Below are 72,089 nucleotides of genomic sequence, written 5' to 3' on the forward strand. Positions count from 1 at the left end.
CCCCCTTCCTCATGTTACCTGGTCTAAGAAGGAAAGTTGTTTGGTTTTGTTTTTGTTATGATTGTCTAACTTTTCCTAATCAAGTTGTACTTGGGTTTTTTATACCAATGATTAACTTTGGTTTTGTATTTTAAAAAGCAAGGGATTTTCTTAATAAAATTCCATCCAGAATTTGGTTTTGCCCCTGCTGATGCTTTCATCAGGTAAAGTTGCAAAACTAACATGACTTTATTGAAATTAAGCATTCTGAAAGAGCATCATCTTCCTTGCAAAGGAAATGAGAAAACGCATTATCTAATATCTTCATATTGCTACCTTAATAGTATCACCAGTTACTACTCAGAGTTTTAAAATGAGTTTATTAAAGAAGGTTCTTAGGAAGGCAACAACTTTTGTCATTAAAAAAAAGTCTTTTTTTCCATGCTGTATAATAAAGGTGATGTAAGAGGCTACAGAGTTATAAGTTTCTACTGGAATTCTCTGGTATAGCACAGTGTAGTCATTTCTGCAATTCTAGAATAAATAAAAAGTCTCTTCTATGCTTCTCTTCAAAAGCAATGAGTAACAGAAGATGGCATAAAAAAGCCATATTTTTTCTATTCATTCTGTAGTATTGGAGCCAGTATCTAGGAAACAAAAGAGAAAGTAAATTCAATTTAATTTTAAAATTAACTATTTTAAGACTAATAGTGGTGGTGGCTTGAGGGGTGGGGAAGAACAGAGGGCAGGGTTAAAGAGGGAAGCTGACAATGGAAATATCTTGAGAACTTCTTTTAAGCAGATATAAAGTTGCTTAGCTCCTCATATTCATACTAGAGTAAAACCAAGTTGAACTACATTTGGTTCATGTAATTGTTATATAACACTTTTTTTCTTTTACACAGAGTCACACTGTGTTGCCCAGGCTGGAGTGCAGTGGTGTGATCTCAGCTCACTGCAGTCTCCACCTCTCAGGTTCAAGCAATTGTCCTGCCTCAGCCTCCCGAGCAGCTGGGATTACAGGCGGACGCCACCACTCCTGGCTAATTTTTGTATTTTTAGTAGAGATGGAGTTTCGCCATGTTGGCCAGGCTGGTCTCGAACTCCTGGCCTCAAGTGATCTGCCCGACTTGGCCTCCCAAAGTGCTGGGATTACAGGTGTGAGCCACCGCGCCTGGCCTACTGTCCCAAACCTCTAACACTGCATTCTTTTCTGCAGATATAAAGTAAATAGAATACAATTTTTTTTTTTTTTTTTTTTATAAAGTAAATAGAATACAATTTTTTTTTTTTTTTTTTTTGAGACGGAGTCTTGCTCCGTCGCCCAGGCTGGAGTGCAGGAGCCGGATCTCAGCCCACTGCAAGCTCCGCCTCCCGGGTTCACGCCATTCTCCTGCCTCAGCCTCCCGAGTTGCTGGGACTACAGGCGCCCGCCACCTCGCCCGGCTAATTTTTTGTATTTTTAGTAGAGACGGGGTTTCACCGTGTTAGCCAGGATGGTCTCGATCTCCTGACCTCGTGATCCACCCGTCTCGGCCTCCCAAAGTGCTGGGATTACAGGCTTGAGCCACCGCGCCCGGCAATGGAATACAATTTAAGCTTTCTTTGAGTCAACAATCTTCTCACTGAAGATCAATTACTACACTGTGAAGCGAGAGAAAATCCTTAAAAACTACTGCAATAAACAAGGCCGATCTGCTACTCCTCATCCACTGAACTTTGGAAAACAATCTTGTACAGTAAAGAGCAACACACACTAAGGACTACCAGATGGGAGCTCCTATCAGTAAAATACATACCTTTACATGGATTCTTTTGATATTATACATCAATATTTATTTTGTTCAGAAGCTTTATTTACTGACTTTTTGGTTCTCCGGTATGGTTCAAATGACTGAAACTGACACTACTAATAATCTACATTGGTTCTGTCCAATACAGTAACCACTGGCTAGCCATATGTGGCTAATTTCAAATATAGAAATGTTATGATTCAGGATACAGCACCACCTTCACAGGACTTTTAAAAAGACCCAAATATAACACTGTTCCTTGCTGTAATGACAAAGATGTATCTGATGACTATAATAAAAAGTTACTATGCCCAAAGTTCTTAGAATGATTATTCCTAGGTAACCTTCTGAACTATAACAAGTCACGAACAGTAGCGTTGCTAGGTTCCGAGACTTTGTGGTATCTGGAAGAGACTATTTCTTTAAAAAGGGCTGAAGGTGTAATTTTTATGTAGCCACTAAAAATCAGGCTTAAGTGCAGGGGCTCAGGTGTGTAATCCCAGCACTTTGGGAGGCTGAGGTGGGAAGGTCGCCTGAGCCCAGGAGTTTCAGACCAGCCTGGGCAATACAGCGAGACTCTGTCTTTAAAAAAAGAAAAAAGAAAAAAAAAATGGCTTAAGGGTAGTAAACTCAGTGAAAAATATATTTACAAATGTCTACATATACATACATTTTTGCAAAAGAACAATAGGCTATATAATATTCAATAGGGTAGTTATAACACCATCAGGTAGTGTTGTAGAGAATTTCTTCTATGTGCTTTTTTGTATTCTCTACATTTCTTCAGTGATTAGCCATTTCTTTGGAAGTGCAAAATACATAAAACAAATCCAACTCAAACAGGGAAATGGAGGGTATTACTTTCTACATATCTTTTGCTTTTCAAAACTCCCTCTCAAAGAGCAGCAGTCTTTTCTATTCACTTTCTAGACTAGCTGCTCTTAAACACAAATGGTTCAGATTATGAAGTATATTTAAAATATACTTAGCAAAAAGGAAATAACTAATCATGAAACAGAAATTAGAGGTTTAAACACAAATGGTTCAGATTATAAAGTATATTTAAAATATACTTAGCAAAAAGGAAATAACTAATCATGAAACAGAAATTAGAGGTGTATAGCTTTTGAAACATTTAAGGACCTGAAGAAGTTCCTAGGTCTGGTGTGAAAAGTTCACTTGCACATGTCATATTTAACAGATTAGATGAATATTTACCATCATGACTCCAAAGTTATTACGATTAATTAAAATCCTGTTTAAAATAACTCTTTAAATCTACGGGTATCGAGCAACATAGAAACCACAGGATTGTCAAAATTCTTAAAGGTGTCTGAAAAGCCTGATAAACACTTAAAATTTGTAACGGAAATAGGGAAGAAATACTTATTAATTTGCTTATTTTTTTTCCCCACACAAATCCAATCTGTGTAAGTAGTCTATGTGTCATTTGAAATGTATCCACCTAAAGTCAGTAAGAGCCCTGTTTGAGATACATAATTCAGAATTTAGCTGAGATAGAAGCCTGGGCTGTATCTGAGAATTGATCACTAGGTCATTTTCCCCCTTAGGCTTTCCATATGGATGCAGATCTTCTAAAGGCTCATAAAAACAAGGTTTCAAGTAGATTTGCTTTTACAGAAATGAGGCAAGCACTTACTTTTACCATCACAGGCTACAATTTTCACTTTATCCACTTTAATAAGTTCTGTCACCTCTCTGAATTCAACATCATTCAATACAAAAGTCCACACATTATCGCAGAATCTGTACGTATTTAGAGAGCCCTTTAAAACAAAACATTTAGAAATACCATGAAACGTTTTTTCCCCTCACATTTTTCTCCAAAGCAATTTAAGAGATCTTGGCTACCAAGAACATAATTGTTAATAAGTTTAATGCTTAAGATTTTCCTTAACTTTAATCCCAGCTACTTAAACAAACAAAAAGCCAGACAAATTTGCTAAGGGAAGAGTTCAAAAATATTTTAGTTGGCACTCTATTTTCAGTCTCCATTGCAAATTACTTACCTGAAATAAAAAGAAAAAATAAAAACTTGCATTTGGATTTCTACTGCCCTCATGTGGCTAAATTATGAAAGTTCATTCAAATTATTATGGAAATATTTGTTAAAAGTTACATATTTTATTATGTATGTTAATTCTCCAAATGTACAAAAGCAGGGACTTCCTAGAAACACTAAATTTTAATCCTGTGACTTGCCTCAGATGCATTACTGTATTAGTCACTACAACACTCATTGTCCTGAGAAACTTATAATTTATTCATACATATTAAAAATTTTTTTGAGACGGAATCTCGCTCTGTTGCCACGCTGGAGTACAGTGGCGTGATCTTGGCTTACTGCAACCTCCGCCGCCCGGGTTCAAGACATTCTCCTGCTTCAGCCTCCTGAGTAGCTGGCACTACAGGCACCCGAAACCACACCTAGCTAATTTTTGTATGGAGACGGGTTTTCACCATGTTGGCCAGGATGGTCTCAAACTCTGACCTCAGGTGATACATCCACCTCAGCCTCCCAAAGTGCTGGGATTACAGGCGTGAGCCACCACGTCTGGCCTATGTAATTTTTTTTTTTTTTTTTTTTGAAACCAAGTCTTACTCTGTTGCCCAGGTTGCAGTGCAGTGGTGCGATCTTGGATCACTGCAACCTCCACCTCCCAAGTTCAAGCTATTCTTCTGCCTCAGCCTCCTGAGTAGCTGGGATTGCAGATGTACGCCACCACACCTAGCTAACTTTTGTATTTTTAGTAGAGACAGGGTTTCACCACACTGGCCAGGCTGGTCTCAAACTCCTGACCTCAGATGATCTGCCCGCCTTGGCCTCCCAAAGTGCCGAGATTATAGGTGTGAGTCACTGCACCAGCCTATTTTAATATTTTTTAAAAATAGAGACAGGGTCTTGCTATGTTGGCCGGGCTAGTCAAACTTCTGGCCTCAAGCAATCCTCCCACCTTGGCCTCCCAAAGTGCTGGGATTACAGGTGTGAGCCACCATGCCCACGACACATTCTTCTAATTATGTTTTGTTTTTTTAAAATAGGAATATATACTTGAGCATCAAAAGGAAATTTTTACTTTTTTTTTTTTTGGAGATGGAGTTTCATTCTGTGGCCCAGGCTGGAGTGCAGGGGTGCAATCTCAGCTCACTGCAACCTCTGCTTCCTGGGATTCTCCTGTCTCAGCCTCCAGAGTAGCTGGGACTACAGGCGTAGGCCACCACACCTGGCTACTTCTTGTATTTTTAGTAGATGGGGCTTCACCATGTTGTCCAGGCTGATCTCAAACTCTTGACCTTAGGTAATCTGCCCACCTTGGCCTCCCAAAGTGTTGGAATTACAGGCGTGAGCCACAATGCCCAGCCTATTTTTATTTTTTGGGATGGAGTCTCAGTCTGTTGCCCAGGTTGGAGTGCAGTGGCGTGATTCTGGCTCACTGCAACCTCTGTCTCCCGGGTTCAAGCGATTCTCCTGCCTCAGCCTCCCAAGTAGCTGGGATTACAGGCATCTGCCACCACATCAGACTAATTTTTGTATTTTTAGTAGAGACAGGGTTTTGCCATGTTGCCCAGGCTGGTCTTAAACTTCTGATCTCAGGTGATCTGCCCACCTTGGCCTCCCAAAGTGCTGGGATTAAATGTGTGAGCCACCACGCCCAGCTGGAAATTTTTAAAAAGAATGTGATGAAAGTCATGCATGGACACTAGCAGAATACAATTAAAACCTGAGATATACACATGCACACATATAGTCACACAGGAAATTTAGTATGCAACACTTAAAATGCCTAAAATCTTCAACTCAGAAACAAACCACCAAGCACAAAAATGCTCCCTGCAATATTATTATAATAGCAAAAACTGGATTCAATCTAAATAGTCTATCAAGTGAGAATGATTAAGGAAACTGATGGCTATGAATGAATGAATGTAATAAATGAATAATTACTGTGTGCTAGACTATGCTGGCCTCTGAGGATACAATGGTAAGCACAGGTCACTGCCACTGGTGAGCTGAGTTTAGCAGGGAGATCATTAAAACAAGTAAATACATAGTATAACAGTGCTATGAAAGAGTAAGTGAGTGGGTACTGTGAGTAGAGCAAAGGCACTCAAGGGTATGGAGGACACAAGGCAGACAGCTGCTCTCAAAAAGTGAAGTTTAAGTTGAGTACTAAAGAATAAGAGTCAATGGAGAGGAGGGATAATGGAAAGGAAGACAAACACTTAGAATGGGGTGGTCAATTCCAGAAAACAGAACACATCAGGAGGTCCTAAGATAAAGGAGAACCTTGGAAAACCTTTGCCCCATCCTAATGGTACTGGGAGGTCAGTGAAAGATTTTAAGCAGAAGAGTCTGATCAGATTTGCAGTTTTGGTAATGACATAAAGAATGGATTAGACAGGAGTATGACTAAAGGAAGTAAGACCAGTTATGAAGCTGATGTCTGTTAGCTGCGTGAATCAGAGAGGTGAAAGTGGCTTTACTACAGTAATAAAGGGATCAATAGAAATGGAGAGACTTTAAAAGGTAGGACCGATAGGAATGGACAACTATAAATATGGTGGGGTTGGGGAACAGAGAAATCCACAGTAACTCCCAAGTCTCTGGCTTGAATGTCAATGCATTCACAGAAAAAGCTGGTTTGGGAGTAAAGTTAAATTTGGAACTTGTTGAATTTCAGGTATATCTAAGTCATGATGTCCAATAAGTAGTTGGAGTATAGCAGAAAGCATGAGAACATGATATTCACTTTAACCAAAGCCAGAGGGTTGGATGAGACCAAGGATAGTGGGGGCACTCTATAACCCTAAGAAATACCAACAATTAAATGATAAGCAGAGACAGAACTACAAAGGAGTCTGAGAGTAAAAGGCCAGGGAATAGGAGAAAAGCTCACACAGTATGGTTTCAAGGGAAATAGGGGTTTTTAAAAAAGAATAATCAATAGCATTACAAATGATGCATTAGATTTAGCAAAAATAACTTGGGAACAGCAATTTCAGTGGAGTGATAAATACATGGAAAATCACCCATGATTAAGGGAAAAAGACACAAAATTGTAAACCTATAAAATATATCTGAAAATTAGATCTGCTAGTTTGCTACAGTCTGAGCCTGTGGAAAGCTAAACAGCTAGATGCCAAACTCAATGTTCATTTCCAGCATTCTGAATGTGTGTGTAATCCATGATCTTAAGAGTGTGTATATTACTGGCCAGGTGTGGTGGCTCACACCTGTAATCCCAGCACTTTTGGAGGCTGAGGTAGGAGAGTCACTGAGGTGAGGAGTTCAAGACCAGCCTGGTCAACATGGTGAAACCCCTACATAAATATAAAAATAAGGCAAGTATGATGGTGGGTGCCTGTAATCCCAGCTACTTGGGAGGTTGAGGTTGGAGAATCGCTTGAACCTGGGAGGCGGGTGTCACAGTGAGGTGAGATCACGCCATTGCACTCCACCTTGAGTGACAGAGTAAGACTCCATCTTAAAAAAGAAAAAAAAAAAGAAGTGTGTATATTACTTTCTTTTTTTGAGACCGAGTCTTGCTGTGTTGCCCAGGCTGGAGTGCAGTGGTGCGATCTCGGCTTACTGCAACCTCCACCGCCTGGGTTCAAGTGATTCTCCTGCCTTGGCCTCCGAATAGCTGGGACTACAGGCATGTACCACCACCACACCCAGCTAATTTTTGTATTTTTAGTAGACACGGGGTTTCACCATGTTGGTCAGGCTGGTCTTGAACTCCTGACCTCAGGTGGTCTGCCTGCCTTGGCCTTCCAAAGTGCTGGGATTACAGGCATGAACCACTGTGCCTTGCCTTACTTTCTCTTTTACAAAATGTGTAGTCTTTTATCCCTCGCCACCCTCCTACCCTTTCCCCAAAGTTCGTTCGCAAAGTCATATCATTCTTATGCCTTTGTGTCCTCATAGCTTAGCTTGCAGTAAATTACTTTCATTTGATAATGTTATGTAAATAATTTAAAGCAAGTCATTGGGATTTATGAGCCAGTATGTATTCACTTTCAAATATAAATAAAGCATTTTAGATGTAGACTGGAGTGAAAAATCTTACATATCATATGCTGAAATTCCATTAGTTGCAGTGTAAGTTTATATACTTCATTTATTTTACTGCAAAAATAAAATGCTACAAATCTTGACTGAAAGATATTAAATAAAAGTTATTAAATGCCTTCCAATTGTAGATGAAAATTAAGTTGACAATATCAAAGAGCACATTAGCTAGGTAACTTTTGAGCCAACAAATGTTTTTAAAAAGTTAAATGTAAGAGATTAATCTTTTTAGAATAATTTGAACTAGAATCTCTAACATGAAATAAGATTTAAATCTTTTTAGAATAATTTGAACTAGAATCTGTAACATGAAATAAGCTTTTCTGTATACAATTTTTAGTTATTTAAATATCTTGCTTTTTTACTCTCTTCATTTGAAAGTCAGAATCCATTCAGTATCTCTAGTATAAAAACTACATTTATATATGTATATAGTATATATACACATATAGTCTATAATTATATAATTACAAACATTATATAATATATACATGTCTTTCAGTTTATATGTGCATATATTATATAATTATAAATATTATATAATTTATATGTGTTTATACATATATACATATATAGTTTTTTTTTTTTTTTGAGGCAGGGTCTAGCTGTGTCACCCAGGCTGAAAGGAAATGGCATGATCATGGCTCACTGCAGCCACAACCTCCTGGGCTCAAGCCACCCTATCACCTCAGCCTCCCAAGTAGCTAGGACTACGGGCACACACCATCACACCCAGCTACTTTATTTATTTATTTGTTTGTTCGTAGGGACAGGGTTTCACTGTATTTCGCAGACTGGTCTTGAACTGCCCTCAAGTGATCCTCCCGCTTTGGCCTCCCAACCCGCTGGGATTACAGGCTTGAGCTGCCTGATAATTATAATTTTCAAAGTGAAATTTTTAATTCTTTAAATTCAAAAAGTTCCTTCTATAAGTAGATATTTGGCTTTGGTCAAATATTACTTTTAACACTTAATCATTTGGCCAAATTGTATCTTCAATGCACTTTTAATAAATACATTTTTGGTTTACATGTATCCACAACCGGGCAACAAGTTTTTGGGTTTTTTTTTTTTTTTTTTTTTTTTTGAGATGCAGTCTCATTCTGTCGCCCAGGCTAGAGTGCAGTGGTGTGGTATTGGCTCACTGCAACCTCCGCCTCCTGGATTCAAGCGATTCTCCTGCCTCAGCCTTCCAAGTAGCTGGGACTACACGCGTGCACCACCACGTCCGGCTCATTTTAATAGAGACGAGGCTTCACTGTGTTGGCCAGGCTGGTCTCAAATTCCTGACCTCAAGTGATCTGCTCGCCTCAGCCTCCCAAAGTGCTGGGGTTACAGGGCATGAGCCACTGTGCCCAGCCTAAAAGAACACCTTAAAAGTTATGTAATAAATGTTTGTTATAGAAACATCAAAAAACAGTAAAAAGCAAACCTTCTGTTTTGTTAGAAGGGCTATTTTTCTTGATCACTAAATCTTATTTTTTGGGGGTATGGCATTCAATCTTTCAATGCTTGTTTAATTACTGTCAACACTATAAAGTTTAAATCTTTTAAACTTTAAATTTTAAACTTCTAAATTTTAAACACTATAAAAATCTTTTAATGCTTGTTTAATTACTGTCAACACTATAAAGTTTAAGTAACCATTACTTTTATCTATGGGAATATGTTCTCCCAAAAACATACAATGGCTCCTTAAAAGCCTACTTATGGCCGTGTGGGGTGGCTCACACCTGTAATTCCAGCACCTTGAGAGGCCGAGGCGGGCGGATCATGAGGTCAGGAGTTCGAGACCAGCCTGGCCAACATGGTGAAACCCCATCTCTACTAAAAATACAAAAACTAGCCGGGTGTTGTGGCACGCGCCTATAATCCCAGCTATTCAGGTGGCTGAGGCAGAAGAATCGCTTGAACCCAGGAGGCAGAGGTTGCAGTGAGCCGAGATTGCACCACTGCATTCCAGCCTGGGTAACAGAACAAGACTTCGTCTCAAAAAAAAATAAAACAAAATAAAAGCCTAGTTATACATACCACTTCAATCTGAATTTTCTCCCTAAAAATTAATTCAGTTCAAGCTCCATGGTACATATATATAGATTTTTTAACTAATAAATTAAAACATATAAATGATTAAAACCTTAGCTCTCATACTTAAGAGGATTTTCTCCTATAATACTCTACTAAATAATTTCACTTATATGGAACCCATAAAAGGATTTAAAACAAAAACAATTTAACATGCTATATAGAACTATTCTATTTTTGTAAAGGATGCTTCTCACTGCTAGGTCAGCAAATTATAAACAAAAAATATATACTTAAATTTGATCTAGCAAAATGGCTCTGAAAATTAGATATTTCTAACTATTATCTCTTTTGTCTCAGCCATATGCTACACTAAGCTAAACAGAATGTCATTTGCAAACATTCTGGACTTAAAATTGATCAAGTTGGCTATAACCCAGGAGTAGGGTGATAAAAGCCTGAGCTAGAATAGCAGCAGCAGGAAAATAAAACGAAAGAATGGAAAAGTTCTGATCAAGGCTGAGAGCAATTATATATATAGCTTTTGGAAAACAGACAAAACTTACAAAACACTGTGCAAGATAAATGTAAATGTCAAATTACTTTAACTGTAGCTAAAGAAATCCAAACTAGAAACCTACAATAATACACCTAGAAGATGACTAGTTAGGCGTTGTGAACTACATTGCCTCTGATAAGTAGTCCACCAAATTTCTTACTAGAGCAAAATTTATGTATTAACATAGATCATCTGGGCAGACTTCTGCATATGGGTGTATTAAAAAAACACAAACTAATTTTGGCAGAATCATTACTGTTAAAAATTCATGGATCCACTGGTCAAATTATATAGTCTTGAAGGCATATTTTACTCCAGATAATTTTTTGGCACATGAAACTGATACATGAGACTTATTTAAGTCAAATGGGATTTTGTCTATCTTGTTCATCTCTGAGTATCTAGAACATGCCTGGTATGTTATCTTTTCATCTCTGTGTATCTAGAGCATGCCTGGTATGTTAATAGACACTCAAACTGTTTATTGAATGTTTAAGTACGAAATAAAGTAGGCAAATGTTAATTAATGATCAAATTTTGGTTGTTAACCATATTTTAACCTTCTTTTGACCATATTTATATAGGTTATGCCTTATAATACAATATAAGCATAGTTAGATAAGTAATAACCAAACATCATCATATACTATATGAGTCCATCAATACCATAATGTGGTAAAATTCTTTCTGTTGCACCATGACTCTTTCAATGGGCCCTTAATCTGAAGTTATCAGGAAATTGAGAGAGATAATTTTATCCAGCTTTGGATTACTACTATTCAAAGTATAAGTGACTCAAGTGAGACCAAGCTACCAGAATGGACTGTTATCTATCACTAGAGATCAGGTTTTTTATCAGCCAAGTTACCTAAGAGTAGGAGGGAGGCAACATGAAGTTTCTAGAAATAACTCTACTTCCCTGGAATGGGGAAAGGCCAGAGTTTGAAAACCATAACAGCACCTTGGGGATTACTCTGCCACTTACCTTTAATCCTGCAGATAATATTTCAGGTGTTTGGAATCTCAGTAACTCTTCAGGGAAGGTAGCCAAACATACAAAGGCTGATTTATGAAACAATGAAATAAAAATCTAAAAACATCTCTGTATCTCACATTAAGTGGACCAACTTAGTGTAATATATAGTTGATTGAAAAGTATAATTTAGTTATTATAAAACAAGTTCCAAAAACTGATTAAAGCCACCTCTTCCTATGATTAACAAATACGTAGGGGTCCTAAAAAAAAACCCCACTGTTTTACCAACCATTGGTATAGGCTTCTAGATTTAGGAAAATATCCTTACCCTGAAATTGACTCTGTTCCTGACCCTCTGAGCCAATGCTGAATTTATAGCCTTATCAAACTGAAGTAGAACTTGAAGGGCAAGTTGGGGGGTGATCTGTTGAGACTGAGAAAAGGTAAAGGTCATAAATCCGCTTAGGGAAGAACATTAAAGACAAAGTAAATAAAAATATACAAATTATCATCTAAAATTTAACTGAGGTTAACCAAAGCCTCTAAACTAGAATTCCTTTATCTCCTTTGCCATAACTGATGAAGCAGCAAAGCTTGAAGATATCTTTTGTACTATCTCGACACAAACAATCTTGAAAAGAAAACACGCAGTGATGTTATAAAGCCAGAACAAAACTTTGTCTTTTTTTTTTTTTTTTTCCTTTTTTGTGAGACGGAGTTTTGCTCTTGATGCCCAGGCTAGAGTGCAGTGGCGTGATCTCGGCTCACCACAACCTCTGCCTCCCGGGTTCAAGCGATTCTCCTGCCTCAGTCTCCCAAGTAGCTGGGATTACAGGTGTGCGCCACCACACCTGGCTAATTTTGTATTTTTAGTAGAGACAGGGTTTCTCCACATTGGTCAGTCTGGTCTCTAACTCTCGACCTCAGGTAATCCACCTGACTTGGGATCCCAAAGTGCTAGGATTACAGGCGTGAGCCACTGTGCCCAGTCGGAAATACTTAATATGTTTTTATTTGGGAAAATTATATAGAAGGGTTAATTTTCTCAAAATTGAAATATAAATTCAGACTTGTAAATCTCAGAAGACTTTATTAAACTGGATAAAATTACCTTAAAGCTAAAAAGAATTATGACTTTCTTCCCTAAATTTGAGAAGGGGGAAACCAACAATCTCAATTTTGTAGAACAAAAATTTCTGAAGATTTAACTTTACTTATTTAGAGGCAGGGTCTTGCTCTGTCACCAAGGCTGGAGTGCAGTGGTACCATCATAGCGCACTTAAGCCTCAAACTCTTGGGTTCAAGAGTTTACTCAGCCTCCTGAGTAACTGGGACTATAGGCATGCGCAACCACACCAAACTAATTTTTTTATTTTTTGTGGAGATGGGTGGTGGCTATGTTGCCTAAGCTGCTCTCAAACTTCTGGCCTCAAGCGATCCTTCCACCTTGTCCTCCTAAAGTGCTGGGATTAGAGGTGTGAAACACTGCACATACCCAGATTTAGTTATATTTAATGATACCATTCAATCATATTTTGTGTCCTGTTGTCAGGACAGTGTAATAAACAAGAATTTGAGGTTATTTGATCAGTGTTACTGACTTGCTGGGTCAAACAGTCCAAGATATTTTACCTCATATCTCTTTGCTTAAGTGATATGACAAGAATTACTGTAAACCCATCTAGATAAAAGTGTTTGATTTTTAATTCAGTCTCCCACCTGTATGAGCTCATCTAGGCTCTCCTGAAGACTGTTTCCCAAAGTGGTATTTCTGTATAACTGATATGCCATGGCTTAGGAGGAAGAATTTGCTTTTCTTATTCAAGCTTGCATTGATGTCCTAAAAATTTAATATAAAATTGTTAAAAAAGATCATACTGTAACATCATAAATTATGTATATAATATCATCTACTTCAAATATTCTAATATAGAACTAGGAGAATGCTTAGAGGTTGCAAATTACTATATAATCATTTTAGAATTACAAGGAATAGCTACAAATGATTTTCCAGTTTATTTCCCTGTGATTTTGACATAGGCATTCATACTCCTTTATGCAGTATAGATGTTATATTTATTAAAAAGTCTTTTCCATTTCCTTCAAATATCTGCCTTCTGACTTAGTCTAGAATTTTCCATGTACTATCCTTTCTACCTGCTGTCAAGTCACTGGTAAAATCTGCAGCTCATATTTGCATGTCTGCCCCTTTATTTTCCTGTTCTCTCTAAATTCAGTATTCACAGAGTGCCTACCAAGAGGATGGCACTGTGACAGGTTCCAGGGAGAAGATGATGATTAAAGACACGCTCCCAAATCCTAAAAATTTATACGCTAAAGAATGTAACATACATACAAAAAGATTCAATTCAGTATAAGAACTGTGATAAAGATACAAAGCATACAATAGAGGCTGCCTGTAGACTGAGCTGGCTCAGAAAAGCTTCCAGGTTCCTTAAGCTAGACTTTAGCCAAGCAGAGGAGGGAAGTCATTCCAGAGGCTGACAGAATAGAATAAGTAAAGCCATGGAAGGATGAAATGTTTGTAGGGAAAAACATAAACTGTTCTACATTATCAGGGCATAAGTATGAACAGGGAGTGGCAGGAGATGAAGCTGAAAGAGACAGCATAGATGGAACTGTTTGGCAGGATAGGAGCAAAGAGTGGGGAGCCACTGAAGCATTTTAGTCAGGAAAGGTCAGACAGCTGGGCTTGAGTGTGAGATTTAGAAACAGATGAGGGATGGGGGCTTGAAAAGGGTGGCAGCAGTACAGAGTAAATAAACATTTACTGAGCTTCCACTACACGTCAGGTGTAAGATCTTGACCTCGTGGCATTTTCAGTCTGGAGATGGATGGGGGAAAATACATTTGAGAAGCAATCATCAGGTAAAACTCAGCAAAAAAAATGGGCAGCCATCAGTCCTTACATTTCATACCTTGCTAGCATTGGGTACAACAGATAATTTCTGCCTTCTTGAAACATATCTTTGGCTTTGAGACACTACTCTCAGTTCTCTCATGTCACTGGATACCACTGTATTTCTTATTTTCTTTTGCTGGTTCCTCCTCAGCTCCCTGACTTCTAACTGTTGAACTGCCCTAAGTTTTCTTGGGTCCTCTATACTCCACATACTTTACTCCTTTAGTTACCTCATCCACACTTACGGCTTTAAATACTATGTACTATCTGGGGATGACTCCCAAATTTGTATCTCCAGCCCTCAATTCTTCCTTTGTACCCATATATAAAACTGCCTGCTTGACACTGGATAAAAGTATCAAGTAGGTAGCTCAAATTCAATTTGTCAAAAACCATGTTCCTGATGCTACTCTTGCAAATATGCTGTCCTTAGTCTTACCTCAATAAACAGTAAATCTAGTCTTTCTGTAACAGCTCAAAAACCTTAGAGTCAAGAGTAACTTCTTTCTTTCTTACTTGGCATCCATCAGCCAACCTTTCAGCTCTTCCTTCTAACTATAGCCAGAATCTGACAGCTTCTACCATCTTCAATGCTATTACCCTAAGTCACCATCATCTGTCACCAAAGTTAATGTGATAACTCATGGTCTCCTTATTTCCACTCTTGCCTATCCCAACCCCACCCTCATAGCAGCCACACTAAGACTTTAAAACATAAGGCAAATCACATCACTGGTCTATTCAAAACCACCAATGGCAGCATCCCATCTCACTGAAAACCAGAGTCCCTGGTTTGGAAGGCCTATGTGATTTGGGCCCCCCAATACCTACTTCCCTATCTTCACCCACTCACCCTCCCACTCTGCTGTGGTCATAATGGTCCCCTGCTGTTCTTTGACATGAGAAGCATGATCCTGCTTGAAGGCCTTTGTGGTGGTGGTTCTTTCTCCTGACACTATTCTTCCCAGATACCTGCATAGTTCACTCCCTCATTTGATTCAGATCTCTGGGTCAAACATTACCTCATCAGAAAGGCCTTCTATAATCAACCTATAAGAAATAATTACCTCCCTTCTTCCTCACACTGCTTTATTTTTATTCATACCCATAACTGAAGCTGACACATATATGCTTATTCTGTCTCCATCTACTAAAATAGATGACCCAGTGAAGACAGGGACTTTTGTTCAGTTACATATTTACCAACTAGAACGACATATGTAGTATGCATTATTTGTTGAGTGAATTATTTGGTAGTATGTCAGAGTGCTAATATATTAGAAATATCTGAGTACGACACAAAATATTCCACTTTACTGAGGAAACTGAAGCAGTAACTTCCAGACTCACAGACACATCCAGCTACCTACCAATAGCTATACAGGTTGAGCATTCCTTATCTGAAATGCTGGGGACCTGAAGTGTTTTGGATTTTAGAATATCTGCAGCGTATATACTTACGGGTTGAGTACCCCAAATTCAAGCTCTGGAATGCTCCAAGAGCATTTCCTTTCAGTGTCATGTCGGTGCTCAAAATTTTGGATTTTGGAGCATTTTGGATTTGGGAAGCCCAACCTGTACCCATATACTCTGCCTTCCTGTCACTATAGTTGAACTTTATACCTATATTTCTCTAAATCCAATCCTTCTACCTTTGTATTAGGCATTGTCTTCTAGTTCACTCAAGGATATTGTTCTGACAATTCAGTTGTTACTTCTCTCCCTCACCTTCAAATTTTCCCTGTCTGTGGATCATTTCCATTAGCAAACAAACAGGTGGCTACTTCTTCCACCTTAAAAAGTAAAACAAAACAAAAAGCCCTGAACCCACATCCCCTGCCAGCTACACCCTATTTCTCAGTTCCCCTTTGCAGCAAAATCCCTTAGTTTTGTCTGTATTCACTGTCTCCCAATTCCTTTTTTCCCATCTTCTCTTAAGCTCATTTTTGCCTCTAGCACTCTAAGGAAACAGGTTGGGAAAGGTCATCAATGGCACTGCTAAAGCTAGTTCTCTAGCCTCCATCAGAATATTGGACACAACTGAGTACTCCCTCCTCTTTCGTAAAGGATCTTAGCTTGGTTTATGGAACACTGCCCTTTTTGGATTGTCCTAACTCACAAGTTCATCCTTCTTAATATTGTTTGCTGGTTGATCCCATTTTCCCTAAACTCTTAATATCACAGGACACAGTACTTGGTCCTCTGCTGCTTTCTGTCTACACCCATTCCTTACTGATAACATTTATTCTCATGGTTTAAATACCACCGTTGATCATCCCCAAATTCATACAGCATAGAACTTCTTACTCCTGGATCTAGCTGCCTACTCAACATCTCTACTTGTTACCTTTTGCATCGTGGCTTAAATAACTCCATACTTCTACAAGCTTGGACAAACCTTTGAAGTCATCCTCCACTTCCTCTATCTCACTCACCATATCTAATTCCTAGCAAATCCTGTAAGGCCTACCTTCAAAATGCAATCAGAATCCAGCCATTTCTCACCATCTCCACGGTTTATCACCCTGGCCTGGTCCACTCTCGTCGTCATCTGGATTACTGCAAAAATCTCCTAAATGATTTCCCTGCTTCTACACTCACCCCTACACTCTAATCACAACTCACAGCCGCCAGGGTGATCTTCTAAAACTTCAGTTAGAACACACCTCTCCTCTATTCAAAATCTCCCATGGCTTCTATCAGCCTTTACAATGATCCGGCTACCCATGATCTCTGACTTTATCTTCTTGTCCCTCCACCCCCAAAACTCTTGCTCATCCCTCTCCAGATACACTGGCTTCCTTGCTATTCCTCAAACATGACAGGCCTAAAAGCCTTTGTATTGGTTTTCCTATCTGCCTGAATGCTCTTCCTGGTATTTACTTAGCTAATCTTCTTAATTCCTTCAAGTCTTTGCTCAAATAACACCTACTAAATGAGGCTTAAACTAACCACCATCGTCTTTAAACTACCAGTTCCCACCTCCACTCTGGAACTTTCCCGTACTCCTTTATCTTTCTTTTTTTTTGATGGCACCATCACCTTCTAACACCATTATATATTTATTTTACATTTATTTTCTGCATCCACTAATAAAATGTAAGCTCCATGAGGGCAAAGCTTTTTCTTTTGTTCATTTAAGTAAACTAGGCGTCTAGAACAGTACCTGGCACACAATGGGAGCCAAAAAACAAAAACAAAAAAATCTGTTCAATAAACGAAGGCACAGAGCAGTAAGTATAATGTGTGTGTGGGAGGGGAGAGGGGGTTAAAAAGGGCAAGAAGTCCCAACAGAGAGATAAAAACTTTGCAAAGTAGGAATACAGAATCGTGCATCGCGTCCCATTTGACAAATTTAAGAGTTTATCTAGAAAACAGCTATGCGTTATTTAAACGTTTGTTAAAACTACTGATTTCAGTGTCCTTACATTCTTTAAAAATTCCTTGCGAAGTGTTCTAATCTTTTAGACGTGGTATCAGCCACAGAAATTTATTGTTCCCTTCTTGTTTTGCAGTTCAGAAAATTTTAAGTCTCCAAATTGGGAAGTAATTCGTCCTAGCATTTTTTGATTAAACCACCCAGTTTAAAATTCGTTTCTTTTGTCGGAGTTCGCACGAAGAAAGTTGGAAGGCAGACTTCAAACAACAAGCTATAAAGCACAGGAAGGAGACGTTTAAAAAATGCTCTCCGAAATTCGGCAAAACCCACAGGGCGCTACTGGATGCTTTAAGACATTCACCTGGCTGAAAACACGGTGGTGGGCTGAGGACCTCTCCCAGGTGGGTTCTGTGGGCGCCCCGTGGACGACGAGCTTCCCGCGCGGGACGCGACCTTCCCCGCCGCCTCGCCGCCCTTCTCCGGTGCCGGCCGCGGGGCCTTGCCGGCAACGGTCGGTAACGGGCCGATCCCAGGAGCGAACGGCCCTCAGAGACTACCCGACCAACGAACCCAGACTCCGAAGGGGCGGCAGGAAGCGCGGCCCTGCTTCCCTCCCTAACCCTGCCCTCCCTAACCCACTACCTGTGGGGAAGGCGCTTCCCGCCGCGGAGCGGAAAGAAGCCGCCACGAGCCTGGCAGGAAGTTCCTACTTCCCCGACCACCTCTCCAGCCGCCGCAGAAACCGCAGAACTGGGTGGCCGACCCGGAAGTGCTAGCGGAACCTGGAAGTGACACCCGCCAGGGGGCCGGGAGCCCCGCCCAGCCCTGCTCTCGCCCGCCACTCAAGCCTTGTCAGGGAAGGGCGTGGAGATGGAAGGAGGGGCGTTGGGCTGGAGCTTCAAGCCTTAAAGTGGTGGACAGGCGCACTGCTCGAGTAATTCACCAGGTTTACTAAATCGTTCCTAAGGGACTTATAATTTTTAGAGACTAATCTTCTCCACTGTTAGATGCACAATTTAAGAAATGTAGGGCATTCATATTTCATGCCGGAAGTGTGTTCAGGGTAACACTGTTGAAGACCTCGCAGACGAATTCTGGAAAGATTATAGCAGGGGCCGGGCGCGGTGGCGCACGCCTGTAATCCCAGCACTTTGGGAGGCTGAGGCGGGTGGATTACCCGGAGGTCAGGAGAGTTCGCGACCAGCCTAAAATGGTGAAACCCCCCCCCTCTACTAAATACAAAAAAATTATCCGGGCGTGGTGGCGCATGCCTGTAATCCGAGCTACTTGGGAGGCTGAGACAGGAGAATCGCTTGTACCTGGGAAGTGGAGGTTGCAATCAGCTGAGATCGCGCCACTGCACTCCAGGGAAACGAGAGCGAAACTCCGTCTCAAAAAAAGAAAAAAAAAAAAAAAATTATAGCAGGGCATCTTCTTTACCCCTCGAAACAGGGCTGCAATCCATTTAGTCAGGCAAAGCTTTTAGTCTGTGACTGGTTCATAAATAATTTGGGAGAAGTTATATTTAACATTTGCATCTAATATGCAAGAGAAATACTTCAATATGAATTTCGAGTTTGCAAAATCACAAATTAGGTGTCAGGGTGCATGGTACACTGGCTTAAATGCAGCAGTAATGTGTAGAGCAGTTTATCCTACAAAATAGCTGAATGGTGATTAGAGTACATGCAAAAAAGAAAAACCCCAGAAAACATTTACCAGTGTTATCAGCTGGAACCTCTCAGCAGGTCTATGAACTAAACAAGTTCTTATTTAAGCCATGTTTTCATTTTAAGCCACTCATGGTTTCATCCTTGGCTTCCCCATTAATTTAAAAAAATTCTCAACTATGAAACACAAAGTTTCACTATTGTTTTTATATTAAAATAAAACAGGCTGGGCCAGGCGCGGTGGCTCACGCCTGTAATTTCTGCACTTTTGGGGGGCCGAGGCGGACAGATCATGAGGTCAGGAGATGGAGACCATCCTGGCTAACACGTGAAACCCGTTTCTACTAAAAAAAATACAGCAAGTTAGCTGGGCGTGGTCGCGGGCGCCTGTAGTCCTAGCTAAGCGGGAGGCTGAGGCAGGAGAATGGGGTGAACTTGGGAGGCGGAGCTTGCAGTGAGCCAAGATGGCGCCACTGCACTCCAGCCTGGGTGACAGAGCGAGACTCCGTCTCAAAAATAAATAAATAAATAAATAAATAAATAAATAAATAAATAAAGCAGGCTGAACTCTCTAATCCCCAAAGAATAGAAGCACTCAGACTACAGAAAGGGAACCAAGTGTAGAGGTCTGACATTGTTTAAGAGGTTTATAGGATAATTCAAAGCAAAAATTTAGTAGCATAATGAAAGAAAAATGTGATAAAAAGACAAAGACCAACGTTCCAATTAATTTATTTAAATTCATTAATGTTGCAAAAAATATGATGTGCAACAAATCAAGACACAAGTTATATTCCTAACAGGTCAAAGAAAATATTACATCTCCTTAGAAAATCATGACCAACTATAGTATTTCTTACAGGGACCACATTAATATCTTGCACACACAGACATCAGAACTGAATTTCTCACAATGTAAAATGACAGTACTAGGCTGGGCAACATCATCCTAAGAGTAGGAAAACATCACAGTACATTAATTTTGTCTAAATGACAGCAATGAACTTGTGGTAACAAAAGTATTTTTGAAATAGATATCAAAGTGCGTTAAGGTCTTAACAAACTCTGAGTTGTGTTCTGTGCGAATAGTGCTCCAAGGGCTGTGCAAGTCAGTGGCCCTGAACACCATCAGTATTTACTAGTTAGGTTTACACAAATAAACAAGCAACTGTTAAAGGGACATTAAACTTTACAAAGTCCACATACAAAAAGTGCTGTGTAGAAGCTGATGAATTTTCCAAGTTCCTCCTTCGCCAAACTGCATAAAAATTTCCAAGTTCCTCCTTAGCCAAACTGCGTACAAATTTCAAAATGCAAATGTTTTCACTTCTTGTAGGATGTCTTAGAATCATATTTTATTCTAAGACATCCTACAAGCCTAATATCATTAATTTGAAAGCACAAAATCATTTTCATTTGGTGCTTAAGTGCTTTATGTGAACTTTTCAAAGCATTTTACTTAGTTCTCAAAACATAAGTAGGTCTACTATAAATTGTTGCAACATACTGTTATATTTAAATTTGATCGTCACTCCTTACTGTTAAACATGCCGTACTACTTTAATTTCAATTATCATTTAGAACTTCAAAGGAAAATTACATAACTGGGTCTCGCCACTGATCTGATTCTAAATTCATTCAGAATCTCAAGAAGGGCAGAGGGGGATGCTTGCCAGGTAATTCTTTTGTATTAGCTTAGAACATTGAGTAGATAATACCCCACTTCTGTCACCAGTTGGCCTTCCCATTCAAGTCTAAGTTCTTGACTCTTTCTCCCAGCAACTCAAACTACACACTTCCTATGACCTATGACAAGACAGACTCTTTAACAGCAAAATAGGCCTAACTTGTAAGTACATACATTAATACCTTTTACTCTATCCCGCTCAGATTTGTGGTCCATTTCTCAAATGTCCATACAGGATTAGAGAAAAAAACAGGCATGAAAACAAAATAGAATGGTGTAGCAATCTCTATTTTCAGCTTATCTCCTACTCCCGTTTGCTTGAGCAAGTTTAACACTTCTCTGCATATAACATGGGAAAAGGAAGGATGAACCTACTGTCACATCTCTACCAACCTCATCAGGAAACTGGCCTGTTCTATCTGGTATGTCCTAATGCTAATTTATCACTTTAAGAAATATAAAAAGCCACTTCTGTATAAAACACATTTCCAAATTCCCTGAGCATTCACATAAACGGCCAAATAGAAAAGTTATACAGTCTTTTTAAAAGGCCTCTATCAAAAAGTAGATCTCTTACCTTTTTAAATTCTGGAATTATGGTTGAAAAAATTCTAGCTACAGATATATGCTTGCCAATTAGCATATTTCAGTATTCAGTGCACTTACTAGTGATGTCCATTCTGGAAGAGTAAATCAATGTTCAGCAAGAGTGAAATATGAAAAGGACACACGTGGCCAGGCGCGGTGGCTCACACCTGTAATCCCAGCATTTGGGAGGCTGAGGCAGGCAGATAGCGAGGTCAGGAGTTCAAGACCAGCCTAGCATGGTGAAACCCCGTCTCTACTAAAAATACAAAAATGAGCCAGGCATGGTGGCGTGTGCCTGTAATCCCAGCTACTCAGGAGGCTAAGGCAGGAGAAATGCTTGAACCCAGGAGGCAGAGGTTGCAGTGAGCCAAGATCGTGCCACTGCACTCCAGATTGGGTGATGGAGACTGTCTCAAAAAAAAAAAAAAAAAAAAAAGGACACACATACAGTGGCATATTAGGTGACAGCTATGTCTTTATCCCTTTATAAAAGTTTGCTTTCTCTTACTTCCTAGTTTTATCACTTTCCAATGACTCTGCTAGACCCTACTTAAAATCATATTTCTGCATATCTCCCTCCGAGTTAGACTGTTAAGCTTAAATTGTGGGGTGAACAGAACATCTTCCCTTGGTGCTTAAGAGTATGATCAAGCAGAACACAGAATCAAATTATTTCACATGAAAAACTTCTGACTAAAAAAGGGGCACTTAGAGCCTAGTGACAGAAGCATCAAAATAAGCCAGTTAAATGAGATCCACGATCCCAACAGAAAGATAAAAAGTACAATCACATATACTTTCACCTCAGTCAGTAATGGGAATTTTATTTATTTATTTATTTATTTAGAGACGGAGTCTCGCTCTGTCGCCCAGGCTGGAGTGCAGTGGCGCGATCTCAGCTCACTGCAAGCTCCGCCTCCCGGGTTCACGCCATTCTCCGGCCTCAGCCTCCCGAGTAGCTGGGACCACAGGCGCCGCCACCTCGCCCGGCTAGTTTTTTGTATTTCTTAGTAGAGACGGGGTTTCACCGTGTTAGCCAGGATGGTCTCGATCTCCTGACCTCATGATCCGCCCATCTCAGCCTCCCAAAGTGCTGGGATTACAGGCTTGAGCCACCGCGCCCGGCCAGTAATGGGAAATTAAAATGGAATAATATGGGAAAATGTTGCATAGCTATAGATTAGAAACAACAGACTTAGTAAGTGCTCTTCCTCTAACCTACTAGTTATGATTTTGAATCTTATAAAACATTTATTGTGGGTACATCTCTATACCAGATTCCATTCAGGTGTAGGTTAAAGCAGGTATCCGTTTAGTTTACTGATTCACAGCACCTCATTTTCATTATATCCCAGGTGTTATCACTGTTGTCTCTGAATTTTAATGGTTAACAGAACAGTCTTCTACTTTTTGAAAAAAAAACTCAGAAAAACATCACTTTTGCAACACTTATCTACCGTTAGGAGCAATGACTGCAAAATCAAAAATCAGAATAACGCAAAAAAGAGTTGAAGTTATTCTTCGTATTTTTTAAACTGAAGAACCAAGTACTTAATGTGGTAGAAAACCACCTATTAAAAACCTCAGCCCATTCTGAGCAACGTAAAGATGTATAGATGAAAGACTACGTTAAATTGTCTACCAATAAAGAATCTAGGCCGGGCGCGGTGGCTCACGCCTGTAATCCCAGCACTTCGGGAGGCTGAGGCGGGCGGATCACAAGGTCAGGAGATCGAGACCACGGTGAAACCCCGTCTCTACTAAAAATACAAAAAAAATTAGCCGGGCGCGGTTGTGGGCGCCTGTAGTCCCAGCTACTCGGGAGGCTGAGGCAGGAGAATGGCGTGAACCCGGGAGGCGGAGCTTGCAGTGAGCCGAGATCGTGCCACTGCACTCCAGCCTGGGCGACAGAGCGAGACTCCGTCTCAAAAAAAAAAAAAAAAAAAAAAAAAAAAAAGAATCTAATGACAAATTCAATACAATTGTTTATACATAATCCTCATATGGTAAATTCAGAAGGAATGCCTAACTTGTTATTGTTAGTTTGCTTCTTCAACAAAAAGTGCTCCTAAGATGTGAGCAAGCAATAATGGTTTTGGCTCAATTCACTGTAATGACATTAGTTCAGGATCTGCCAAGAGCTGCTGGATCCAGGTTAAGTCAGGAGGCTGCTGAGGAATGTTTCATCCTGGGAATCCTCCAGCATCTCTCTCTTAAAACTGGTTTTAAGTTAGCATGCCAAGTTTAGGACTGAGGAGGACAAAAAGTATAGTAAAGTTCCCTTTTTAACAGAAGGCTTATAAGTACATGAGAATGGTAACAGCCACATGTGTGTTCAATCTAGGATAGAATAAATCCTAAAAAGTTAGCTCACATCCACTTCAATTTTGCTACCCTAGACCACTGTTTTGCAAAATACCTTACAGGAAGGGTTGAAGAGTAGCCATGACCTTCAAATTTGGCAGGTATTGTTTATCAGCTGTATATGAGTCTTTCAAGTATATGACACAGTATTAGATCAATCTGTTGTTTTAGAAATAATTTTGTCGGTAATTAAACTTTGTTTGGAGGCACAAACACAATTTATTTCAATGTAAAGGTACTTACCAAATGAAACCGTTTAAATGCTTGTAACAAATGTGTTATCCAAAACAGCACAATATAATGATGCTCTCTCAGACTTACAAAATTAACCTAATTTACAGTATTGTCAAACATGATTTCATAGAAACTTGAATAAACACCAGATCTAACTAGGTCAAACAACTACTGAGTTCAAATAATTGATATGGAAGTATTTTGGTAAAGTGCCCATAGTGAGAGCAGTTTAAAAAGCAGCCCCTGTTTTCTGTAGAAAAAGTTGTGACAGTGAATAACTCATCACATTCTCTGCAGTACTACTCAGCACTCACACACACTCAGGGGAGCAATACCCTGGACACATAGCTTATTTCACATTAGTGAACAAACTCAAGATTTTTATAAAGTTCTGACTTTGGGCCAGAAGATAAAATGTCCCATATATACATATACACAAACCCCAATTCCTAGCCTCTTAAATCCTCTAGTTCTAAAAATGGCTTTTTGACTTGTCTTTAAGTTTAAAAAGGAAAAAGTGTGCAATGCACTTGCATTTGTACTTGCTGAATTATGAAACAATATATGTTAAATAAGAAAAAAATCTTGGGATGGTACTAATACACTTCGATTATATACATGATCTTTGGGTATTCAATTCATGAGAATCCGTCTGTTGCCTTATGAGAAACTTAATTTTCTAAGTTACCCAGGAAATGTATTTAACAATTTACAAAAACAAAAATTCTAATATGCACTTTACAAAATCATGGTCTTATTTACCTGCATATTTCTTCCATAAGACAGGTACACATTAAAAAATATTGCTCAATAACATAAAAATATATATTATTTCTTTCCCTTGCCATTTATGCATATAAATATTTCACGGAAGATGCATCATTCAATAAACAAATGCAAAAACTGCTTTATATAGTGTAGTTCTCTGCTATTTAGCAATACAAAATATAAAATAATAATACAGTTAGCTATTAAAGAGCTAAATTCAAGAGATTTGCAAACCAATACAGCAGTGAACAGTCCCTTGTATAATACAAAAGTCCATTATGAAAAAGTCAAGTCGGTTTTGTAACAGGTTACATAAAAATATGGGCCAATAAATGCATTATGAATGCAAAAACAGCACTGCTCCATCAGCACATTCTTCAGTCTTGTTTGGACTAGGTGCCAAACTTACTGTTCACTTTTCGGTTCATCTTGTTTTCCATTAAGCTCTTGATCAACTCTGTTTAATGAAGAATATATATAATGAGAAACCAGCAGCTGAACAATTTTCTTTCTAAAAATAATGACTATTTTAGCATAGAATATTACTCTGTTAAAGACGAAGCTTTGCAAAGAAGCAGACGTAGTAAAAACAGTTACCAGACATCATTTCCCCAACCAGAAAAGAGAATTTTTAAAGGCAGGGGGACTCTGGCAAGAAATGTGACTGTTGTTTCTTTAAAGATTATAAAATACTTTACATACAAATGCATATAAACTTTCTTAGAAGTTCAAGTTACATGGCATATTAAAATCTTGACCGGTAACTTGGCTGTGGTGAGGATCCAGGTGGTAAGAAACTGGCAGGAAAAACAACTCCCTCAAAAATGATTCTGTTAACTAAAATATGAAAATGCCACGAACGCCACCAATTGATCAATCAATATTTTAAAATCCAGTGATAAAAAAATGCATCCTTATAGAACCCGTAATTATTCTCCAAAACTTACTGGTACACAGTCCAGTCTGTGAATGCCTTAAATTTGTTTTGACAGTATGAAGCCTTAAGAATTTAACATTCAAAAATATCTAAATATAAATTAATTATTGGCTGGGCACAGTGGCTCACACCTGTAATCCCAGCACTTTGGAAGGCCGAGGCGGGCAGACTACTTGACCAGGAGTTCGAGACCAGCCTGGGCAACATGGCAAAACTCTGTCTCTACAAAAAATAAAAAGTAGCCAGGTGTGGCAGCATGCACCTGTAGTCCCAGCTACTCGGAAGGACTGCTTGAGCCCTGGAGACGGTGGCAGCAGTGAGCCGAGACTGCACCACTGCACTCTAGCCTGGGTGACAGAGAAGACCTTGTCTCAAAAAACAAAACAAAACAAAACAAAAACCCATCAAAAAACTTATTTATTTAGTGGTGGGTTGGACATCAGTCATATCAAAATTTAGACATGTGGGGATTAGAAGGATTACATAAATTACCACATAATAATTACAACCTTTCAAAGATAACAAACAGTCTATTACTATTACATTTGTAGTGGTCTGAATAACTGATGCAGGGACCTTTAAAACAATCTGGTATTAGATATAGAAAAATATTTTTCATATGTTTTTATTCTTATCACCCATTACTATGTCCACCTGAATATTAGTAAAACAGACCTAAAAGCCCTGGTCTGTGGTAAAGCCAAAGTAACATTTTAAAATATTTTAAATATTGTTATAAAAAATTTGGAATGTACATATTTCTGATAAGGCATGCAAAATATATCAAATCCTCTTAACATCTGAAATTTCCTTACCAACTAATTTCATAATTATTTTTAAACTCCCCTGAAACATTTTAACAATCTGTATCTGCATGGCCACACTTGCATCCAGTTGTTTGAAAGAAACATTTAAAACTGCTATCCTTTTTCTATCACTGGGGACATTGGATCTCACTGTTATCAACATTTCTTCAACCTTCTTCCCCACAAGCCCTTCAAGAAAATGGTTTTACCCCTTCTTCCCCTGCTCCCCAAAAACCTGCCATAGGGACTCATAGTTTCGTATTTTCCTTAGCACCAGTACTTATCATATCATGGAGTTGTCACCTTAAATAAGCTCCCTTGTACCTAGCCTCTGTAAAGTTTGGTTTAGGCTGGGTGTGGTGGCTGACGCCTGTAATCCCAGCACTTTGGGAGGCCAAGGTGGGCAGATCACCTGAGATCAGGAGTTCGAGACCATCCTGGCCAACACAGTGAAACCTGGTCTCTACTAAAAATGCAAAAATTAGTCAGGCGTGGTGGTGGGAGGCTGTAATCCCAGCTACTTGGGAGGCTGAGGCAGGAGAATCGCTTGAACCCAGGAGGCAGAGATTGCAGTTAGCTGAGATTGGGCCATTGCACTCCCACCTGGGTGACAAGAGCAAAACTCTGTCTCAAAACAAAACATGCCTATCTAAATTTAATTTAAAAATTAAATTTTATCCTTTTCAGATTGACAAAAATTTATTATTTTTTAAGACTAAAAAAACTACAGAAACCACAAAGTTTTTGAAAGATACATGTAATAATTGTATTTATGGTTAAACACAAGTAAAAAAAAACTCAAGATAAAATAGTGACCGGTTTCAAACAATACATTTAAAGTACAAATTCCATATTTTTTTCTGATGTCTAAATTATTTACAGTATTAAAAACTTTTTTTAAAAAAGGCTTAATACAGCACATTTTATCAACAAAGGCAATTCACTGTGAAATCTATGAAGCGGCTGGCTTCAAAATATTCTACAATTACAAATCATATTTTTAATTTCAGTCACGTGTCTGTCGGATGCACAGTAATGCCTAGAAAGGAATGAGAAATCAGCATGATCTAAAATCACTGTCTACATTTATGTTAAAGTGTTGGTTAAACTGTGAAGTGTCATATAGAAGTGTAAAACTGATTCTATCATAAGGCCTACTGAATTCTCACTCATCAACAGAAACAAAATGTGTTCAAAGTTAAGAATGTTCCAGTTAGTTACAGTTGGCTCCTTAGAATAGTCAAGATAATTACATATAAATCTCTCACCATAACTCTTAAGATTGCATTAAACTATGTTTTGCTAATTTAATTGCCAATATTTTAAAGATCTAACAAACTAGATCCAAATTCTACATTTTTCTAAATTATTATATAAAATTGTAAGTATTTTATACCCTTGCCTTCTTTCACCATCTATGTCAAGGTATCAATAGATAATAGTTTGTTATGCTCAAAGCAGAAGTGTTCAAAATTAAATTTAAAATAGAAAGCAGAGTGTTTAACTGTTAAATGGGACACTGAGATTTTAGGTATTTTATCACATGTAGAATTTGACTGGTTAGCAAGCCATTTAATTTAAGCATAAAAGGAAATTAATGTTGGTTAGCCAAAGAATATATGCATTGCAAATATAATAATCAACCCCAGGGAAATAAATGGATAGCTTTTAAAAAGTCTGCAAAAATATTTCAAAAGCACAAGTTAGCTATTTAAAGAAAATGGTGAAACAACTGAAGTCTTTTATTTGGTGTTCCAAATACCATTTTTAGTAATTTCTGTGGTTTCACCATTAGTACTTGGACTAAGAAGGAGAGAGAAGGGTCCGTGGTCTTTAAGTCTTAATTGGCATCACATATGGCAATAAAACAGGGTGAATCCAAGTCATATTCAGCCTTAGGAACTCTGGGTTCACCCTATATTTGGAAGTTGGGTACGTTTATATTTACAAATGCTATTATCTTTGTCTACAAGCTAACCAACCAATAAGGAAGAGTTAGTGTGCAATGCAAATGGACTAGTCTAGATGCAACCCAGTCAAGGTGTGCATATACCTTTTTTGTTTCTTTTTAAACTTTTCTTCTTCATACCTTTGTAGGGAAGAGTTATTTCAGTAAATATACATGTTATGAAAATGAATAAAAACTTGAAAAAAGGTACTTAAACCCATTTACATTTTCCAGCAAAACGAAAAATATTTAATACATGATGTAGAAAGTAAAAACTGACTTAATAAATCTGACTTTCACACATTAAATAGAGTAAAACCTCATGTGAGCAGAACAAAGAAACTTTTCCACATGCATTGTAATACTCAGGTATTTATGTTAACAGCCTTCTATCAAGTCCAAGAAGTTACATGGAAGAATGTGAATCTGATAATCAGAACAAAATTGCAGTCACTGGAAAACATTAAGGTTATAATGATTTAAATATTTTTATTTATTTAGCAATATAATTATTCAATAATAATATTCATGATGAGTTTACTCAAATTTGTTGAGCACCATGTTCAAGTCTGGAGAACGTTCTTTAGTACTGATCAATTAGAAAAATCATCTCTTAGATTATAACCAGTCTAAAAAGTATAACATGAATCACAACCAGAAATAATTTATCCTAGTTCTTCAATTGACAGCCTGAAGAAAATGCTAACTTATGGGGACGGTGTGGGAAATGGCTTCTTCCTCTTTTTCTTTGTTACACACACACACACACACACACACACACACACACACACACACACACAGAGAGACACACAGTTACAAAATACATAAAGAATGAGTATTGAAAAGTATTATCCGTTGCACATCAAAATATTAAGATCCAATACAATTAAGGAAATAAAACAAAACATACTGTTTTATGCATTCTGGTATGCCAACATATTCCATGGGGACAAGCTCTGCTAGTTCTGCCAAATTAAAGACGTATCTAATTTTTTGGCTGAATTTTGAGCTATGGAAGAAAATAAAAATAATTACCTCCATATTTCTGACAAATACAATGGATACAATGTTTACAATATACAAAAATTTCTTATATACAAATGTAAGAATTTTTTTTAAAAAACTCATGTCATTTTGAATGTTCAAAACACAAAAAGATGATAAATGTCTGAGGTGATGTATGTGCTAATCACCCTGGTTTGATCATTATACAATGTATACACATATTAAAATATAGCTCTGTATCCCATAAATATGTATAGTTATTATGTGTTAACTAAAAATAAATGAAAAAAAAGTTAAAATAAAATTAAAGTCAATGGCTCTCAAAAATTACCTAATAAATGGTCTTGTAACAGCCAGAAGTGTTCTGATAAACCAAGAAGGATGTACAATGATTAGGGATTTTAGATTTTTCCGTAACCTGGAGTTAATAAAAAAACAAAACAAAACAAAAAAACACACATACACAAAGAAAATTAAAAATCTCTATAAATTGTAATGCTAAAAGTCAAGACATCAATAAATATGTGCAACTTTATACAAAATAATAGTTGAAAAATCTCACCCAGGAGTTTTCATTTAGGTATGATACCCCTGTAGACAAGAAAAAGGATTCTTGAATTCTGATGGTCCCTCCTACTGCTATGAAATGAACTTTACTTTATTTGGCCAAATTTATGTCCATAGTATAGCCTGTTATTAAATGTCTCCTAGCATACACATTCACTTGTCTTCAGGACTCTGTCAACCAGGGAAAGAGGCCATCCTGAATGTAAAAGTAAACTATCCTCATTTTCCAAGACTAGGGAGAAATTGGTGCTAAGTTCTTCAAAATCACGAAAAGCACTGTGCAGGCAGAGAAGTGTGAGTGGAGAAGGTGACCACAGGAACAAAAACAAATCAGATCTAACTCCTATTCTCAAGGAATTTAAAGTTTTGATTAAATATTAAAGGTATTATCCTAGAGCTCTTCTTTTTAAATGACTAAATACAAACTTATTGTATTATGCATATTTCACACATCAAGTGAGATACATATATAATCACAAGAGCTAGCCAATGTCAAATTTAGACTTGATTTAAATTAGCCATGGCAAGATCAAACCAATTGGAAGATCACATTCCTTCCATTAAGTACTAATGACTAACTCCCAAGACAATATGCTTCAAAAGCTTGTTCCAAAGAAAGACTTTTACAACTAAACAAGCATCATTAAGAAACATAAAGACTGAGCACTGTGTCTCATGCCTGTAATCCTAGCACTTTGGGAGGTCGAGGCAGGTGGATCGCATTAGTCCAGGAGTTCGAGAACCAGCCTGGGCAACATGCGGAAACACTGTCTCCACAAAAAATACAAAAATTAGCTGGGTGTGGTGGCACAAGCCTGTAGTCCCAGCTACCTGGGAGGCTGAGGTGGGAGAATCACCTGAGCCTGGAAGGTCGCCGCTACAGTGAGCAGAGATTGCACTACTGCACTCCAGCCTAGGTGACAGAGTGAGACCCTGTCTCAAAACAAAACAAAAACAAAAAAATAAAACATCCTAAGCACTATAAATTAGGCAAACCTCAGAATGTAATAAAATAGGAAACACACTACATTCTCCATCCTTTCCCAAGATGTAAATAGTAGGAAAGTGTTCAATGGGGAGAAAATTGCACCTTATAAATAAGGAGAAAGTGTTCAATTTCTCCTTATAAATAAGGAGAAATATAGAGCTACTTTGTAAGTTAGAAGAATTAAGGTTATTCTTTATAGAAAAATCAAAATTGATTTCCCTCACAATATTCTAAAATGCTATCTTTAGAAAATAGAAACCTGCCATGAAATTAATAAATAAAATTTAAAAAATAAATGGTGTTTTAAAATAGCAACTGAAGGCCGGGTGTGGTGGCTCATGCCTGTAATCCCAGCACTTTGGGAGGCCGAGGCAGGAGGATCACCTGAGGTCAGGCGTTCGAGACCAGCCTGACCAACATGGAGAAACCCCATCTCTACTAAAAATGCAAAATTAGCTGGGCGTGGTGGTGCATGTCTGTAATCCCAGCTACTTGGGAGGCTGAGGCAGGAGAATCGCTTGAACCTGGCAGGCAGAGGTTGCAGTGAACCAAGACGGTGCCATTGCACTCCAGCCTGGGCAACAAGAGTGAAACTCCGTCTCAAAAAAAAAAAAAAAAAAAAAAAGGCAACAGAAAAGAAAGTTTGATCTACTAAAGCCATTATAAAAATTTATCAGACTAGCGTTCAACTTGTATGTGTATTACCTTCTATCAATTTGCTGATAACATTTCCTGAGCCATCCCAGACTGGGCATTTTTCTTCGAGTTGTTGCACCATTTAAATAAACTATCATGTAGTTTTCTGCTACTAATAGCTCCAAAGTGCCAATAACATATCTGTAAAAAACAAATTAAGTTTAAGCCTTAAAAATCACTGTGCATAACTGAACTAGGTTCTCTAAATTATACAATTATACAATTCCCTCCTCTCTCCTACAATGAAAATGCTCAAACTGCATTAGCTTGTATTATGATTATTTTAAAAAGTTATTTTTTAGAGATGTATACTGAAATGTTTCTAGATGATTTGCTTCTGGGATTTGCTTTAAAATTATATACTGGGGGTTAGAAGTAGGAACAAAATATAAATAGATAATTGTTGAAGTGCCTGATACATGAAGATCTGATATACTTCTCTTTAGCCCTGTGTATGTTTGAAACTTTCCACAATACGGTTTTTAAAAACACCACTAACCTGACAAATAGAATGACCTTGTGGAAAAAGAACTGATTCGGCTCAGTTATATTGGCCTTCTAGGGGTAAATGTAATTTAGCCACATGATTTTGAGAGAAAAATCACTTCTTTACACTTAATGTGCCTGCAAATGTAAAATAAAACAGTTGGGACAGGTAAGGCATGGTGGCTTACTTGAGCCCAGGAGTTTGAGATCAACCCTGGCAACACAGTGAGACCCTGTCTCTACCAAAAATTAAAAAGTCAGCAGGATGTGGTGACATGTGCCTGTAGTCCTAGCCACTAGGGAGACTGAGGTAGGAGGATGGCTTGAGCCCGTGAGGCCAAGGCTGCAGGGAGCCGTAGTTGTACCACTGCACTCCAGCCTGGGTGACAGAGTGAAACTCCAACTCAAAACAAAACAAAACCAAGTTGGAACAAATAATCTGAGATATATTTCCCCGTTTTAAAATGACAATTTTTCTCTTGAATTGGAAAACTATTGTTTCATCATATCGAAGAATAAGGACTCATCTAGTCCTGTATCTAGTAACAAATACTTTTACTTTAACCTTCATTCTGTTGTTCACAAACTTGCACTTGAAAAGATACGGGATATTTATTTTTCTGAGACAGGGTCTTACTCTGTCACTCAGGCTAGAGTGCAGTGGCAAAATCACAGTTCACTGCAGCTTTGACCTCATGGGCTCAGGTGATACTTCCACCTCAGCCTCCTGAGTAGGTGGGGCTACAGGCCCATACTACCATGCCTGGCTAATTTTTTGATTGTGTAGACAAAGGGCTTTGTCATGTTGCCTAGGCTGGTCTCCAACTCCTGGACTCAAGTGATCTGCCCATCTCAGTCTCCCAAAGAACTGGGATATTTATAATTTTTACAAAGGTTAAGTTTCTTAAGGTGTAGATCTAATTAGCTCAAAATTCTGTCCAAATGTTTTTGTTAAATATATACTTACTTAAAGAGATTGTCCATCAGGTATCTATAGTTAGGTTGACTACTTTCAGGCATGAAACAGACAGCAAACACAACAATGGCATTTAATCCATCCCCATAATATCCTAAAAAAGAAACCAAAGACAGTATCACCGCATGATTTTACTCTTACGCATTTTTAGAAGACATCTGTATGATTGGTAAATTATAAATAAGAGTTTACTTTTCACAAACTTCTGTATTAAATGTATGTTTTGTAAATCTTATATGGTCTTATATAGAATTTTAATTTCTTCTTCCCAAAAAGAGAACAGTAAAATTTAAAAAGGTCGGTGGTCACAAAAAAAAACCAAAAAAAAACCCAAGACCACTTAAATTAGCATATTTAAAAAGCCAGCCCTATGTTATCAAGTAGACAAATATAGTGATATAACCCAATACAATACAGACACAATACAGCATCTGCAATGTATTTTTATTTATTTATATTATGCTTATGGTTAAAGTGGGTGTAATTTTTTTTTTTTTTAGATGGAGTCTCGTTCTGTTGCCCAGGCTGAAGTGCAGTGGTGTGATCTTGGCTTACTGCAACCTCTGCCTCCTGGGTTCACGCGATTCTCCTGCCTCAGCCTCCCAAGTAGCTGGGATTACGGGTGCACGCCCCCCTGCCTGGCTAATTTTTTGTGTATTTTTAGTATAGACGGTGTTTCACTACATTGGCCAGACTGGTCTCGAACTCCTGACCTCCCAGGAGTTCGAGATTTGCCTCCCAAAGTGCTGGGATTACAGGCGTGAGCCACCGTTCCCGGCAAAGTGGGTGCTTTTTAATTTTTAAATTTTTTTTTAAAGATAGTATCTTGCTCTGTTGCCCAGGATGGAGTGCAGTGGCACAATCACAGCTCATGCAACCTTGAACTTCTGGGCTCAAGGGATCTTCCCACTTCACAGCATCCAGAGGAGCTGGGGATACAGCACACACAAACACACCTGGTTAACTTTTTAAACATTTTTTTGTAGAGATAGGGTTTCACTGTGTTGCTCAAACTGGTCATGAACTCTCGGCCTTAAGTAATGCTCCTCCTTTGGCCTCCCAAAGCGCTGGGCATAAGCCACATCACCAGAGCCATAAGTGAGTGATTTTTAAAAGGTAAGTTTTATATTTCAAAATGCTAGCATTTTGTAGAATTTAGGACATTAAAACTAAATTAGGTCGGGCGCGGCAGCTCATGCTTGTAAATCCAGCACTTTCGGAGGCCGAGGTGGGCAGATCACTTGAGGCCAGGAGTTTTGAGACCAGCCTGGCCAACACGGTGAAACCCCGTCTCTACTAAAAATATAAAAAATTAGCTGAGTGTGGTGTGCATCTGTAGTCCCAGTTACTCAGGAGGCTGAGGCACCAGAATCACTCGAACCTGGGAGGCGGAGGCTGCAGTGAGCCAAGACTGTACCACTGCATTCCAGCCCGGGCAACAGAGCAACACTTGGGTCTCAAAAAAAAAAAAGAAAACCAAAAACTAAATTACATCTCTGACATAATTTTCAGTAATGGAAAACAGCGCTAAAATACCTATGTTTCAACTGCTTTCTTTAGATATTAAGCCCATATTTAGTAGCAAATACTTCTGCTTTAACCTTCATTTCTATTGTTTACAAATTTGCATTTGAAAAGATTTGAACATTTCAAGAACATCAGAATCTTCACTACCTTTCTTAATCACTCAGTCACAAAATATATTAAGTGTGATAATGCAGTAAGATAAGGTGGTCTTATTTTCCCCTATAAAAAAGTGCTATTTCTGAAAGAGATTGAAGCCATAAATCAGGCCTTATAATTTGATTCCAGTGAACTAGCTGAATAATATACGTCTGTGGACTTCCTGATCCAGATTATGCCATTTTCTTCATCTGAGTATGATTAAATTAGGCAGAAGAATGCAACTACAAATATTCATGTGATTTGCTTTCAGATGAATGAAGACTGTAGAAATAAGCAGGGGAATGCATCTGGCATTAAAGTAAGTGGTAAATTAAGTGGAAATGACTCCGAAAAAAAATCAATCTGCTTGACCCATGTGCCGCTCTGTCCTGTGTTAGGAGGATTTAAGGTAGTGTGACATGCTCTACAGTGAGTTGTGTTCTGACTTGCCACTAACATTCTAGCACTATTTACAATGTGCCTAGGTAAACTTCTATATATGGTACTGTTAGATTCACAGGATTTGTAACTTAAACTTTTATAGCTTTTCCTGTTTCTTAAGGGAAGGGACTTAAGCCTTGTATTTTTGTATATCCCATAAGTATGGAAAGTGGGTACTCTATAAAAATGTGGAGTGAATGAGCTCTCTATTAAAAAATAATTTGGGCTGGGCGCTATGGCTCATGCCTGTAATCCAGGCAATTTGGGAGGCTGAGGCGGGTGGATCACAAGGTCAGGAGTTCAAGACCGGCCTGGCCAATATGGTGAAACCCCATCTCTACTAAAAATACAAAAATTAGCCGGGCATGGTGGTGCGTGCCTGTAGTCCCACCTACTTGGCAGGCTGAGGCTGGTGTATCGCTTGAGCCTAGGAGGCAGAGGTTGCAGTGAGCCAAGATTGCGCCACTGCACTCCAGCCTGGGTGACAGAGCGAGACTCCGTCTCAAAAAACAAAACAAAACAAAAAAATTTAAAAAAGGAAAAAAAAAATTTGTTCAGGATTTTAAGGCACATTAAGAGTTAAGGTTAAAAAGTCTAAGTTTTAGGGCTGGGCACAGGGGCTCAAGCCTGTAATCCCAGCACTTTGGGAGGCTGAGGTGGGCAAATCATGAGGTCAGGTGATCAAGACCATACTGGCTAATACGGTGAAACACTTTCTCTACTAAAAATATAAAAAATTAGCTCGGGTGGTGGCATGCGCCTGTAATCCCAACTACTCGGGAGGCTGAAGCAGGAGAATCCCTTGAACCAGGGAGGCAGAAGTTGTAGCGAGCTAAGATCACGCCACCGCACTCCAGCCTGGGTGATGAGCAAGAGTCCATCTCAAAAACAAAAAAAAAGTCCAAGTTTTACTTATATCCATAAATGACTTATAAAAGAATGCTCAAAGCGGTTTTGTTTATAATAGCCCAAGCTGGAAACAACTCACATGCACATCAAAAAAAAAGAATGGATAAGCAAATTATGGTTTATCCATGCAATGGAAAACTACTCCCCAATAAGAAGGAATGTACTGTGGATACATCAACAACATGGATGAATCTCCAAAACTTCATACTGAAAAGTAAACAAAAGAGTGCACAGGATGATTTCAGTTACTATATATGAAATTCTAGAACAGGTAAAACTAATCAGGCGGTAGATATGACAGTGGCTACCAAGGTGAGTATTCACTGGGCAGGGGTATTAAAGAATTATTCTGGGACAATGAAAATGTTCTATATGTTTAGGGGTGTGGGTTATATATATGGGAATATACAGTTATATGGGCATTTGTCAAAACTCATTGAATTGTACACTTAAGATCAGGGCATTTCACTGTTTATAAATTATGGAGAAAGTACAGTCCCAGTTTTGGGTAGCCTAGAGACAGCTAAAAAAAAATTTCTTTTTAAAATTTTGAGACAGGGTCAAAAAACAAAAAACAAAACAAAACAAAACAAAAAACTGGAGTGCAGTGGCATGATCACGGCTCACTGAAGCCTCAACTTCCCAAGCTCGAGCTCTCTCTCCTCCCACCCCAGCCTCCTAAGTAGCTGAGACTACAGGCGTACACCACCATTCCTGGCTTTTTTTTTTTTTTTTTTTTTTTTGGTGGAGACAAGGTCTATGTTGCCCAGGCTGGTCTTAAACCCCAGGGCTCAAGTAATCCTCCTGCCTCAGCCTCCCAAATTGCTGGGATTACAGACCTGAGCCACCATGCCCAACCTGACAGTTTTCACTACAAATTCTTTTGTACTTTTTCAACTTAGTGTAGGTATATAATCATTTTTAAATGGTACTTTTGGCTGGGCGCAGTGGCTCACGCCTGTAATCCCAGCACTTTGGGAGGCTGAGGCGGGCGGATCACAAAGTCAGGAGATCAAGACCAGCCTGGCTAACACGGTGAAAACTCGCCTCTACTAAAAATACAAAAAAATTAGCTGGGCTTGGTGGTGGGCACCTGTAGTCCCAGCTACGCGGGAGGCTGAGGCAGGAGAATGGTGTGAACCCAGGAGGCGGAGCTTGCAGTGAGCCAAGATCACGCCATTGCACTCCAGCCTGGGCCACAGAGCGAGACTCCATCTCAAAAGCAAAAAGAAAAAAAAATGGTACTTTTCTTCTTTTACTTCAAACCTATCATGTTTCTAAAATGATATGATAAATGCTTATTATTCTTTCAAAATTACGTAATATCTCTAGGCAGAGTTTCTAAAACTATTTAGAATTCTGATACCACATTAAACAATTTGAAAAATGTTCAGTAACTCTTACCCCCATGGCTGATAACTTTTTTATAGGGTTCAATTGCCTTCATATCAACTCTGTGGTCCTGTTCTCCAATCCTGAACATACGCCAGCGTCGTCCATCTTCTTTTTCCTCTGCTGCTGTATATTCAGCAATTGAGCCTTTCCTAATTACTTCAGTAGTCTTGGGTTTTGGAAGATCATCTGTCAAAATAAAAAGTTTTTCAATCACCAATTGTTACACAATAAAAATCAAATTATACGTTAACCACTTTACTATCTAGATTTTACAGAGAATTTTCATTATACCATCTGTGCAATTTTAAATATCTCTTCCATAATGCAGGAAAAGGCTTATTCTTAACATGAGGCCATTTTATGTCTTTGGAAATCATGGTTAACTTTTTTTATTGCCCAATTTAGCAAAAACCACCTAATCATAGTGCAATGTATATCCACAAGTTCAGAAAATATAATTCATAGAGTCATCAAAATCTTAGTACATGTGCCTTACAATGCCTTTCCAGATTCAACTTGTGACAATATTCTCCCTGGCAGTTATGACTATAGGTTACTTCAAGTAGCTATCTGGGAGCCAATTTTGTTGTTGTTGAGCACATAAATTAACTGTAATACCAGATAGGAAGTGGTTAACTACTCAGTGATCACTTCTCATTTGATCAGTTTTATAAAGCAGAAATGTATGTATAATATTTTGAAGTATACATGCAGAAGTCTATTTAAATTAGCATTAGCCAAAGCATAAGCACCAATGATTAAGTGTAATTTATGTTTTGAGATTGCAGTTTAGCTGATTTTTAATGTAGTAATAATTTTCAAAATTTCAGTATTATAGTCCTTACCAAAAGATGGGGGGAGGGGGAAACCTACTGTATGTTAGTTGTTTCCAAGACAAAGCTGTTAACGGAAAATATCCTTCCAGGAAATGACTACAGCAGCATTAAAGAAAGAAGAGACAAAACACATAGGCACAAAACTATTTCAGTAACTTTATAAAGTATTGCTTATTACTGGACTGTTTATTGAACCAGTAAAACAGGGAAGAAAAAAGAAACCAAAAATATAGCACATCACACTTTATTACAGTATAATACTGAATGCTAAACATTACTTTGAAAAAAAATCATTTTCAAGATGAAAAAACATAAAAATTATAACAACTATATATAAGATACTGTAAACAATTTTCTAATTAAAGAAAGCATGCAAAGTAAAACACAGCACAATTCCTTTGAATTACAAATAACAAGGAATACTAGGTTTGGGGGCTAAAAGTATACATTAATTTAAGTTGGTTATTTCACAAAGTAGAGCAATGTCAGGCAAGCCTACTTAAAAAGCCAAAGGCAAACGCCTCCTTTCAGAACTCCCTTCCCACAAACTGTTCACTATATGTCTCTTCCAAAGTTTCTTACTTGATTGACTGAAAGAGAGCATGCCATAATTATCAAGAAATATTTTTGAAACAACTATGAAAAAACATGACAGCGCTGGGCAAATAAGAAGTGAAAAAAGCCACTGGTGTAATCTACCATATACAGAGTTTTGAAGTCCTTGAGAATATTCAAGTGTTAGCAGAATTTTGTATCTTAGTAACAAATATATGAACTTTAGAAAGAATGACATATTTCAAACAAAATCCCTTAATACATTAAAAAAGATCAGATTAAAAGCAGTGAAACATTTACCTTCCCACTCAAACTCATTACTATTCTCTGATGGTGTGTCTAAGCCATCTAAGTCAATCTCCCCACTTTCATCCAAATCATCTGACAATACAGAGCCATCACTAGGATCCAGTGTCAGGCTAATGTCTGGAGCCATTAGTTTCTTTCTCACTTTATTTCCATTAACTTCTAGTGAGCCTGGAATTGGAAAATAAAGAAAAAGATACGTAACAAGGAATGCTTAGATGCTAAAGTTGAATAAGAAAAATTTTAACTACTTCATTCTTGGGAAAAATAATATTAATTAAACATAACTTCAAAGCACCTATTCACAAAATTCTTATTCTGATCATTGCTGTTTCTACATCGTTGGCAAGAGATCAATAAAGCATCAATGTCTTTTAAATAGAGGCAGACCTTATAGATACCTCTTACCACTAAAAATGATCTCCTCCACCCTTTTACTGTAAAACTTTCCAAAAACCAAGCATATGTTTTTGCAATTTTTTAAAGCATTCTAAAAATGCTTTCCTCAATGTTCAACTTATACTTTGACTTCTATGATGGAATAAAAACTCAAGTTTTTTTTTTTTTTTGGACAAAGAAACGTGTTTTAAAAAATAACACAAAGTCCATAATTTAATTGAAAATAAGTGTCAAGCTCTTACCAGGCTGGTCCTCTGGTCCAGTTATAGCTAGTATATCTGCTTCAATACTATCATCTTCTGGTAAAGGTCTAGAAGACACAGGTATACTTTTTAACCCAGAAATTAAGGAAGAATTTTTTTTGAATTTCAATCTATTAAACATACAGCTTATAGAAATAAGTATTTGGAAAATGGAATAAAGCAGTGTTGTCGTTTTTGAGACAGTGTCTTGCTCTGTCACCTAGGCTGGAGTACAATGGCACAATCATGGCTCACTGCAGCCTTAACTCCTGGGCTCAAGAGATCCTCCCGAGTATCTGGGGCTACAGGTGCATGTCACCAGGCTTGGCTAATTTTTAGTAGAGACAGGGTCTTGCTATGTTGCCCAGGCTGGCTTCGAACTTTTGGGCTCAAACGATTCTCCTGCCTTGACCTCCCTAAGTGTTAGGATTACAGGCATGAGCCACTGTGCCCAGCCTAGCAGTGTGTAAGATAAAGTCTCAGTCTTCTGACTAGCTAGGACTACAGTGGCACATCAACATGCCCAGCTAATTTTTAAAGTTTTTTTTTTGTAGAGACCAGATATTGCTATGTTGCCCAGGATGGTCTCAAGCAATCCTTCTGCCTTGGCCTCCCAAAACACTAGTATTATAGGAGTTAGCTGCTATGTCTGGCTACACTTTCAAAGTAAAAATTCTGACTATCAGAGCTGACTTATACACTTATTACATATAAGTAACACATAAAAGTAGATATAAATTCCTTATGCACAGCTTATTAAACATGTAACAATTTTAAATAAATATGACTGAAATGCACAAGTATAATGTGATATATGATGCAATGTATGAAGCTCAATTTTTACTCACAATAAGACTACAGCGACGATGGTTCAATTCTTCTGAGATCGGCATTCTTATATTTATTATCACCACCATATGCAACAGTGACTCAGGTCTCCTATCAGCTGTCCAACTGCTAAGCTATCCAACTGCTAAGGCACCTGATTATGCACTAGGATGTCTTCTGCCCACTATGGCATGGAAGCACTATTTAAATATAAGGTCTGCCTTTGTTCTTTTTCATCAGCCTACCTGGTGCCAATATAATTGTAAATACAAATGCAAACATGTGAAGGTGGCTGGCCAGATGAGCTAGAAAACCCTTAATAATTTACTTAGTAAGGTTTTTTTGGGGGGAGGGGGCCGGGGGGGATCCACAAAATTATTATTATTATTATTTTTTGAGACAGAGCCTTGCTCTGTTACCCAAGCTGGAGTGCAGTGGTGCGACCTCAGCTCACTGCAACCTCTGCCTCCCGGGTTCAGGCAATTCTCGTGCCTCTGCCTCCTAAGCAGCTGGGACTACAGGCACGCGCCACCAAGCCTGGCTAATTTTTTGCATTTTTAGTAGAGACGGGGTTTCACCATGTTGGCCACGTTGGTCTCAAACTCCTGGCCTCAAGCGATCTGCCCACCTCGGCCTCCCAGAGTGCTGGGGTTACATGTGTGAGCCACCGCACCTGGCCACAAAATTAAAGAAAATTTTAAAAGACAACTAAAGACCTCCTTCTCTGAGGAATCCCTCAGACTTTGCTTAAAGGAAAAAAAAAAAAAAAAACATTAAAACACTTTATTATAAAAGCAAAAATTTGGAAACTTAAACGACCAAAACAAAAATGAAAGATTACACAAGATTATATATATATTTGGTTGGAAAGGAAGATACAAGAGAGTCAATCTAACTGTTGAAAAGAAACTTTTACTTCCTAGTATCAAATGATCACCTTGTATTACTGAGTTTCTTCAAGAAGCCGAATATTCCATTTAAAAAGTGACATCTCGTCCAGGTGCGGTGGCTCACACCTGTAATCCCAGCACTTTGGGAGGCCAAGGCAGGCAGATCACGAGGTCAGAGGCTTGAGACCAGCCTGGCCAATATGGTGAAACCCCGTCTCTACTAAAAATACAAAAATTAGCCGGGTGTGGTGGCACGCACCTGTAGTCCCAGCTACTCGGGAGGCTGAGGCAGAAGAAATTGCTTGAATCCAGGAGGCGGAGGTTGCAGTGAGCTGAGATCGTGCCACTGCACTCCAGCCTGGGTGACACAGCAAGACTCCTTCTCAAAACATAAAAGTAAAAAAAATAACACCTCAATAAAGAAATTCTGCAGTTTTACTCTAAAATTGTTTTCATTTAAAAGCATTGCTCACATTGGAAAATCTTCATCTTGCCATTCTTCTTTAAGTTCCACACCTTCCATCCTCAGCCTGGATTCAATGTCAACTACAAATTCTTGATAATCCAGAGAGCCAATGTCCTATGAAGAGAGAAAAGTGTTTAACTTAATTTCTACTTTACTTTTTATCCACCGAAAAGGTGCAATAATCTTACATATTAGTTCATACATGATGTTCAGTACAGTGGTCTGGTCATGAATTCATTTACGGGGTTGCAATTTTTTTTTTTTTTTTTTTTTTTTAAGAAAAGAGAATATTCGGACCAAATATATTCTAGTAAAGTTAAGTACTGTTTATAGTAAGGATACTGTTCGGTGAAAATACTTGTTTTCAGTTGCATGTATAGTATCTCAGGTTATGATTTAAAATATATTTCATACTATGGATTATATTAAAAATTTGAAGTGGGGTAAGAAATAAAAATGTTCTTTATTACAGATTCATAATTAAATTTTCTGTCCCTTGGATAGAGGTTGATTCTAAACAATAGTATATAAATAATATCTAAACTCATGATTCAGCAGAGTCAACCAGTGTGCTTTTACATTTTCTTCTCAACAATTTGATGCCACAATTCCCGAGCCACTTAAAGAAGTCTATTCAGTAACTTCTCCTGTAAATGAACTATGCTATCTTTTGATTTGTTTCTTATCTATACTATGTCCTTCTCATATAGCTCGGCGTATGTTTTCAAACACTGAACTTGGTGAATGTCTTTTTATGCAACTACATATTTTAACATACGCCATGAACTTTAGTCTTAGCTTTTCCAAGGAATCATGTGAGTGCCAATATCCTCATTTCAAAAGTGAGAATCCAGAGATACTACCTCTGGTGCTGGAGTAAGAAACAGAAGTTTAGGTAAGGGAAAGATCAACCGATTAACAACGCAACAAAACAGTGAAAACTATAGAAGGAAAGAGGTATACATGAGTATTTAGTTCATTTACATTCAAGTCAATAGACGTCTAAAATTATTTAATAAATAGCAGCAACATCTTTTTTTTTTTTTGCAGTAACATATTTAAGAGATACAGAGCATCACTAACAGTACTAAAAATAAAGTTAAAAGTGGTTGACACCAGGCTGGGAGCAGTGGCTCATGCCTGTAATCCTAGCACTTTGGGAGGCCAAGGTGGGCGGATCACTTGAGGTCAGGAGTTTAAAACCAGCCTGGCCAACATGGTGAAACCCCATCTCTACTAAAAATACAAAAACATTAGCCGGGTGTGGTGGCAGGCGCCTGTAATCCCAGCTACTTGGGAGGCTGAGGCAGGAGAATCGCTTGAACCTGGGAGGTAGAGGTTGCAGCGAGCTGAGGTCACACCATTGCAACTCCAGCCTGGGTGACAGAGCAAAATCAGCAGAAGACGAAAGAGGGTGAAATGGAGAAAATGACCAACGCTTTTCATAGTAAGTCCTTCTACACCATTTAATTTTTAAAACTATACTATGACTTTAAAAGATATTAAATAAAATCAATTATGCCAGTCATTCACATCAACCAGTCTTCTAAAAGGAAAATGCAGTCATGTTCTATAGCTGTCTTGCCTGCTATGTCAACATTCAAAAGATGCAAAAAGTCATATAGAAAAAAGCCTTATGTTCTTTAACAACAAAATTACAATGGAAATGTCCTAAAGTGTTAGATTTCACAAGGTAAACTAAATTTGTATCTCTGCCAAGACTGGAAGCCTCTCTGCCCAGTTTGAATTTTTACTTATACTCAAGAGAAGGTTTTAAACATTCCCAAAAGGTTTCAGTGTTTGATGATACACTTGTTAGCACAGAAAAAAAGTGGTAGATGCTGACTTTTCAACACCAACTTATTTGCTTGAAAAAGTAAAAAGTAAAAATACAAAAATTCAGCCAGGCATGGTGGCGCAATGACTGTAATCCTAGCTACCAGGGAGTCTATCGCTTGAACCCTGGAGGCGGAGGTTGCAGTGAGCTGAGATTGCACCACTGCACTCCAGTCTGGGCGACAAAGGAAGACTCTTGTCTCAAAAAACCAAACAAACAACAACAACAACAACAATCAAATAGCTCCTTGAAAGACAGCCCAAGTTTTTCAGCTATCTCAACCTATTTATTCCATTTTTACCTTAGTATCATATTGAATCATGTGTTAATACCTCAGCAGATAGACATGGATATTTAGTTTGAGGATAATCAATTATCTAAACTGAACATGGGGAAAGAGATATAGATAGATTTACTCTACCATTTCATCATGAATTTTAGGGGAAAAGTACACTAGGTAGGTCAAAACAATTTAAACAATTGAGGGACTACTGTTTCTTGGAAGCACTTTATCATCAAGCAGCTGTTAAGAACAGGAAACAAACAAGAAAGGAGTTAATATAACCACAACCACTTTGAAGCAAATCAGGATACTGCTGACTCACACGTTAACTGTGTTGCTTCCCATTTCTTGTTCATATTTTTTTTAGTAAATTAGAATGGGAAATAACACTTTAAGATGATACTTTTTTTTTTTTTTTTTTTGAGATGGAGTCTCGCTCTGTCACCCAGGCTGGAGTACAGTGGCCGGATCTCAGCTCACTGCAAGCTCCGCCTCCCGGGTTCACACCATTCTCCTGCATCAGCCTCCCGAGTAGCTGGGACTACAGGCGCCCGCCACCTCGCCCGGCTAGTTTTTTGTATTTCTTTTAGTAGAGACGGGGTTTCACTGCGTTAGCCAGGATGGTCTCGATCTCCTGACCTCGTGATCCGCCCGTCTCGGCCTCCCAAAGTGCTGGGATTACAGGCTTGAGCCACCGCGCCCGGCCGATATTTGTTAAAATAACCTGTTGGCACAGGAATAACTTGATTTCTCAAGTTGACTCTTGGTAGTGGTGGTATATCCTTACTTATGCCACTCACCTATTGCAGTCATAAAGATAAATTCAAAGCAGTTGTTTATCTTAGGTTAAAAATCAAAGAGACAATTGATTCCTTCTGACATCGCTTCAAGGGGGAGGAGTACTGATAAATCCAATCAAGATGAAGAAGCTTTTCCCAGGCAGTTTAGCAACATAAGCAAAAATTAAATGTTAAGATCACATTTAGGCCAGGCTCAGTGGCTCATTCCTGTAATCCTAACACCTTGGGAGGACAAGGTGGGAAGATGGTTTAAGCCCAGAAGTTCAAGCCTAGCTGGGCCACATAGTGAGATCTGTCTCTACAATGTTTTTTTTAAGATCACATTAGAACTGTTTAATTATAACACAATTATATGTGGTGATTTTACTATACATACTTTAACACTGCTGCTGCAATAGGTGCCAGTAACAACCGTTTATGCTGAAATCAATTACAGTAGGCATATGGAAATGCCCAGGCAAGCCTTTCACTTCCCCATTTAAACAAAAAGGTTTCATCCTAAACACTCATGTTCACTTTTTAACGAACAGCCTGTACGTTTAGATCACCAAACATCCTTGAAAAAATCCTAGATCTGTGCTTCTCATTGCTCCCTTGAGGGTATATAGTTTTTAAACAATGAAATGAGATGCTCTATCAGAAATGTTAACACAAGTCGGGCGTGGTGGCCCACACCTGTAATCCCAACACTTTGGGAGCCTGAGGCGGACGGATCACCTGACGTCAGGAGTTCAAGACCAGCCTGGCCAACATGGTGAAACCCCATCTCTACTAAAAATACAAAAATTAGCCGGGAGTGGTGGCACTGGCCTGTAATCCCAGTGATCAGGGAGGCTGAGGCAGGAGAATCGCTTGAACCTGGGAGGCAAAGGTTGCAGTGAGCGGGGATCGTGCCATTGCATTCCAGCCTGGGCGACACAGCAAGAGCGCATCTCAAAAAAACTAAATAAAATAAAATAAACGTTAACACAAAATTTAGAGGAAAAACTAGAATGGTGCTGACTTCTCTCAAAATTGTGAAAATATGGCAAAAGATGATTGTGCCACCTACAAAAGTTACATTTATTATCACTATGCAGAACATACTGAAAACGCTGCGACCTTTAAAAAGATAAAGTCTACTAACTGATGTCTCAGTTTGTTGTAGTTAGAAATATCAGTTGCAATAAAAAACTATAATTGTGGAATATTACTGTCACATTATACTAGTATTCTGCTTTATAAGATGTAAACATAACATGACATCTTTTTTTTTTGAGACGAAGTCACACTCTGTTGCCCAGGCTGGAGTGCAGTGCTGCAATCTCGGCTCACTGCGGCCTCCGTCTCCTGGGTTCAAGCGATTCTTGTACTTCTGTCTCCCGAGTAGCTGGGATTGCAGGCATATGCGACCATGCCTGGCTAATTTTTGTATTTTTAGTAGAGACGGTGTTTCATCACATTGGCCAAGCTTGTCTCATCTCATTGCTTTATCATTTTTTGCTCTTGACCTCAGGTGATCTGCCCACCTTGGCCACCCAAAGTAACAAGACATCTTTTATCTACTATCAGCCCTGTAACTTACTAGATCTGGTTACATATACTTTCTCTGACGCCTTTCTCCCTATTGCTCCTTCTACCAGCATTACTCCAGACAGAATGAACAGAACTTTTCCAGAGTGCTTTCCACATGTACTAACCACTTTCACGTCCATCATCTCATATTCCAACCAGCAACTTTGGGATGCATGACACTTGTGTTATCATCATTGTATCTTATATATGAGGCAATGACACGACATCTTGGTCTCCATATCTAGTCCAGAACTGTTTCTAATATAGCACACCGTCAGCAGTGCACTGGCAACTGTATACAGAATAAGCCTGTCATGCCTGATTTGGTTGCACTTAGCTTCAAAGGTCTTGTAGTGCCTGAAGGCCATAATAGCACTGACTTACGATAATCTAGTTCAAGTTCCGTTTGCAGAAGTGGATCTGTCATACTTCCTGTCTGAGCCCAACAGTGTTGGGCTGCACTAGAGATTACGAAGACTAGGAAAAGAGTTTAGAAAAAATATAAAACAACAAGAACTAAGAATATGTGCAAAATGATGAAAAACTAGTCTGCAGGGGTAACTTAACTGAGTAACATCAGTTGTAATTTTGAGGAAACAGCGATTTACAAATTACGGAATTTGTTTCTACAACTGCAGAGATTCCTATAAACTATTAGAAAAACTACATTTAATTGAAAATAAGAAATCAGGTGTTAGGTGAAATAGAGATCCTAATCAAGAGAAGCTGCGAATGAAAAAAGCAACACTAAAATGCAATCACATAGTTTATTCAACTAAATAAATAGGAGGCACTGTGACTATCTTGACGAACACCGCAAAAGCTGTGCCCTCAAAGAGCTCACAGGACACACAGACAAGTAACTCCAGAGACATGAGATGCATCCAGAAATCCAAACCATTTTGCCAGGTATTTAAACAGAAAAGGTAGTGTCTAGATTCACGCGGGGACTCGGCTTTTGACGTACACACTCTGTATTTGGTTGAGCGTACTCGGGAAGATCTATTAAAGCCCTGATTACTTATGCTGCTTCCGTGTCTATTCCCCGAGGTTACGAGGCATACCAGAGGTCCAAGTTTCTTTGTTCTGCACCAGGACGGACGCTGGTCATAAATACTGAACCATCGTAGCCCCGCAACTTCACCCACACCAGGGTAAAAAAGGAGTGGAGGAAGGGCAAGGTTCCATCCCGAGCACAACTACCAGAAACGGAAAAGGGGTGGGGTGGGGGGCCAAACTGCCAAATACAAACAGGACCCGAGCCAAGGGCGGGGACCTAAACTGGGCGGAGATCCAGGAAGCGCCTTCCGAGCAGGTTCTATGGCTCCCCCCTACCAAGGATAACTCTCTGGGTTTCCTCTCCGCGGACGTCGTGGGCACGCGCCCGACAGACTTGCGCCCCTAGGCCGGTTCCCAGTCCAGCTACGGAGCCACGGTGCCAAGTCCTCCCAGGCCGCACTCACCCCGGAGGAAGCCTTGGCCCCCTCGTCCTCTTCGCCCCTCCAGGCCGGCGACGTGGGGCTGACGGCCAGGTCGTAAAAAGCAGCGCCGAGCGGAGCCCGCTCCCCTCGCTCGGCGGTGGAGACCCCAGCCCAATCCCTCGGCCGCAGCGGCACGGCGGCGGCGGCAACAGCTGACCCGGACGCAGTGAGAGGCCCCGGCGGAAGTGATAACATCCCGGCCTCCTCCGGGAGCGGCAGCCGGAGGCGTGGTGGCGGCGGAGGCGTGGCGTCTTCTTGAAACCCACACGGCATATCCCCACCCGCTCAGACGCCACGAGCTAGCGCTCTCGCTTGCCCGCCAGGGGTGGGCCTTCCTTGCCTCTGGGCGGAACCGTCGCGGCGACTCCTTATTGGTGGCGTTACTGCGCCTCAAGGCGTTTCTTCAGTCTTTGCTGTCCGCAGGGACGCTGTCCAGTAGTCTCAGTTATTTTTGTTTTCTTTCTGCCTGTCTTTATTGATCATTACAGTAGGTGAAATTATGGATATCAATAATAATATTGTAATGCAATAGGTGCAATTATCAATATCAATATTATTACAACAGGTGCAATTATCAGTATCATTACGATAGGTGCAATTATCAACGTTCAATAATAATGTGAATTGTGAAGTGGATGAAATAAGGGGAGGAGGCCGGGCGCGGTGGCTTATGCCTGTAATCCCAGCACTTCGGGAGGGCGAGGCGCGTGGATTACCGGAGGTCAAGAGTTCGAGACCAGCCTGGCCTACTTGGTGATCCCTCGTCTCTACCAAACGTACAAAAACTAGCTGGGCGTGGTGGCGCGCATCTGTAATCCCAACTACTGAAGAGACGGAGGCGGAGTTTGCAGTGAGCCGATATCGTGCCATTGCACTCCAGCTTGGACAACAGAGCAAAAACTCCGTCTCAAAAAAAGGAAAAAGGGGGAAAAAATGAAAAGAGAAAAGAAATAAAGGGAGGAAAAATATCCGAGGCCTCATTTTGGGGAGCTAGGCCTCAAAAGTGACCTTGGAGTTTGGTAATATTTGCGTGTGAACAGCTTCATAGCAGTGCTTCTCTTCACTGGGGGAACGGTCCGTTTATTTTGTAAAAATTTTCGATTAGTTGTTGACCACAAGTTGATAAAACAGAAAAATGAAAAGGCATACAAAGTCCAAGTCAAAACTTTTTATCGTTAGAGTTAACAGCCATAAAATTACCTGCAAAATTGCCATAGAGTTTTCTACTGTCTCTCTGCAGACAATTTACAAACAGTTCTCAAAAGAGCCAGGTCTATAGACCATGGTTAGAGTACTCAAGGTAAACTACTCAAATTAGACTATACTCAGCTGTACAGTTTCAACCAAATGAGATTTGTTTGGAGAACATCATAGTCTCTCTCAGCTGGGCGTGCCTCTAATCCCAGCACTTTGAGAGGCCGAGTCGGGTAGATGGCTAGACCTCAGGGCAACATGGCAAGACCCCATCTCTTTAAAAAAAAAAAAAAAAGAGAGAGAGAGAAAGGAAAGGGAGAGAGAAAGAAAGGAAAGAGAGAGAGAAAGAAAAGAAAAACTAAGTAGACTTGGTGGCATGCACCTGTGGTCCCAGCTACTTGGGAGGCTGGGGTGGGAGAATCGCTTGAGCCTGGCAGGCAGCAGATGTAGTGAGCCAAGATCACGCCACTGCACTCCAGCCTGGGTGACAGAGCGAGACCCTGTCTTTAAAAAAAAAAAAAAAAAAAATCCCTTTCCAAAGTTTCATCTGATAAATCCATAGAAAGCCTCAGCAGTCAAGTGTTTGGGTGATTCCATTAGGGAACGATCAGGCCTGAAGGAAACAGAAAAGCTCAAAAATTTAAATCATTGACTAAAAATGCAGCAGTCTGCCTGGATTTCGCATTGCTTTGGCAACATTTGCCCACCATCGGTAGATTAGACTCTGTCTCTTTGATAAAATGGGAAGAAAACAGTACCTACCATATAGGGTTTTTGTGAGATGAAGTCGTGTGTATTAGGACAATGGTTGTCATATTGTAATCACATTTAAGTATTAGGTATTATTTTATCCTATTCTAGCAATTTCACTAAATAGCTGGTAGAGAAAGCAAAACTGATCAACAGAGCTTTAGCTAAACAACTTATTGGGCCAAGAAATTTCATCTTGAGTTACAGAATTTTTTATAGTTTCATATTTTGCTTCTTCAGTTCTGCAATGTGCAGAATTCCCCACAGGGTGGCAGAAAATCATTGGAAATCATATGCAGTTATGTGATTTAGATCTTTAGTTCCTTCTTCATTTTAATAACTTTATCATTTAATAAGCTTGATCAGTGTTTGCTTTGGTTTTGAGTAAGCCATCCTATTATTTATCATTTTATCCCTATCTCGTTAATTATCCATGCTTATTGTTGAAACATTACAAACTACAGGTAAGCCAAAAAGATAACTATTATTAACATATTTCTGTATAGCCTTTCAGATTATATATATCCACATACATATATATTTTATGTATAAATTGCACATATAAGTCTTTATAAAAATCAGAAAATATACTTAGTGGTTTATAATCTCCATTTTCTTATTTTCATTTAAACTAGATTATGAGCTGGATGCAGTGGCTCACACCTGTAATCCCAGCACTTTGGGAGACTGAGGTGGGTGGATCACCTGAGGTCAGGAGTTCGGGACCAGCCTGTCCAACATGGAGAAACCACGTCTCTACTAAAAATACAAATATTAGCTAGGTGTGGTGGTGGGCACCTGTAATCCCAGCTGCTTGGGGGTACTGAGGCAGGAGAATCATGTGAACTCAGGAGGCGGAGGTTGCAGTGAGCCGAAATCACACCACTGCACTCTAGCCTGGGCAACAGAGTGAGACTGTGTCTCAAAAATAAATAAATAAAAATGCAGATTCTGAGGCTTCACCCTCTACAGTCCATGGAAAGATATGGGAATCTGTATTATAAAAACAAATAAAATATATTATGAACTCTTTTTCAAGTCAATAAATACATTCCAATGCTATTATTTTCATTATGGATAATTTATTTGTTAAACAGTCCTTTATTGACCTTTTAGGTTGTTCCTTTTTTTTTTTTTTTTGAGACAGGGTCTCACTCTGTTGCCCAGGCTGGAGTGCAGTGGCATGGTCTCAGCTCACTGCAGCCTCCACCTTTTGATTTAAGTGATTCTCGTGCCTCAGCCTCCTGAGTAGCTGGGATTATAGGCATGCGCCACCATGTCTGCTAAGTTGTGTACTTTTGGAAAGACAGGTTTTTGCCATGTTGCCTGGGGTTGTCTTGAACTCCTGGCCTCAAGTGAACTCCTGCCCACCTTGGCCTCCCCAAATGCTGAGAATACAGGTGTGAGCCACCACGCCCGGCCTCGTTCCATTTTTTTTGTTTTGTTTTTGAGACGGAGTCTCGCTCTGTCGCCCTGGCTGGAGTACAGTGGTGTGATCTCGGCTCACTGCAATCTCCACCTCCCAGGTTGAAGTGATTCTCTTGCCTCAGCGTCCCGAGTAGCTAGGATTATAGGCGTGCACCACCACGCCTGGCTAATTTTTGTGTTTTTAGTAGAGACGGGGTTTCACCATGTTGGTCAGGCTGGTCTCGAACTCCTGACCTCAGGCAATCTTCCTGCCTCAGCCTCCCGTGGTGCTGGGCAACACTTCATAGAGTGTTCAAAAAGTCAGAAACATAGGACTAATTTATTTTCAAGCAATTTATTAGTAACATTTTGAAATAATATTGCTCAATATATTTTCCTTTGACTTCCACATAGTGTCTTAGGTAACTGTCTCTAAAGCAATAAATCTAATTGTTAATCTAAAATATGATGTTAAAAATACACTGCAGGCCAGGTGTGGCTCACGCCTGTAATCCCAGCACTTTGGGAGGCTGAGGTGGGTGGATCACCTGAGGTCAGGAGTTGGAGACCAGCCTGGCCAACATGGTGAAACCCCACCTCTACTAAAAATACGAAATAGCTGGGTGTGGTGGCACATATCTGTAATCCCAGCTACTCGGGAGGCTGAGGCAGGGGAATTGCTTGAACTTGGGAGGCGGAGGTTTCAGTGACCCGAGATAGTGCAACTGAACTCCAGCCTGGATGACAGAACAAGACTCTGTCTCAAAAAACAAATTAAAAAACCCTACTGTATTCCCTGTATTTCCAAACGTTTTGGACAAGATTTAGGGCATTTTTACAATTACTTATCATATTTAAGCTCTTAAAAATTGGGGAAAACTTCAGTGGAAGAAAAAGCGTGGCTTCCAGCCCTTACGCACTACGTAGCAGGTAACACTTGGAAAATGATACATTAGCTCAGAGCCATGATCAACCTTTTCTTGTGTAGTTTCTGCCTTTGGTGTTATGTTTAAATAGGCATTCCTCACACTAAAATTATACAGTCACTGTTGTTTTCTTTTCTTTTTTTTTTTTTTTTTAGACGGAATCTCACTCTGTCGCCCAGGCTGGAATGCGGTGGTGTGATCTCGGCTCACTGCAACCTACACCTCCCAGGTTCAAGCTAATTTTTGTATTTTTAGTAGAGACAGGGTTTCACTATTTTGGCCAGGCTCGTCTTGAACTCCTGACCTCATGATCCACCTGCTTCACCCTCCCAAAGTGCTGGGATTACAGGCGTGAGCCATCACGCCTGGCCCGTCACTGTTGTTTTCTTCTGGTGGTCTTATAGTTTCTTTTTCTTTTCTTTCTTTTTTTTTTTTAACAAATGAATATTAAATCCAACTGGAATTTTGTGTTTATGCTTATGACATGACTAGGGAGTCTGACTTTACTAAACTGACTAAACAGTTTGCCTAAAAGCATTTATTGAGTAATCCAGTAATTCTCGAACTCACCTAGGACTCAGTCAAATGAACGTTTACTTTCAAAGTCGTCATTTTAGGTTACCCACTTCTTTCAAATATCCATTCATTTGATACATCTTTATTTACTTATTAAATATTTATTTAGAAATGGGGTCTTGCTATTTTACCTAGGCTGGTCTCCAACTCTTGGCCTCAAGCAATCCTCCTGCCTCAGCCTCTCAAAATGCTTTGCCATGCCCGCTTGATTGATATATATATATATATGTATGTATGTATGTATGTATGTTTTGAGACAGGGTTTCACTCTGCCGTCTGGGCTGGAGTGCAGTGGCACGATCTTGGCTCACTGCGACCTCCGCCTTCCGGGTTTGTGCCTCAGCCATCAGAGTAGCAGGACTATAGGCATGTGCCACCACACCTGGCTAATTTTTTTATTTTCATTTTTTGGTAGAGACAGGGTTTGGCCATGTTGGCCAGGCTGGTCTCCAACTCCTGACTTTGAGTGATCTGCCTGCTTCAGCCTCTCAAAATGCTGGGATCACAGGTGGGAGCCACCACACCTGGCCAATAAATCTTTATTGAACAATATTGCAAATCAATGCTGTTGGGCCCTGAGGATGCAGGTAAAAAAGACATAGTATCTGCCTTCAAAGAGCTTATCAACTGGTCAGGGAGAGGAGCAATGAAGACAATAAACAATTTGGTGGATTGAGGTGACCTTGGTACTTTTCAGGTGCAGCTAAATTGAAGGGAGCTAAACAGATTAAAGAGTGGGAGATAAAGGCAGTAGAGGTTTTCTGAATGAAGAGATCTTGAACTTATAAGAGAATGATTTTTCCGGAAGAGGGAATTGGCATATGCAAATTCACAGAGGCTTCTAGGAACTGCAATGTTCAGCATGACCAGAGCACAAGATCTGGGAGAAGGGGTGGCTGTGAACAGCCCTTAACAAAAAGGAAGTAGTCAAAGGCCAGATTAAAAAGGGATTTTTTAATAGTAAGGATTTATTTGCAGCCAATATAATGAGCAATGTGGAAAAGCAATCACCTATTAATTTATAATTGCATTCCAAAAGAAGAGATTGAAAGGTATCCTGCACAGTGGCAGCAGTGTTAGGATAAATCCTCCTAAGACAATGAACTTTGAGAAAGGCAGCACTCATTTGAATATATGCTTCAGTATGTGTTAAAAGCATTTATGATACTTTGTCACACTTCATACATCAAAATAAAAGTGCTCAGCCAACATAGACTTGAAGAGGTGCTGAGCCTGTGCCAAGAGTGGTGGAGAGTGAAGAAAGGTCACAGGCATGGACATGAGGGCTAGAGAGGGAGGCAGAAGGCACCATCTGACCTATGCTAACAGGGGGTGATGTATCAGACTCTGATGAGAACAGGTCCTCTGACAACTTTTTGAAAGAATGATAATAGGCCAGGCGCGTTGGCTCACTGTAATCCCAGCACTTTGGGAGGCCGAGGTGGGCGGATCATGAGGTCAAGAGATCGAGACCATCCTAGCTAACAAGATGAAACCCCCGTCTCTACTAAAAATACAGCAACAAAATCAGCTGGGCATGGTGGGAGGTGCCTGTAGTCCCAGCTACTCGGGAGGCTGAGGCAGGAGAATGGCGTGAACCCAGGAGGCGGAGCTTGCAGTGAGCCAAGATCTCGTCATTGCATTCCAGCCTGGGTGACAGAGCAAGACTCCATCTTAAAAAAAAAAAAAAAGATAACAGTGTTCAGGGTGAGTGGTGGAGTGGCTTTTCTCTGGGAAGCTCTCTCTATTGGCACATGGTTTCCACAGGGAAGGATCTTCTGTAGCCTGGGAATTACTAATTACTCCTCGGGTCCCCGACTCCCCAGATTTCTGTTTTTTGTTTGTACTTATTCTGTACTGGGATACACGTTGTGTCCTGTTTCCCTACTCCATCTGGCCCACTCTGCCATGAAGTGTGAGAGTCTCGTGCTAAGTCCTGTTCAGCACACAGATTCTTGGGTAGCTTTTTTTCTGCTTCTTTGTGCTTTGTTATTCCCATTGCTAGTCCTTCCTCCTTTCATCAAACCAGCCTCATAGCATCTCCCAACAGACGGGGAATTTGGGGTATGCTATTACTCTGTACTAACAGGGCATGTTGTACTCCTTCAAATAATTTTTGTAAATAATTAAAAGCATCAAGGCCGGGCGCCGTGGCTCAAGCCTGTAATCCCAGCACTTTGGGAGGCCGAGGCGGGCGGATCACAAGGTCAGGAGATCGAGACCACAGTGAAACCCCGTCTCTACTAAAAAAAATACAAAAAATTAGCCGGGCGCGGTGGCGGGCGCCTGTAGTCCTAGCTACTCAGGAGGCTGAGGCAGGAGAATGGCGTGAACCCAGGAGGCGGAGCTTGCAGTGAGCCGAGATCGCGCCACTGCACTCCAGCCTGGGCAACAGCGTGAGACTCCGTCTCAAAAAAAAAAAAAAAAATAATAATAATAATAATAATAATTAAAAGCATCTCCTCACACAGTCTTCCTCTGAATGTTTCTCATAATTCCTACCTTACAGATGGCAAAATGAAGGTATCTATTAGCGTGGGAAAATTCCTCACACAGCTGCTGCCATCCCATGTGACACTTTTCTGCAAATTAGTCGAGGAATCTCTTCTGGCTATAGGAGAAGCCTTCAGAATAGGCTGAGCCCTTCTGGCTCAGCTCACCTACCTTGCCCCAAGGAGCTCATAAAACTCTTTGGAGTCTTGAGCTGATCATGCTCAATAGACGTCTTTGTGCAAATTTTCAAAAGCTAGCCCTCCCGCCTGGGCAGGTAGAGCCTTGCTCCAGAGCCTGTGGCTTGATAAATGGAGTGCTCCCTCAGCTGAGTGTTGTGTGCAGGGCACATCCTGCTCACCTGGAGAGACTGGCCCTGGTTCCCCACCAAGGTCTTGGAATCACATGTAGTTATTTTCCCTATAATAAGACTTCCTTGGGCCGGGGACTCATGTCTGTAATCCCAGCACTTTGGGAGGCCAAGGCCGGCAGATCACTTGGGGTTAGGAGTCCGAGACGAATCTGTTCCAGATGGCGAAACCCCATCTCCACTAAAAATGCCCACAAAAAATCAGCTCTGTGTGGTAACTTACGCCTATAATGTCAGCTACTTGTGAGGGTAAGGCAGGAGAATCACTTGAATCCAGGAGGCGGAGGTTGCAGTGAGCTGAGATCCTGCCATTGCACTCCAGCATGGATGACAGAGCAAGACCCTCTCTCAAAAAGAAAAGAAGACTCCTTTATTGTTCTGTCAATAAAGCATGTTTGGAGGACTGGATTTCTACATGAAGATTCTGTTTCTAGATACATTCACATATGCTACTTAATGATGTTCACTAGAACTGCTTCCCAGTACCCAAGCCAACCTTGGACTAGAAGATGAGAGAGGATGAGGAAGATATTTAAGACGATGCTTAGGAAATGCTTGTGTAAGTTCAAATTTTAAAAGGTGTAAGATACATTGCACAAAACTCACATGCTGCTTCACTTTCCACTGTAGGATTTTATAGACAGGTTGTTCTCACTTACAAGCATATAAATTCAGTGATGTTTGGCAGCTTGCTCATAATTTTCAAAAAGAAAATGAAGTAACCTTTTTACATGGACTGGAGATGTCTTTGCTGGTTCAGCTTGAGGGTAAAAACTGGATACAATTATATATTCATTTAATTATTTATAACTTGAGTTGAAATGAATGTGTATATATTTTTTACTTGTTCACTTTATAAAATTCAAAACTAAACCCAGCAGCAGTTTTGTCTTTGGCATGGTGACAAGTTTCCTTTCTTCAATGAACCCGTCAAAGAAATTGTTCCAGAGAGAATCTGTGCTTCCCAATTTCAGAAAATCAAATTGAACTGTACACAATTACACATCACCATTGTGTGATGCTTCCACATCCCAGAGTGTGAAAGAGAGCAGCAGCAATATATATTTCTAATAAACATTTCCATATCCGGCTGGGCGCAGTGGCTCACGCCTGTAATCCCAGCACTTTGGGAGGCCGAGGTGGGTAGATCACCTGAGGTTGAGAGTTCAAGACCAGCCTGACCAACATGGAAAAACCCCATCTCTACTAAAAATACAAAAAAATTAGCTGGGCATGCTGGTGCACGCCTGTAATAATCCCAGCTACTCGGGATGCTGAGGCAGGAGAATCGCTTGAACCTGGGAGGCAGAGGTTGCGGTGAGCTAAGATTGTACCATTGCACTTCAGCCTGGGCAACAGGAGCGAAACTCCATCTCAAAAAGAAAAGAAAAGAAATTTGTCAGAGGATTTTATTGCCCAGAACTTTAGCGATTCAACTCATTCAAATAAATAGCTAGGTTATAGTTTGCAGTGAAGTGAGACTGAGAGTTCAGATTTGGACATAGTCATATTTGCTGAGGAGGAGGGGGTGTGCATTTCATCCAACAAAAGTTGGGAAAGGCTGACGCTAGCTTAGATGACTCATCAAAACCAATAGTGTGAAGAAATCCTTTTTTTTTTTTTTTTTGGAAACCAAGTCTTGCTCTGTTACCCAGGCTGGAGTGCAATGGCAAAATCTCAGCTCACTGCAACCTCTGCCTCCCAGGTTCAAGCAATTCTCCTGCGTCAGCCTCCCGAGTAGCTGGAACTATAGGTGCACTGTGTCAGGCTAATTTTTGTATTTTTAGTAGAGACAGGGTTTCACCATATTGGCCAGGCTGGCCTGGAACTCCTGATCTCAGGTGATCTGCCCTCCTTGGCATCCCAAAGTGCCGGGATTACAGGTGTGAGCCACCGTGCCCGACCAGTGTGAAGAAATCTTAGAGTCCATATTCAAGTCCTCTGTGAGGATATTTCTGCGGTCATAAAAACTTACAAATACGAGTTTAAAATTATCTGAGGATATAAATTTTATATTATAAAATCATAAACTGGCAAAATCATAGCAACCACTTGCTTACTCTCATGGTTGCCATTTGGAAAGTAGCTGATGGACAGCGATGCATGTACACTGAATCCTCTACACTGAATAGTATACAAGATCTTCTACACTCAGTAGGGGTCATTACAAAAATTATTCTTCACTTAAATAATTAATGCTCTTGCAGAAGTATTAATATACAGTATCCGCATGCTTGGTTTATAATTAAAATAAAGATTAATCTTGATGAGGGAAGTAGATTTCCCTCTTCTGTTCTTCAGGATATGAAATGTTAGTAACACTGTGATCAACTATATTTAGAAAAACATGAATAAGCAATAGCCTCCAATTAGAAAAAAGCAATTTGTTTGTTTGATTGACTGATAATTTTACCAGTGATAATGTTTTTTAAACTCTTTTTGGGGTGGAGAAGTAGAAGTGAGAATTGATCAGCTAAAGCTAAGTCAATTTCAGTCTCCTCATGCAGATTAACACAAAATTAGATATAACACTGTCGTTCATCAAAGCATTAATCATTCATTCTGCATCTTTAGAGTCAAAGCGCAATCTTATTTGTTTAGAGAAAACGAATGCATTTCAAAATATGCAAGTAATTATTGGGTTATCAATTGGAAATTTTATTATATTTAACAAAAAGCACTGATACGGCTCTATGTAAGGCACATGCAATTTTATTTAACACAAATATAAAAAAAGGTGGCATCATCTAATTCAGTGTTGCAACAGGTAAATGTTCTACAAGTGTATTTCCAGAAATAGTTTACATTCTAAAAGTAACTTACTCAGCTGAGAGAATCTAGGTGGTTATTTGTATTTTAAAACATAGGAATTCTGTAAATTGATAAAAATGTACCAACAGTTTTAAAAATGAATTGCAGTACAACTGAGAAGAACATATTAAAATTGTAACATTATTTCTCATTTATATGGTTCCTTTATGATAAAGAAGGAAAAACACCTTCTCCTAATACAATTGCTAAAACATTAAATTACACTTACTAGGAAAAAGAAGAAAACTTTCCAATTTCAGGTATATACATAATAGGGAGGAATGAAATGTGAAGTTTAGTATGAATTATCATCTTTAAAGATCCTTAGTATGTAACATCTTAGATTATTTTTTTAGAGGAATATTAATTCCTTAGAAGATTAGTCATTTAATATGAATGATTTTAATGTAAGTCATACACACACGTATGAATGAGATGCCATTCCATCTATATGCCTTGTGTGTAGTTTGAGGTAGGGAATGGGATTTGAATCAGTAAGATGACTAATGCCTGAAATTACATTATTAGTCTTTCCTTAATTAGCTTATGACACTGATCCATGTTAAAATGCAATTCTTTTTCGTAGAAGGGCTTAACACATAAACCTTATTCTAAAATGGAAGGCATGCGAACTTGGTTGGGGTTAGGAGGAGCATTTTAATTCTTATTTTTCTACAATCTCTGTGACCTTAGGCAAGTTACCTAACTTCCCCTGACGTTGTTTCCTTATCATTAATTTCTGACTACCTAAGACTCATTTTATCTAAGTTAGCATTTTGCCTAAAGCTGAGATGATTATTTCCTTGATTTTTAGAAATTCACTAAAATGTTATGTGGATGTTTAAGCACAAGCATCTGAAAATTATATTTTACATGTCTATATTCTGTCTTTTCAAAAAATGGCGTAACACAAGAAGACCATCCAAATACATACATAATTCCATGCCAGGTAATAGGAAAGATATTTTAAAAATCTGGATATTCACAAAGTATGTTGGTATTTACAGTTTTCAGGTTTGCATGGTATAGTTGATAGAGCCCTGAACTCAGAATCAGCACATTTTCTTTAAAATTTCAATCCGACCATTGAATTTGTAGATCCTCCTCCCCCTACTCCCTCCCACTTCATTCCTATCTGCATTATCTGAGACTAGAAACCAGGCAACAGCATATGAGGAAACAGATGACAGTTTCAGGCATTGCCTTGAACTGATTATTTTTTGTTTGAGGCCCATTCTGAAAATGCAGAATTCCTTCAAAGTTTTGTCTATAAGACTGCCTCTCCTTTTTTTTTTTTTGAGACGGAGTCTTGCTCTGTCGCCCTAGCTGGAGTGCAGTGGCAGTGATCTCCACTCACTGCAATCTCTGCCTCCCTGCTTTAAGCAATTCTCCCACCCCAGCCTCCCGAGTAGCTGGGATTACAGCGCGTGCCACCATGCCTGGTTAACTTTTGTATTCTTAGTAGAGACAGAGTTTCACCATGTTGGCCAGGATGGTCTTGGACTCCTGACCTCAAGCAATCCGCCCACCTCGGCCTCCCAAAGTACTGGGATTACAGGTGCGAGCCACCGCGCCTGGCCAAAACTGCCTCTTCTTGTAACAGTTTTTGCTTCAGTTCCTTATCCAACCTGGAGGTATAGAGAACACATGCTGAAATGTAATCACTTGAAACTTGCTCTTTTTTTCATTTTAATAATTCTTTTTTGTGTTTTGACTATTAAAAAAACCATTCCCTAGCAAATGAATTTCTTGGTTCAGCTATATTTATTTGTAAAGTATTAATAAAAATGTGTGTATTTTTAGGTTCTTCTAGCTAGCGTACAATATATTCCTGAAGGTGTCCTAGGGGCCTCTTAAATAAGGAATCTTTTTTAAATTAACAAATCTATTAGAAATTAAGCTTCTTATTTCTGTTTATTTATTTTTTAAGTCACAGGTTCTGGTCTTCACTGCCCATCTTCTCCTACACCCTTGTAAAATGGTTTGGTATTTCATTTTTGATCTAGGAAAGAATAATTCATTTTTATCTTCATTTAATTTTAATAGTCAAGGAGTAGTCTATAAAGAGTGAATAAATTTAATCCTTCTGCAATTAGTGTCAAGTTAATTCATTCTGGATGTGAATAACTGAAGAAATACAGACCCTCCCACACACTGACAGACACCTTTATCAGGTTTAATGTTTTATGTAAATGATTCTACTTGAAAGGAAGTTGTCTTGTTTCTCCCTCCTCCTTTTCTGTCCTTGTTAATTGTTTTTAAACCTAAACTTTCTCTCAGCATTTTCTCAAGACTATAGTACCATTCACTGAATCAACTGTGTTGATCCTATAAAGATAACACATGCTGCCGCTGCTTTGACTCCTTTGCACAGAAAAATTCTTCAGTTTTCCCCCTCTCATAAAAGTTCACAACCATGTAACTTCTGTGGGTTGCTACAGCAAGGATATGATGAGACCTGATGAGGATTAAAAGGATCTGGGTATGTCTCGTGTGCAGCAAGCAGATGGGATTATTTTAAGTAGCCTTTTGTCTTGCCCAACACGATCCATCTGGATCATCCCAGATTTGATCAACCCAGAGATGACTTATCTGAGCCAGAATATTTTCCCTCCTATGGAGGAGCCAAGATACAAAAATCTATCAAGCAGGTCAACATCTAAAACATTTAAAATAGCCTTTCTTCTTTCTTTCCATTAAAATCAACACTTGAGGTTATATAGCTGGTGTTCATATAGATTTTAAAACGAATCACCTTAATATATAAGGAATATAACAATCTAATATACTTCTTTTAATTTCAGTACAGCTCTAAAGGCATACTGGCTATTACTAACATGACTCATCAAGATTTTTTAAAAAGATAATTTAGTTATCTCCTGTCAAGTCACTATTTAATGTTACTTTCCACATTTGCTGTGATAAGCATTAAAATCTGTATATTGGTTGATAAATCATTGTTTAGGAATGTCTAAAGGGTTCAGTAAATGGTATGAAATTGCCATAGTGTAGTAAATGGTTATTTGATAATGAATGAAATTGTTTGAAAATACTGTTAAAATGTCAAGTTTAAACATATAGATCATTACTCAAAAGGAAGGCAAACATGGAAACCACAGTGACATCATAAATATACTGCAATAAACACATTTATTTATACCCGGCAAGTTGTAGGTACTTTGTATAAATGTGTACAAATTGATATATGAAGTTAATTTCAATCTGTAAAAGTAATTGCATTGGTTTAACTTATTTAACTCTCCTTACAATAACATTTATTGCAGAAAAAGAAGGTAAAGAAATAAATGATGATAAATAGATAAAATACATAGGAAATGGGAATTGTTTTACAATTTAATTACACTGTCACATAAAATTATCCCACAAATACACCAATCCGACAGCAGAAATACATTAAAACCCTATTATCCAATGTAGGGAACCGTTTTTTTGTTGGCCTTTATTTCATTTACACATTTAAGAAAATTTTCTTTTTTTCTACCAGCATGAAACGTCTTAACAATGTCAAAAGCAAAAAGAGTAAGTCAGGAACAAAAATCGTTTTCTAAAAAAAAGTTCTGCTTTGTGCAATCTTGTGAAGTCTGACATGCAATCTAAGAAAAGGGCAGCAACTCCCAGTCCCCCATGACGGGTGTATCGAAGAAATGGAAACTCAGGAACTCACAATAGAAAGTGAAGTTCATTGGTTTATTAGACTTGTGCGGAGCTCATAAGATGTGCAAATAACTTTGCAGCTGTACATCTTAAATGATAGAACGTTTCATTTTGGGATAAACATATACTGCAAAGATTCATTGGTTTTACAAAGCCAACTAACATTTATTTCCTAGTATTTATGAGGCATATGCTGGGTGCTGTGGGTGTTACTCAGGCTCTGTCCCGAAGAGGCTGATTATCTAACAGGAGATGAGATATGTTCGTAAGAAATAAGGCATTTATGTCAGGTGTGGCTATTTATTTGTTGATCTGTGTATTGGGTTATTTTGTTCCAAGTTTTAAAATCATAGGTTGAGACCAGAGTACAGTGTCACAAACCTTCCAGTAAAATGTTTAAAACCTGGAATCAGTTTCTGTCTTTGTCATTTAATTATCCTAAAAATACTGTAACACACTGAATAATATGTATACTAGTAACATATTTAGGTTATTAGAGCAAGGATAATTTTATTCATTCTATAATGGAAAATATAAAATTTAGTTTGAGAAAAATAAACATGATAATGATAATAAACTCGTCAAAGGGAAAAATTAATTGAAGAGATGGGTGAGAATTGAAAATAATCATAGGAATGAAAAAAGGTTTAACACAATAATATGAAGTGATTAAAAACATATACAGTTACTTTATGTGTCAAATATTTAACCATGGACAATAAACTAACTTTTTAGATGATTTTTAGTCTTTATGAAATAAAGCTGTATTTCTTTCTCATTTTTCTCAATGTGTATTCAAAGTGAAGGCAAATGTCTGGATCTTTTACAGTGTGAAGGTTAAATAAGATGTTGTAAACACTCACAATGCCTGGAACGTAACAAATTGGATTTATTTTTCTGATTTGTCATAAAATGCCAAGTGGGGAAACATGATGAATGAAAACCCAGAAAAAAGTTTTCATGGACTTAATTGACCAGACAAGGGCTCATCTGAAATTAATTATGTTGCTCTCTAAACTAAAACAATCTTTGATAATTTTCTTACCTCTGGTATTTGAAGCATCTTTTATAGTATTGGTTTTACAGAGTCATTTTATAGTATTGTCTATATATATACATATTCATTTTATGTATTTATTTACGTATAGGTTCTTTTACTTGTATCTTTTTATTTGTTGAGACAGAGTCTCGCTCTGTTGCCTAGGCTGGAGTGCAGCAGTGTGATCTCAGCTCACTGCAATCTCCGCTTCACAAGTTCAAGCAATTCTCTTGCCTCAGCCTCCTGAGTAGCTGGGATTAGAGGCGCACGCCACCACGCTTGGCTAGTTTTTTTTGTATTTTTAGTAGACATGGGGTTTCACCATGTTGGCCAGGCTGGTCTCGAACTCCAGACCTCACCCGCCTTGGCTTCCCAAAGTGCTGGGATTACAGGCATGAGCCACTGCCCCTGGCTACTTGTGTATTTTTCAATGGGCAACTTTTTCTTAAGTAAAGCAAGCAGTGAGAATGATGGAAATACAATTACAATAGTATTCACATTGTTTAAAAATTCACAAATAATAAGATAAGAATAAAGGCAATTTTAGTATATACTTCCATTTTTATTGCTATTAAAAGATAATTTTTAAGAAGTCCAATTTAATGATAAGATAAATATAAACATAATTCTTATCAGAGAGGGAGCTATATCTGATTTTTCTTAATAGCATGATATATGGTAACAAAAGTGTGTCTTAAATCTTAAGGGTTTTTTGGCTCATTTTGACTTCAACTGGTGAATTCATTTATAAAAGAAAAAAGTAGACATTAAAATAGGTAAAATACAATAATAAAGGTAATTCAGACATGACAATGGAAAATGGAGATGCTTAAAAAGAAAATTTAGAGTATCAGATATTGATGAGAGTAGAATCATAAAATGTTATTCCTAGAATGGTTTTCATATACCTATAAATTAAATAAATTGACTCACTTCTGAACGTTAAGGTCTTCAAAATGATATGTATATACTAAAAATATGATCCTTTTTATTGGCTATTGCTACAGAAAGGGTCATAAGTAATTCCAACCATTATTAGAATTTAGAAGACATCATTTATTATACTTCAGAATGGCCTGTTACATACAATCGTTTTTAAATAAAATATTGAATATGGGAGGTAGTTAACTTTTAACATATTGAAAATATTGTTAATTTAAAACTCAGATTTCTTTATTCTCAAAGGAGCAGTGCTTAACCATTAAAAAAATTTGTGCCCCTACCTCGAATTTAAAAGTAAAACTTAAGAAAGGCAAGCAATATAGTAAATCAGAGCGTACAAAGTGCCATCATTCTAAAATAGAACTCTTTTCCCTTTCATTTCTAATGTCCTTTCAGTATGAATGCTTTCAGGAACACTTCTACTATTCTTACTGTTCCTTTCTGTTCCCCCTTGACACCTACTCATTTGACATTCTTTCCTAAACTGGGCCATTTGGATGTCTGGGGAAGTTTGTGTGCTTCTGTATGAAATTGCAAGAAAAGAAAGGGGGTAAATCCTCCCCTTTTCCCTTAAGGTTAGAGATAGGTCTTACAACAGTTTACTCCCTCTGTTTATGCAGAGATAACATTCAAGTCAGGTCAAACATAAATAGGAAATCACCAGTTGTATCTACATTTTATATCAGAAGAAGGATGACCGTGGGAATGCTGCCACAGACCTTCGTAAGGTTTGACCTGTCACAGATACCCATGTTAACCTTTAGGCAAGAACCTTTCTAGGATGTGAAAAATAGAGGTAAAATTGCCCAGAGTTCTGTGTTTGGAGTTCTAAACTTTTTAGGATTTAAGTAGTGGTTGCTACATGGCATCAAAGAGAGTGGAGGAGGAAAGGATGCTATCAGTTGGTGCCAAAAGCAAACTGGAAGCCCTGGTGCATATTTGCATAAATATGCTGTCTGGGCTTGTTAAGCCCTCCTTACCGCAGACCTCTTCATCACCCTGAACATTGCCTTTTGAAATATTTCTGGCCAGGTGCAGTGGTTGACACCTGTAATCCCAGCACTTTGGGAGGCCCAGGCAGGCAGATCACCTGAGGTCAGGAGTCTGAGACCAAACTGGCCAACATGGTAAAACCCTGTCTCTACAAAAAATACAAAAATTAGCCAGGCGTGATGGTGGGCGCCTATATTCCCAGCTACTCTGGAGGCTGAGGCAGGAGAATTACTTGAACCCGGGAGGTGGAGGTTGCAGTGAGCCGAGATCATGCCACTGCACTCCAGCCTGAGTAACAGAGTGAAACTCTGGCTCAAAAAAATAAAAAAAATAAAAAAAATAAATATTCCCTCCTCTTCTTTTCCTGTTTAAAACAACCATTGTTGTTATTTTGTTAGATTTCTCTGGGTAAAAATAAATTATTTTACTTAATTCAATACATACATATTTCTTGCAGAGGTTGGGGGTCGGCAGGTAGGAGAAGGGAGGATATTACATGCTATGTTGTGACTCCAGCCTTGAAAAGCCCTGAAGATCTAGACAGAGGCCTGTTTCACTAGATAGATACTAAAACTATTATAGAGTGCTTAATTTTTGATCTTTTTTTTTTTTTTTTGAGACGGAGTTTCGCTCTTGTTGCCCAGGCTGGAGTGCAATGGCATGACCTCGGCTCACTGCAACCTCCGCCTCCTGGGTTCAAGCGATTATCCTGCCCCAATCTCCCAAGTAGATGGGATTACAGCACCCGCCACCACACCTTGTTGGCCAGGTTTCACCTTGTTGGTTTCACCTTGTTGGCCAGGCTAGTCTTAAACTCCTGACCTCAGGTGATCCACCTGCCTGGGCCTCCCTAAGTGCTGGGATTACAGGTGTGAGCCACCGTGCCCAGCCAGTTCTTTTTTTTTTTTATGTCGTAAGTTAGACATCAAGGTATTATTTCTATCTATTAAATTCACCCTGTTTGGATATACAGCTCCTTGACTGACAAATATGTACAGTCTTGTAATCACCATTACAATCAAGACAGACAATATTTCCAATATTTCCATTATCCTGAGAATCCTTTTACCCACCACCTACCCTCAGCCCCTGGCAACCACTGATCTACTCTTTGTTCTTACAGTTTTGCCATTTTGACGATATCATATAAATGGAACCATACAGCATGTAGTCTTTTTAGTTTGGCCTTTTTCACTTAGCATAATGCTTTTTGAGATTTATCCATGTTGTTGCAGGTATCAGTAGTTGATTCTGTTTTATTGCTAGTATTCCATTGTATGGATGTATCATAATTTATCCATTAATTGATGTATATTTGGGTTAAGTTTTTGATGATTATGAATAAAGCTGCTATAAACATTTAAGTACAAGGTTTTGTGTGTATCTGTAACTTTGTTTTTCTTGGGTAAATACCTAGGAGTGAAATTTCTGGATTGTATGGTAGATGTATATTTAACTCCATAACAAACTGTCAGTCTTTTCCAAAGTGGCTATCCCATTTTTTATTCCCTCCTCAATGAGTGACATTTCCAGTTACTCTGCATCCTTGTCAGCACTTAATATTGTCAGCTTGTTTTCACTTGAACCAGTCTAATAGATATGCAATAAAGTAGGTTGTACTTTAATTATTTCATATGTATGACACTTGATTCCATGGGGAATTTAGTGAAATGTAAGTAATTCTGTCCACCAGGAGCTTGTTTTCTAGTTGAGAAGCGAACAAATACATGCAAAAGTCAAATGGAATATTTCAATAGTAACCCAAGATGATAGCAAGAAAGATAGCAGAAGAAAGTACATGATTGATTTTCATGGAATTATGTTAATCATCATTATAGCAATGATTAAGTTAGTCATAGTTAATCATTGTCCCTGCATTTTTTTTGTGAATATCAAGTCTAATGGACTCTTACAAGTTGTTACTAGTTTTTATTATTCTATTCTGCTGTCAGTACCTCAGTTCAGGCCTTTATCTTCTCATCCTAAATTACTATAGCCATTTTTAACTGATTTTATGTCTTTTAGATTCCTTTCTACTGCAAGTAGTCCTGATTATAGCCATTTAACAAATCTACTTAAAACAGTTTTCTGTCACCACATAACAAATTAACACAAGCTTAGTGGCTTAAAACAATACTCATTTGTTTGTTCACAGTTCTGTAGGTCAAAAGTCTGGGCACAGTGTGGCTGCATTCTCTGCTAAGGGTCTCACAAAGCTAAAATCAAGATGTTGACTGGGCTGGGGTTCCATCTGGAGCTTGGGACTCTTTTCCAAGTTTATGTGGTTGTGGCAGAATTTAATTCATTGTGGTTATAGGACCAAGGTTCCTGTTTCTTACTGGCCCTCAACTAAGACACACTCTTAGTTTCTTGAGGTCACCTTCATTCCTTGACACATGGTTTCTTTCATCTTCAAAGGCGGCAATGGGAAATCTGTCTCACATAAAATTTTTCTCATGCTTCAGATCTCTCTCTTAATCCATTGAGGAGAGCCAAATCCCATTTAAGGGCTCACTGGACTAGGTCATGTCCACCCAGGATAATCTCTCTTTCTTAGAGTCAACTATTCCATAGACCATAACCTAATCATGGTTTCGATATCCCATCATATTCACAGATTTCATCCACACTCAAGGATGAAGGAAATAATGTATACAGTAGTCCATTTCCAAGACAAAGTGCCTTAGATTGGCTTAGGTCAGCAAACTACAGAAGAAACAGGATATACTAGGCCACTGCTTGGATAGCCAACACCTGCTTGTCTGCCCCACCCCTCACTTAGTTGCCCTCACCTGAACCAAATAAGGATTTTTTTGGTTTTTTTTTTTTTTTTTTTAGATGGAGTTTTGCTCTTGTTGCCCAGGCTGGAGTGCAATGGTGCAATCTCTGCTTACTGCAACCTCTGCCTCCCCGGTTCAAGGGATTCTCCTGCCTCAGCCTCCCAAGTAGCTGGGATTACAGGTGTGTGCCACCACACCAGGCTAATTTTTTGCATTTAGTAGAGACGGGGTTTCACCTTGTCTCTACAGGCTGATCTTGAACTCCTGACCTCAAGTAATCCTCCTGCCTTAGCCTCCTAAAGTGCTGGGATTACAGGAAAGAGCCACTGCGTCCGGCCAAATTTCTCTTTCCATTATAGTTTTGTTTGGCTCTCTTTCTTAGAATTTGTTTTCTTTCTTTCTTTTCTATTTTCTTTTTCTTTTTTCTTTTTTTGAGACAGAGTCTCACTCTGTTGCCCAGGCTGGAGTGTAGTGGCACAATCTTGGGTCACTGCCCCCTGCATCTCTCAGGTTCAAGTGATTCTCATGCTTCAGCCTCTCGAGTAGCTGGGACTACAGGCACGTGCCACCATGCCCAGCTAATTTTTGTATTTTTGTAGCAACAGTGTTTCACTATGTTGGCCAGGCTGGTCTCAAACTTCTGACCTCAAGTGATCTGCCTGCCTTGGCCTCCCAAAGTGCTGGGATTACAGGCATGAGCCACTGTGCCTGGCCAGAATTCATTTTCTTCTTGTGGTTTAGAATTTAGGTTTTCAGACTCATTTAGAGTGGAAGGTTTTTATTTTCCTCTGCACTTTCCTCTTACTGTCCAGTGATTTTAAAATTGCCTGTACATCATCTCCTCCAGAGGCCTCAGGCTAGAACCCAGTCTGGTGTCAGTTGTTCCTAGATCCAGTCCTAGAGGATATTCATGATATTCAAGGTGATAATGGATCAAGTCCAAGTCAACAGGTGATATATACATCCTGTTATCTCCCTTGATATTCATTATCTTGTAAATCATACCCCTGGACCAAAGCATCCTTGAGCTTGAACATCCTTGAGGAGTTCCATCCATAGTCATGGTTTCAAACAATTGGAAGGACTCTAGTCCCCTGCCTCTTCTTGGGCACTTTAGTCCCTGGTATCTCAGAGAAGCTGAACTCCTGATCTCTATATGCTTCCAGATCTGGGGTGTATTTGACAGCTTCAGCCCCATCCATTGCAAGGTTTTGAGCAGAAGATTGGCATGATATGATGCACGTTTAAAAATATTTATTCTGGTTACTGCATAGGAAATAATCTTTGGGGGATCAGTAGTGGAGTTGGGTGGGGTACAGGCAAGGTGGAGGCAAAGAAGAGACTAGTGAGGAGGCTGTTGTAATGATTAAAGTCAGAGATGATGGTGGCCCAGACCAATATGAGGGAAAACAAAGAACCAAGGATGCTTTCTAGAGTCACACTGTGAACAGATGGGTGGATGATAGTGCCATTCACTGAAATAGGAAAATAAGCTGAATATTTTCCCAAATGAGTGAAGTGGTTGCCCGAACCCAGGTGATTATGGGTTATTGCAGGCACCCTGAATCTGGTCTCTAACGTTAAGGTTAGAGGTCAGTTGGACCAAAGGGTCAGAGCTCCCTAAAAGGATAGGTTCTCTAAAACTGGAATGGAGGCCAGTGCAGTGGTGGTACTTGTAGTCCTAGCTACTCAGGAGGCTGAGGCAGGAGGATTGTTTGAGCCCAGGACTCTGAGACCAGCCTGGGCAACATAGCAACACCCCTATCTCAAAACCAGCCAACCAAACACCACCACCCAATCCTTTCCTCCAAAAAACAAGTGAACAAACAAAAACAAAAGAATAAAATCCTAAATAAATAAATAAATAAAATTGGAATGGTCTCCCTGGGCTGGGGGTGTGATAAGGAAGCCCTTGGGTACTGACAGTCCATGACTTATTTAGACCCAGCTTACGCCTCTGTTTCTATATATTCATTGTCATCTACTTGCCTGAGTCTGCCTGTGTCCAGTCCTTCTGAGATGGCGCTATCTCCCTCCTGTGTGATACCTCTGTTACCTTGGCAGTTAGCCTTGGCATCCATACTGTCCATGAGAAATCAAAGGATAATTCAGATTCACAACCAAAGTGTCATTTAGGACATCTCTCTTCATAGAAAGTGAAATCAAATGTTGGGGCAATTATGAAAATTATTCAGGCAAAGACATTTCTCCCTTATATGGATGTTACATGACAAATTTTTGGGCCTGTCATTAACTAGCTCATTACTTTAATTAACCACTTCATTATGAAAGTGTAGACACAGCTTTAAAATTATTTATACTGTTTCTTCCTGTGTGTAAATAATTGTGAAGTAAAAATATTAATTTATGAATGTAATTGTGTGGGTGATCACCCCGAATTTACTCAGAACTAGCAATTAGTGCATGCAAATCAGCTAAGACAAAAGCCTCTCTGATCCTGTTCAGAATACAGGAAGAGTTAATTTGCAAAAATGCCTGCTCCTGGCCCATCTGATTCTCAAAAGTCACGTTCTTGCCTCTGAGAATCAGAAACTGACCATATTTGTTGTGAGCTATTTGATCACTCTTAATGCCCTTGCAAACATAGGAAATAAAATGCTAACAAATCATCATCTATTACCTAATTATATTTATCTAGACAGATAAAGTTGGGCGGGGGGAAAGAGTGGATTGTACTTTTTTAAGAAAGGCATTCCTCTTTTGGCAAACAAAGACGAAATTTATAGCTTAATTATTCCTCATAGACCATAAAGAGCCTTTTCTGTTAATCATACCCAGGTCCTGAGATTTTTTTCTTTCCCAAAGAGGTGTAAATGTGTGTTGACTCCCAATTAAATCAGTACCCCCTCCAGTGGGAGTAGTGCTAATGGGATTTAAGTGTTTGTGAGGTTTCATGGGAGCCCACAGTAGGAAAAAATTCTGACGTAGATGGAATGTAACTCCTTCAGTAATACAAATACCAACTAATACTGAATAGTTCAGCTGTCTTGGACATCTTGAATTGTGGAAGCAACTAGAATTATTCATCTTCATTAAAAATCTGATTAAAAATTAAAAGTAAAAATTAAAAAAAATTTTTAAAGTAAAAATTTTCATTAAAAATTAAAAGTCTGATCATTGGACAATACGTGGGCATTTATGTCTGTACTACCTATTTTAAAACATACTGTTCTGAAGTTTTATCAGATGCATTCACAGGGGTCTCTTTAAACAAAGCTACATCCCCTGGCTACTGTGATGATATATATCCTTAACTCTGTGCGCCTTGGGGAAGGCACTCAGGTGCAGGCTGCCTAAGGTGAGGGTTACCTTGAAAAGGCACAGCCTGGAGTGGTTACAGAAGATAAAGATAGGTGTGGAATCCACTTCTCATTTACTCACAAGTTCAATGTTTCAATTTTTATTTCTCCACTTGGTGTAACACCTAAACATCTCTACCAAAGACAGAGATGCTAGTGTTTGGAGAAAAAGCAACAAGTAGACGTATATCACTACTCACAGCAGTGGCAGATTATTTATCAGAGGCTGATAAATAGTGCCATCCATATGCTAGGTATTTTACAACATTACTTTTTTTTCTTTTCTTTTCTTTGAGACGGAGTTTTGCTCTTGCTGCCCACGCTGGAGTACAGTGGCACGACCTCGGCTCACCGCAACCTCCTGCCTTCTGGGTTCAAGCGATTCTCACGCCTCAGCCTCCCGAGTAGCTGGGATTACAGGCACACACCACCATGCCCAGCTAATTTTGTATTTTTAGTAGAGACAGGGTTTCTCCGTGTT

General features: G+C 39.1%; 2 protein-coding genes across 6 annotated transcripts; both read right to left on the reverse strand.

The window, feature by feature from the left end:
* Positions 1-339: 339 nt before the first annotated feature.
* Positions 340-18,502, reverse strand: GTF2A2 (general transcription factor IIA subunit 2). Of its 4 annotated transcripts, none has more exons than XM_005559685.4 (6): positions 18,371-18,502; positions 17,778-17,999; positions 13,146-13,266; positions 11,755-11,859; positions 3,433-3,559; positions 340-626 (listed from the first exon to the last, which is right to left on the reverse strand). In XM_005559685.4, exons 3-6 carry the CDS (start codon positions 13,215-13,217, stop codon positions 601-603), a joined length of 330 nt encoding a protein of 109 aa, XP_005559742.1. In that variant the 5' UTR covers positions 13,218-13,266; positions 17,778-17,999; positions 18,371-18,502; the 3' UTR covers positions 340-600. The 4 variants fall into 4 exon arrangements, with proteins under 4 accessions (XP_005559742.1, XP_005559743.1, XP_005559741.1 ...); XM_005559686.5 differs by having other exon boundaries at positions 18,090-18,502; XM_005559684.4 differs by lacking the exon at positions 17,778-17,999.
* A 5,730-nt stretch (positions 18,503-24,232) lies between these two features.
* On the reverse strand, positions 24,233-48,503 carry BNIP2 (BCL2 interacting protein 2). Of its 2 annotated transcripts, XM_005559688.5 has the most exons (11): positions 48,318-48,503; positions 42,388-42,494; positions 40,197-40,264; positions 39,550-39,726; positions 37,868-38,044; positions 33,440-33,542; positions 31,996-32,127; positions 30,067-30,153; positions 29,641-29,739; positions 28,836-28,871; positions 24,233-25,496 (listed from the first exon to the last, which is right to left on the reverse strand). In XM_005559688.5, the coding sequence occupies exons 2-11, from the start codon at positions 42,435-42,437 to the stop codon at positions 25,445-25,447; spliced, it is 981 nt and encodes a 326-aa protein (XP_005559745.2). In that variant the 5' UTR covers positions 42,438-42,494; positions 48,318-48,503; the 3' UTR covers positions 24,233-25,444. The 2 variants fall into 2 exon arrangements, with proteins under 2 accessions (XP_005559745.2, XP_005559746.2); XM_005559689.5 differs by lacking the exon at positions 28,836-28,871.
* Positions 48,504-72,089: the final 23,586 nt, after the last annotated feature.

This window comes from Macaca fascicularis, chromosome 7, assembly GCF_037993035.2.
Source record: "Macaca fascicularis isolate 582-1 chromosome 7, T2T-MFA8v1.1".
NCBI classification, from domain to species: Eukaryota; Metazoa; Chordata; class Mammalia; order Primates; family Cercopithecidae; genus Macaca; species Macaca fascicularis.

Bases quoted from the DNA above. Each gene is read 5' to 3' on its own strand.
- BNIP2 (XM_005559688.5), bottom strand. From the start codon at position 42,437: ATGGAAGGTGTGGAACTTAAAGAAGAATGGCAAGATGAAGATTTTCCA. The intron at 32,128-33,439 runs GTAAGTATATAT...TGTTTTTTACAG, and splicing joins CTGATGGACAATCTCTTTAA to ATATGTTATTGGCACTTTGG. The intron at 29,740-30,066 runs GTAATTTTTGAG...TTTCTTCCATAG, and splicing joins GTTACAAGACCATTTATTAG to CTCAAAATTCAGCCAAAAAA.
- GTF2A2 (XM_005559684.4), bottom strand. From the start codon at position 13,217: ATGGCATATCAGTTATACAGAAATACCACTTTGGGAAACAGTCTTCAG. The intron at 11,860-13,145 runs GTGGGAGACTGA...ACCTTTTCTCAG, and splicing joins GCCTAGATGAGCTCATACAG to TCTCAACAGATCACCCCCCA. The intron at 627-3,432 runs GTAAGTGCTTGC...TTTGTTTCCTAG, and splicing joins TGTAGCCTGTGATGGTAAAA to ATACTGGCTCCAATACTACA.